Raw genomic sequence first — 72,089 nt, forward strand, 5'->3', positions numbered from 1 at the left:
TGATGGAAAGTGGTTTGGTGGGGTGAGGTGGCACACCGTGATTGGTGATTGCAAGTTATGATTTTTAAACCACCCCCACCCCCTTATAAAATCGATTTGCATATCAATCCTCTCATTAATTATTAATTACTTTTCAAAACAATTCTTAATCTACTCCTATTAATTACTATCTATGCATGCACCTTACATATTATCATCAAATATCCTTTGAGAACAAATTTGTAATTACTAGATTTAATCTTCAACCAAACACTTAAGGTGCGAGTTGCTTGTTGGACCAAAAGTTTTGCATTTAAAGAAATGAACCAAACAACTTAATGGTGTCATAAAAAAACTTATTGTTATTTAATATGCAATCAATCAACTGATTTGGTTGCAATTAAAAGATTTAATATGCCATCAAACAACTTAATGATGTGCCAACTAGTTTTTAAGACCAAGCTGACCAGATGAACAAGTTCACAATTTAGTTAAAAAGAGCTACCGGCTTAGCTTGTTGCTTATTTGCGTTCTATGTTGACGTAAACATTACATAAGATGTGTGTTTTTTTTTAAATATATTTATCTACCATCATGTATGCATGTTAAATTTAATGCCATTTAATCTCAAACTAAATTTCCAATAAATCCAACCACACACTCTCTTCTTAAATTTTCTAATAACTACGTATTTAATTCTCCTTTATGTATTTTGGGCTTATAAAAATATAATATTCTACAACATCGAAGTCCAAGCCACGTATGACTTAAATTTAAATCTTAAGTGTTGATTTAGCTGTCATGCTCAACCACCATCCTGCCACCCCAAAAACAACATATGGATTAGTCATCGATACAATTATACAAATACACCTAACACCAACTTCGACTACGTTATATATAGCAGCATGCTTGAAATTTAATATGTCATACGCAATTGAGCTACCACACCTTAGCAGAAACCGAACCGAACTTAATATTCAAGAGTTATATAGCATATTTGGACTAAGGAAGTATTAGAGAAAAGTACCATTTGTTAAAAAAACATAATTTTGGTTATGACTGGAGTTGCGGTGCTTATAAACAGTGGACTTATGTAAAGTTTCTTGACGAGTCGTCATATGATCAACTGTCATACCTGAATTCCACTAGTTAGGGTTTTCAATTTTGTCACCCAATCCCCCCCCCCCCCCCCCATCCCCCCCCCATCCCCCCCCATTTAGCATATCCATATCATTTTCTTTTTAGTTTAAAATACGTAAATCACTTGTTCTCTTAATTTGCGTGTTTATTTAAGTCTTCAGTTTTAGTACTTATGCTACAGTTTGTAATTTCGATATGAAAATACACCTCTTGTAATAAATTTGATTATTCATAACATACCAACTTTTTTTTTAAAAAAATCTCTCTATTTATTTTCTTGTTTTCACTCTGCTTCATATTTAAAACTTTATTATAATTAAATTAAGTGTCAAATTACAAGAAAACAACGTTAATAGGGACACCAATAGTGTAGTACCGCCAATGCTCCAACATCAATATTATACAACCGGTCTCCCTTAATAATTTTCCACCGATATTGGGATGTTTCCAACAATTAATTCATTTCCTGCCTTCACTTGATATCTGCCTATTTAACTCTTATTTAAGTTGCTATATATACATGGCCTTTGAGCCTCCAAAGCCCAAACCAACAACCACATCTCTAGCTTTATATATCTATATATCTTCCTGGTAAGCATACTATCATGTTTGTTGATACCATAAGCATCTAATGATCAAACTTTTAAGACATTTAGTTTTTTAGCCTCGGAGGCTGTGAATTTCCTTAATGGTTACTTTTCGGCTCTTAAGACCCAAGGGAGTTGCGTTGCAGCTTGTTGCCTGCTTACATGCCACTTTATTGTAATCTTATGAAAAAAGTTATACCCTTAATATGATCATTAAGTTTGATTTGTTTTATGATTGATTTGCAGGAAAGTTAGCATCCACAAGGGCAAACATGAGTCGGAGAAATAGTAATGGTGGTGGTGGTAGAGGGTCGAAGCTTGACTTGAAGTTGCATCTTTCACCACCAAGAGCTCAACGACCGATGGTAGAACCACCAAACCAATCAATCACTATGTCACCCACGAGCTCTTGTCTGTCTTCAGAGCTCGGGCTTGATGAGACAGGCCTCAGGTACTCGTCGAGCCCTGAGGCCCCATCTATGATGTTGGTCGGATGTCCTCGGTGCCTTATGTATATCATGCTAGCCGAGGAGTACCCTAAGTGCCCTAGATGCAAAAGCACCGTTCTACTTGATGTTGTCCATGGCAATGTCAAGAAAACAAAGAGTTAGAATGAATTGGAAAGGAAATGGGCTTTAAAATATGTAGGGCTTTATGTTTTTCTTAATATTTATTGCAATGGGTACTTCAGTTGAAACTTTAAGTTAAATGGAAGGATTCTAAAACAAAAAATCAGAAAATAAAAAAAAATACCACCCTTACCTTTCAATTATATTACTATGTTATTGTTGGTAATAAGCTATTGTTAGGATGCCATGTCAATTAAGTTGACAAAGAGATGGTCAATGCTTTTGACTTTGACCAATAAGTATAAGTAAACATCTAGTTTAAGATGTTACTCAAACAAAAACAAAAAAGGAAAACGTTTTTCTATCTGATATGAATTCACGAGTACCGTCATAGACAAAATTAAAATTATGCGTTGACGAACCTCCCATGTAAAAATAAGTATAGTACGATGGAGATAAAAGAATTCAGTATGAGAGTTCATACCAGTGCGAATTCTTATTGTTAGTTGTCTGGACTGCACTATGTTTGTGGAAACATGCTGGCAACCATCCGAGTCTGGACTCCCTTGTACTTGTCTAATGTGGCTTGCTTGTGCGACCATTTTGTTGTTCTCATGTTTTAGAAAAGAAACTTGGTTGTTATTATGATGTGATTATTTTTACTGTTCCTATAGATGACCCGTACTTCAACAATTAAGATAAGCTATTAACAAGCTATTGCGGCGACATGATCATTTTGGCATGAAGTCACATGCATGATTAGCTTCTACTCGTGATCATAGACTACATGGTATATGGTCTGATAGTATGTGTCGGATTTGTGTCCTTTTTTCAAGTTGTTAAGACTTCAAGTCACACAATAGACAAAAAATACAGATTTATGAGTAGTATTAGAGGATATATATTAGCCATTAGAAAAACCTTGCAAATATAGAATTGCTTTGAATCTTGTACATCGGTTTTATCTTTTTTTCAGCGAAAATATGAAATTTTAGTAATGCTTCGAAATTTTATTTCGTTTAGATCGTCAAAATGATTTGAGGTGTCTTTCCACCATCAAACACATACCCATCACCGCTTGTCCGCTTTGCTTAACCGTCACTGACCAACACCTCCCTTCCTCGTCTTTACAGTTACATTTCACAAACGTTCTAATGTCTGCTCTCGTCACTGCACCTCATATCCCAACATCGCCAGGATTAGGAACCTAAACATCACCAAAGTACTACATGCAAATTAATTTGGCAACTACTTGTAAAAACCTAACCAAGCCCCAACCATAATGAAGATTGTGTAACCCAAATTGTAATAGATTGGGGTGTCGATTTGGGTTATGAGTTGGCGAGTTGAATTATTCAACTCAAACATTAACTTATATTCTTATATATGTCAAAAACATAAACCCAGCCCTGCACACACTTAAATTATGTAATATGAACCCATGACTTGTTTAACCATAATGGCTAAAGGTGTTTAACCCATGATGGGTTGTAAATAGGTTAATAGATAATCCATTTGATAGGTAAGTATGAGTGTACGTCAATATGGTTGTAATTTAAAAAAAATGACATTATTATAACATGTCGTAAATGAAATTTATCACAAATTAATATTCATTACCAATTATAAATGCAGGCCATTACTTCCAATAAATATTTGTCCAACCATAGAAATAAACAACCAAACAAGCATCAATTTCGTATTAAACAAGGATAGTGATTGTATATGTCGAAGCATGAAATGAATCTGACCTGATCCATGACGATGTTTCCACGGATTTTCGAGATGAACGAACCACGTCTTGATCTTCTTCTCCAGTTGCTTGAGACCTGCGATGGTTTTTCGGGGGTGTGGAGGTGACTGCTAAGAAATCCTGAGGATCTCCTGTTTACAAACACAAAAAAGTAGTGGTGGCTCTTATTGAGCATCACCCTCTAATAAGGTGGTGGAGACCTCCTTATATAGAGAGCCTCATGGCCACCATCATGGTACCCTAATGGGCCTAGCCCAGTTAGGGTTACCTCCACAAAACCCCCTCAGCCCAATAACATTGTATTAGTCCATATAATAAAATAAGCCAAACATAATAAATTTAGGGTCGTAAAACCGGGTTTAGTACCATACCCCTACAAGCCCCCCAAGTCCAGCGTTGCTCCTGGGCGCGCAAGCGTCTAGGTGGAGCGCTGGACTTTATGAGGTGTGTTAGGCCATGAGGCGGTTTTTTCCCTTTTCTTCGGCCTTGTCTTTATTGTCTTTGAGTTTTGGGAGGTTTTCTCCATGATGGTGACGTGTTGTGGTGTTTATAATAATGATGGTGCACTAGCATGAATAAGATATAGCACGTCGAATAATAAAAGCCTGCGCGCGAGGCGACTTACAAGCTATGAGAATAATAAAGCTTGCGCGCGAGGCGACTTACGAGCTATAGGAATAATAAAAGCTTGCGCGCGAGGCGTCTTACGAGCTATATGAATAATAAAGCTTGCGCGCGTGAGGCGACTCACGAGCTGTAAAAATAATTAAGCCTGCGCGCGAGGCGACTTACGGATCTATAAGAATAATAACAGCTTGCGCGCGAGGCGTCTTATGAGCTGTATGAATAATAAAGCTTGCGCGCGAGGCGTCTTATGAGCTGTATGAATAATAAAGCTTGCGCGCGAGGCGTCTTGCGAGCTATGAGAATAATAACAGCTTGCGCGCGAGGCGTCTTATGAGCTGTATGAATAATAAAGCTTGCGCGCATGGCGACTTACGAGCTATAAGAATAATAACAGCTTGCACGCGAGGCGTCTTATGGGCTGTATGAATAATAAAAGCTTGCGCGCGTGGCGTCTTACGAGCTATAAGAATAATAACAGCTTGCGCGCGAGGCGTCTTATGAGCTGTATGAATAATAAAGCTTGCGCGAGAGGCGTCTTACGAGCTGTATGAATAATAAAGCTTGCGCGCATGGCGACTTACGAGCTATAAGAATAATAACAGCTTGCGCGCGAGGCGTCTTATGGGCTGTATGAATAATAAAAGCTTGCGCGCGAGGCGTCTTACGAGCTATAAGAATAATAACAGCTTGCGCGCGAGGCGTCTTATGAGCTGTATGAATAATAAAGCTTGCGCGCATGGCGACTTACGAGCTATAAGAATAATAACAGCTTGCGCGCGAGGCGTCTTATGGGCTGTATGAATAATAAAAGCTTGCGCGCGAGGCGTCTTACGAGCTATAAGAATAATAACAGCTTGCGCGCGAGGCGTCTTATGAGCTGTATGAATAATAAAGCTTGCGCGCGAGGCGTCTTACGAGCTATGAGAATAATAACAGCTTGCGCGCGAGGCGTCATATGAGCTGTATGAATAATAAAGCTTGCGCGCGAGGCGTCTTGCGAGCTATAAGAATAATAACAGCTTGCGCGCGAGGCGTCTTATGAGCTGTATGAATAATAAAGCTTGCGCGCATGGCGACTTACGAGCTATAAGAATAATAACAGCTTGCGCGCGAGTCGTCTTATGGGCTGTATGAATAATAAAAGCTTGCGCGCGTGGCGTCTTACGAGCTATAAGAATAATAACAGCTTGCGCGCGAGGCGTCTTATGAGCTGTATGAATAATAACAGCTTGCGCGCGAGGCGTCTTATGAGCTGTATGAATAATAAAGCTTGCGCGCGAGGCGTCTTACGAGCTATAAGAATAATAACAGCTTGCGCGCGAGGCGTCTTATGAGCTGTATGAATAATAAAGCTTGCGCGCATGGTGACTTACGAGCTATAAGAATAATAACAGCTTGCGCGCGAGGCGTCTTATGGGCTGTATGAATAATAAAAGCTTGCGCGCGTGGCGACTTACGAGCTATAAGAATAATAACAGCTTGCGCGCGAGGCGTCTTATGGGCTGTATGAATAATAAAAGCTTGCCCGCGAGGCGTCTTACGAGCTATAAGAACAATAACAGCTTGCGCGCGAGGCGTCTTATGAGCTGTATGAATAATAAAGCTTGCGCGCATGGCGACTTACGAGCTATAATAATAATAACAGCTTGCGCGCGAGGCGTCTTATGGGCTGTATGAATAATAACAGCTTGCGCGCGAGGCGTCTTACGAGCTATAAGAATAATAACAGCTTGAGCGCGAGGCGTCTTATGAGCTGTATGAATAATAAAGCTTGCGCGCGAGGCGTCTTACGAGCTATGAGAATAATAACAGCTTGCGCGCGAGGCGTCATATGAGCTGTATGAATAATAAAGCTTGCGCGCGAGGCGTCTTGCGAGCTATAAGAATAATAACAGCTTGCGCGCGAGGCGTCTTATGAGCTGTATGAATAATAAAGCTTGCGCGCATGGCGACTTACGAGCTATAAGAATAATAACAGCTTGCGCGCGAGGCGTCTTATGGGCTGTATGAATAATAAAAGCTTGCGCGCGTGGCGTCTTACGAGCTATAAGAATAACAACAGCTTGCGCGCGAGGCGTCTTAAGAGCTGTATGAATAATAAAGCTTGCGCGAGAGGCGTCTTACGAGCTGTATGAATAATAAAGCTTGCGCGCATGGCGACTTACGAGCTATAAGAATAATAACAGCTTGCGCGCGAGGCGTCTTATGGGCTGTATGAATAATAAAAGCTTGCGCGCGAGGCGTCTTACGAGCTATAAGAATAATAACAGCTTGCGCGCGAGGCGTCTTATGAGCTGTATGAATAATAAAGCTTGCGCGCATGGCGACTTACGAGCTATAAGAATAATAACAGCTTGCGCGCGAGGCGTCTTATGGGCTGTATGAATAATAAAAGCTTGCGCGCGAGGCGTCTTACGAGCTATAAGAATAATAACAGCTTGCGCGCGAGGCGTCTTATGAGCTGTATGAATAATAAAGCTTGCGCGCGAGGCGTCTTACGAGCTATGAGAATAATAACAGCATGCGCGCGAGGCGTCATATGAGCTGTATGAATAATAAAGCTTGCGCGCGAGGCGTCTTGCGAACTATAAGAATAATAACAGCTTGCGCGCGAGGCGTCTTATGAGCTGTATGAATAATAAAGCTTGCGCGCATGGCGACTTACGAGCTATAAGAATAATAACAGCTTGCGCGCGAGGCGTCTTATGGGCTGTATGAATAATAAAAGCTTGCGCGCGAGGCGTCTTACGAGCTATAAGAATAATAACAGCTTGCGCGCGAGGCGTCTTATGAGCTGTATGAATAATAAAGCTTGCGCGCATGGCGACTTACGAGCTATAAGAATAATAACAGCTTGCGCGCGAGGCGTCTTATGGGCTGTATGAATAATAAAAGCTTGCGCGCGAGGCGTCTTACGAGCTATAAGAATAATAACAGCTTGCGCGCGAGGCGTCTTATGAGCTGTATGAATAATAAAGCTTGCGCGCGAGGCGTCTTACGAGCTATGAGAATAATAACAGCTTGCGCGCGAGGCGTCATATGAGCTGTATGAATAATAAAGCTTGCGCGCGAGGCGTCTTGCGAGCTATAAGAATAATAACAGCTTGCGCGCGAGGCGTCTTATGAGCTGTATGAATAATAAAGCTTGCGCGCATGGCGACTTACGAGCTATAAGAATAATAACAGCTTGCGCGCGAGTCGTCTTATGGGCTGTATGAATAATAAAAGCTTGCGCGCGTGGCGTCTTACGAGCTATAAGAATAATAACAGCTTGCGCGCGAGGCGTCTTATGAGCTGTATGAATAATAACAGCTTGCGCGCGAGGCGTCTTATGAGCTGTATGAATAATAAAGCTTGCGCGCGAGGCGTCTTACGAGCTATAAGAATAATAACAGCTTGCGCGCGAGGCGTCTTATGAGCTGTATGAATAATAAAGCTTGCGCGCATGGCGACTTACGAGCTATAAGAATAATTACAGCTTGCGCGCGAGGCGTCTTATGGGCTGTATGAATAATAAAAGCTTGCGCGCGAGGCGTCTTACGAGCTATAAGAATAATAACAGCTTGCGCGCGAGGCGTCTTATGAGCTGTATGAATAATAAAGCTTGCGCGCGAGGCGTCTTACGAGCTATGAGAATAATAACAGCTTGCGCGCGAGGCGTCATATGAGCTGTATGAATAATAAAGCTTGCGCGCGAGGCGTCTTGCGAGCTATAAGAATAATAACAGCTTGCGCGCGAGGCGTCTTATGAGCTGTATGAATAATAAAGCTTGCGCGCATGGCGACTTACGAGCTATAAGAATAATAACAGCTTGCGCGCGAGTCGTCTTATGGGCTGTATGAATAATAAAAGCTTGCGCGCGTGGCGTCTTACGAGCTATAAGAATAATAACAGCTTGCGCGCGAGGCGTCTTATGAGCTGTATGAATAATAACAGCTTGCGCGCGAGGCGTCTTATGAGCTGTATGAATAATAAAGCTTGCGCGCGAGGCGTCTTGCGAGCTATAAGAATAATAACAGCTTGCGCGCGAGGCGTCTTATGAGCTGTATGAATAATAAAGCTTGCGCGCATGGCGACTTACGAGCTATAAGAATAATAACAGCTTGCGCGCGAGGCGTCTTATGGGCTGTATGAATAATAAAAGCTTGCGCGCGAGGCGTCTTACGAGCTATAAGAATAATAACAGCTTGCGCGCGAGGCGTCTTATGAGCTGTATGAATAATAAAGCTTGCGCGCGAGGCGTTTTACGAGCTATAAGAATAATAACAGCTTGCGCGCGAGGCGTCTTATGAGCTGTATGAATAATAAAGCTTGCGCGCATGGCGACTTACGAGCTATAGTAATAATGAAACTTGCGCGTGCGCGTAGACTGCGCGTCATGCGACGCGCGCAGATGTTGCATGCGCGTGCGCATAGGCTCTGGCTTTATGTTATGCGCCACGCGCAGATGTTGCATGCGCGTGCGCGTAGACTTTGATATGTGTGAGCATGTGGCGCGAAGCCGTATGGGTTTATGAGGATTCCCAACCTTTAGGTTTGGCGCTTGGCCTGATGGGCTTATGAGGATTCCCAACCTTAAGTATGGCGCGTAGCCATATGGGATATTATGAGGATTCCTAACCTTTAAGTATGGCGTGTAGCCATATGGGATATTATGAGGATTCCCAACCTTAAGTATGGCGCGTAGCCATATGGGATATTATGAGGATTCACAACCTTAAGTATGGCGCGTAGCCATATGGGATATTATGAGGATTCCCAACCTTTAAGTATGGCGTGTAGCCATATGGGATATTATGAGGATTCCCAACCTTAAGTATGGCGCGTAGCCATATGGGATATTATGAGGATTCCCAACCTTGAGTATGGCGCGTAGCCGTATGGGATATTATGAGGATTCCCAACCTTTAAGTATGGCGTGTAGCCATATGGGATATTATAAGGATTCCCAACCTTTAAGTATGGCGCGTAGCCATATGGGATATTATGAGGATTCCCGACCTTTAAGTATGGCGCTCGGCCTGATGCGCGCATGCACGGCGATGGAGTGGTGACTCGCGAGCGCGCGTGCGTGGCGGAGGTCTCTTGCGCAAAACCCACATGGTGGTTTCCGCGGTGGTTTCCACGGGCGCTCACGCATGTTGGCGGAATGGTGACCCGCTGGTGAGCATGCGTGATGGCAGTCTTCTGCGCAAAACCCACATGGTGGAGGTCTTTTGCGCGAAACCCACATGGTGGTTCCCGCGGCGGCACATGCATGGCTGCGGAGTGAGAATCCGCGGGCGCGCGTACGTGGCGGCGGGAGTCTGGTAATTTTTGGATCTGCAATTTAAGAGCTAGATCTGCAATTTTAAACCTAAAATCCAGGTCTGTAATCTAGATCTAGATCTGTAAATAAGATCTAGATAGATCTGAAGCTCGGAGCAGATTTAAAACCATCACAGATCCGGAGATTTGATCATTCGAATCAGGCAGTTTCTTTTTGCACAGATCTGGAAGCCTCTTTTAGATCTATGGATCTTTTTGAGCTTTAATAGAACAAGCCTTGAAGCCTTTTTCTGTAGACTTCCAGATCTGGGTTTTTCCTGGGGGAGATCTGACAGCCGAGATGAAGATCGAAGGGTAGTTCGTTGCAGTCCCACGGATGGCGCCAATGTCGAAGCATGAAATGAATCTGACCTGATCCATGACGAAATGTTTCCACGGATTTTCGAGATGAACGAACCACGTCTTGATCTTCTTCTCCAGTTGCTTGAGACCTGCGATGGTTTTTCGGGGGTGTGGAGGTGACTGCTAAGAAATCCTGAGGATCTCTTGTTTACAGACACAAAAAAGTGGTGGTGGCTCTTATTGAGCATCACCCTCTAATAAGGAGGTGGAGACCTCCTTATATAGAGAGCCTCATGGCCACCATCATGGTACCCTAATGGGCCTAGCCCAGTTAGGGTTACCTCCACAAAACCCCCTCAGCCCAATAACATTGTATTAGTCCATATAATAAAATAAGCCAAACATAATAAATTTATGGTCGTAAAACCGGGTTTAGTACCATACCCCTACAGTATATGTTCCACCGATTATTTGGATCTAAAAAAAGCTGTGAATTCTGATTTTTTACATTCAAGGCTTTTAAATAATATTAATGAAAACAAATTAGTGATACTAAGATTTATGTTGAAATTATACTTATGAAAAACAAAATTAAATGGGTCAACCTGTTTTTTTAAACAGACTATCCAAACACGACCCACCTAATAAACATATTAACATGAACACGATCCAATTTTAAACATGATGTATTTGCCAGCCTAAAACCTCATTTTTTGCTTGTTATGTTTGAATCATATTTTCATATCATAAATTTCCGCCCATAGTTCACTCACAAATACAGGGTTGAACACATAATTCTTTCACCCAAATTGAATGATTCACAAATACACAAATAAAATTATTTTTTTATAATAAATAAGAAAACAACTACACCTTAAATCAACTTGCGGTTGAATTAAGAGGAAAAAAAATCGAAAATCATTAAAAAAAAATTACAATTATAAATAATTAAAGAAAACAGTTGGGAATAGTGATGGTATTACCTCACCTAGATAGATACATACGGATTTAATTTTCCTTCAATGTATTTAAATTTTCTTTTATATAACAATGAACTTAGCAAAATGAATTTTAAAACGGTGATGCTAAATGTAGGGCTGTTAATTCCTGACATGACCTGAAATCCGACACGAACTCGATGCGAAAAATAGAGGTTTTGGGTCGGTTGACACGATCCGTTTTTTTAAACAGGTCAATCCGAACCCGACCCATCTAAAAAATGAGTCAACCCGGACCCGACCCGTTAAAATGTTGGTTGACCTGTTATCCCGTTTAAGAATATAAGAGAACTAGTTTTAGACCCCGTGTATTAAACGGGATGATCTAAATAATAAATTTACAAATAAAGTTAATCAATAAGTATATAATGTATGTGAAAAAAAAATATATTGCATATATATTTCTTATTCTTATTACTGCTTGCGGTCTGCGCATATAAAGTATATATGTGTGAACCCTCGGATGGGCAAAAGTGAAATTGCAATAATTTTGACGTTATTTTACTAATCTCGTGAAAATAACGTTAAAAGTGGCGGAAGGTTAATCAGGCATCATGTGGTGGCGTTGATAGTCGAAAGACAAGGATACATGCACCAATTCGGCCGGTGTCCCGATGGTTGAGTGTTATGTGCTTTAGTCTAAGGCTTGATGCAAAACTACTATCGAGCTGGGGGTCTCACCGGAAGCAGCCTCTCTATTCCTATGGGGTAGAGGTAAGGCTGTCTACATCTTACCCTCCTCAGACCCTACCATAGCTTTGCTATTGGTGGGATATACTGAGTACGATGATGATGATGGTGATTCTTATTACTGAAATTTTAAAACTAAATACCAATCATGTCATTGAAATCAAAATTAGTGAAACCTACCAAATAAATTTTAAAAATAACATAATGTCAGCAAATAATGTACTAAATATACAACCTATAACACTACAAAATAATTTTTTTTTTCATAGAAAACATTTAAAAGGTACTTGAACACTTAAATATATATTTTGGATTATTTTCGACTTGTTTCCTTTTAGTTAACTATATGTAGCTTAGCTTATTCTACCCAACTTCACAACATGAAAACAACAATAAAAGCATTCAGTTAAAGATAAAAACACATTCAAGATGAGAATTAAGTGTAAATCAATTCAACGAAATACAAAAAAACCAAACCCTAATAATTATATGAATCAAATAATAAGCAAACTTGTCAAAACATATTCAAAATCAAAGTAATGAAAATAAAATCAAACAAATATTGTTAAACTCTAAGGAACACTATGAGAACCCAAAATGAAATTATTTAAATTAAATATTTTTTAATATAATGTTTTCATTTTTTTACTATTGTAATATGATTATTGTATATGTTATTAACAAACTAATCTTTTTGTTTATTGAAATAAATTATATTAGTTAAATGAATTTGATTTTATATAAAATAAAAACAACTTAAATTTGGAGATGATATAGAAACTTAGGTTGACTTTTATAACTGAATTTTGAACTTAAATATAAGATTTATCTAACTTATATATAGACAATATATCATCATCATCGTACTCAGTAATCCCACCAATAGCAAAGCTATGGTAGGGTCTGAGGAGGTAAGATATAGACAGCCTTACCTCTACTCTGTAGGAATAGAGAGGCTGCTTCCGGTGAGACCCCCGGCTCGATAGTAGTTTTGCATCAAGCCTTAGACACAAGGCACATAACACTCAATCATCGGCACACCGGCCGATTGGTGCATGTACCCTTGTCTTTCGGCTATCAACGCCACCACATGATGCCTGATTAACTTCCGCCACTTTTAACGTTATTTTCACGAGATTAGTAAAATAACGTCAAAATTAGTGCACTTTCACTTTTGCCCACCCGAGGGTTCACACATATATACATTATATGCGCGCACCGCAAGAAGGGCACATAGAATATATATAAAAATTATAATTAAATACCTTAAGATATAAGATACTAGTTTAGAGCCCGTGTCACACACAGGATAATTCAAATTATAAAATTATAAGTAAAACAAATAATTGAATAGCGTATATGAAAAAAAAAATGTATTACATCTATGCCTGTATCTATAGAATGTGTACATAAATTGATTTTTTTATATCACAAAATAATTTTTTAAATGAACTTAATAAAAAAATGACATGCAAAAATGTACCCGAGAATGCTTCTTTCTATTAAAAAATTCATTATCGGTGTCATATATGTATGAAAAAATTTTGGTTATGAACTAATTTCGGAAATAAGACTTCTCATACGATAGTAGTTCTAACCAGTCAGCCTAAATACAAAAGGAACGTTACCTTTAGTGATATATTTATCAATTTACCACCCATCAAAGGAAAGTAGAACATTAAATTGTAACAATGGATTGTGACATTTGTCAATTTCGGGTTATTTTATACTTGTATTCTTAATGTAAACCCGGCCCATTTTGTATCCCGAATCTTTCGATATTATCAAAATGATGAATTGTATGTTAAATATTTGTTTTATAGTTGTTGGATAAAAAAAACACCCTTTCCGGTTCTTAAAATTCCCCGAAAACGCTCAAAACAAACTCCAGGGACTAAAACTACCAAAATGGAGACTTGAAGGACCCATTTGTAGTTTGTGCTTTCTTGGGTCTATAACCAACCTATTTTCATGAAACACCCTTTATGAAAGACCCATTCAACTTACCCTATATATACACACCCATCTTCTTCATTTCTGCTTGCTCATTTCTTCATTTCTCTCTCAAATTATTGAATTCTAAGGTTGTTCTTCATAAGCTAATCTTTCATTTTAACTAACTTCTCAATACTTAAAGCTTGATGTTACAACATATATATAATATACACTCCTTGTTTACCTTCGGTCTTTCATTTCTCCGGTCTCGGCTGGTTGAAATGTCGGGCTAGTAAGGCAAGGTTACATGGAGGACTTTGTAGTCCTTGTTTATATATTTAACAAATCTAACCATATAACTTGTTATACTTGCTTAACTTCAACATATTTTAGTTTATTGTTCATATTTGTCAAGTTCCATGGTATTGGGTATGTGGTGACTAGCCTCGGTTTCATCCCGAGTTGAGAACCGAACCAAAAACCGAACTTTTGTTTAAAAGCATTATTGTTAACTTTTGAATGTAAAACTTGAATATTATTATTTATAAGTTATTTTACAAGTTCCATGGTAATTGGGTATGTGGTAACTATCCTCGGTCTTATTCCGAGTCAAGGACCGAACCAAAAACCGAACTTTTGTTTAAAAGCTTTATTGTTAACTTTTTGAATGTAAAACTTGAGTATTATTATTTATAAGTTATTTTACAAGTTCCATGGTAATTGGGTATGTGGTAACCATCCTCGGTCTTATTCCGAGTCAAGGACCGAACCAAAAACCGAACTAAACCGAGTTCACTCGCTTAAGACACATAAGTGTGTTTTTAGCCACCAAAACTCATATTTTTCTTCAAGATTATATTTTAAATCAATTTTAGTTAGTTTCTAAACATACTTGGCATGTCGGTAACCAACTTGATCTTATAACAAGTTCGAACCGATAAGGTCGTATACTCACTTAACGAACGTTAAGGTTCTTCACAATAGAACTACATACTTGGTTAAGTCTATTTTGATTTTATTGAGTTATCTCATAACATTTATTATTTTGGGAAGTTAACTGTGAGCTTGGTCAATTATCAAGTCTCGACCCGACAAACCCGAACACTCGTTTAAACCTCGTTTTGGTATTCTTATAACCAAGGGTTTTGCAATATCGCATTTTAACCCACATTATTACTTAACATAGGTTGAGTAAAAAAAAAGAAAAAAACTAATGAATAGAATACCGAGACCCGGTTTCGAGTAAACTTATTTTACAAAACTCGTTTCTTTAATTTCTCAAATATTTACATTTTAAATCCTAATCTTTATTTATTTACTTTATTTGTCATGTATTTTATTTTAAACCCTTCCAAGACTACCTACTAACACAAGACCCGTTTAATATAGGTCTTGCTCGTTAAACCGATCTCTCCGATTATTCACGACACTATCTTTCAAGTTACTTGTTAATGTGAGTACTTTTTCATCCCCCGTTTTCCATCTTTCGTTTTGGGGGTGGCATTGCATACTTATTCAAATTCAAATGATTTATACTTGAGTCTTAAACCACAACACGTATTGTATATGTTTACTTAAATAAATGCTCTATTTGGTGTTATATGCTTTACATGATTATGTGCAAATTCTTGAATGCTAAGGCGGGTAGCCTCTTGAATGCTAAGGCGGGTAGCCACATCAAAGTATGATCATACGTTAATTCCGAGTATATATGGTATCCCCATATAGAAAGGTGTCGTCAATGTATTCTTATTGACGATTTCATTATTGTCGTCAATGTATTCTTATTGACGGTTCGTCAATGTATTCTTATTGACGGTTTTATTATCTAAATTGTTGCTATTATTTATTGTTTTCATATACTAGTTGTGGATTTCATACTATATACTTATTGTCCAAAACTATGAAAATTGCTCACCAACCTTCGTGTTGACAAACTCTATTTTATGCAATGTTACAGGTTTGATGTTAGCTTGATTGGATTACTTGAAGAAACTTATTATCTTGGCTTTAGGATATTAGAAAATAAAAGAACAAGTTATTTGTTTATCTATCTATTTGGCATTTTGTATGAACAATTGTTGTGTTATTTATGATGATATGGATTTAAATGAGGTGTTTAAATATTATAACTTTATAGTGTCATTGTGCAATGAGCAATCATGTCGCGCCTCGACGTTTCCGCCTTCATTGGTCGGGGTGTGACATGGATGTTCTTCAAGAACTATGTTTTTCTGAGCTACACCATAAAAAATATTTTGATAAGTTTCATAGGGCTTCTCGACTTTGTCATAATGACAACATAAAAAACAACATATTAACCCGTTCAATTTTGTGAATATTTTGTTTCATTTGAGCATAGTTTAACATGTCATGCTTCCCATACGATGTTCTGATCACCATTGAAAGAAAAATTAATGTTGACATAAATATTTCAAATTTGATAAAAGTTAAGCATTGATAGGCATGGGGGTGACATGTCGAAAGTGTTCGCAATGTTTTCTTAAATTTTAATAGTTGAGGGGAAAATAGTCAGTTGCCAAATCCCGAACCTTTTGATTATTTCAAAAATGCCCTTAAAAATAAATTTAAAACCCGAATCATGTTTAAAATTTTAACTTTCATACTTTTGACATTTTAAAGTCAACACTTTGAACCCATAACAAATTTGACGATAAATCTATTTTGCATTCTCAAACTTTTAAAAAAACTCAAAATTTTCATTTTTGACCATAACAAATTTTGATCAAAATGTAGTTAACTTGTACTAAACAATCTATTTACCAACTTTTGACCCATAAAATCAAATTTAAGTTCCACAAAAAAACCCGAAACAATTTTCATTTGAGAAACATGATTTGTTGTTATTTTTTGGAATTCACCAAGTATTTTGAATATATAGTAAAATAATATGTTAATAATTATATTTATAAAAATGTATAGATATTATATAAATATAGTGTAAAATGAAAGTAAATAATTATTGATTTATTACATATATTAGGGTATATTAGTTTTGAAGAGAAAAAATTATGAGAATTAACCAAAACATAACAAGTGTCCATATTTATTTTACTTTATTAGAATAGGTAGATAAAGTGAAGGAGTTTTGGTAGGAAAAAAATTATTAGATGAAACATGGTGGTGACATGTGTCACAATTATTTTCTTTTATTAGAATATGTAGATGTAGATGTAGATATAATATTTTGATAGAGATAAGGAGTGTTAAATTTTAATGCTAAATACTTTGATTTAAAATCTTTCGTATATCTATAAACTTTTAAAGTTATATTAATTACTTTTTAAAATATTTTTATTTACTGTTCACTTCCAAAATTTTTATTTTATTAGTCTCAATTGTCTATTTTCTTATTATTTTCATTCATTTGTTCTTATCTTAAGCCAAATATTTGAACTAAAGTTTGTTAATAGAGAAAGAGAGATAAATACACAAAAACAAGCAGATCTATCACAAGTTATTATAATGTTTTATATGAATAAGAATAATTGATTGTTTAGGTTATTAATTAAGCCATTAGGGATTACTCATATCCGTAAATGAACGTAAAATAGGTTGACCCGAAACACAACCCGAACATGACACGAATTTAAATAAGTCGACATGACACGGATAAAAATATGGGTTGGGTTAGGGTTGAAGAATTTCAACACGCCAACTCGCCACCTATCAACCCGTCAACCCGACACGATTAACAGCCGCTAAATACATTAAACCACCTACAAAACCAAAAAACGAACCCAAAAAAAGAAAGAAAAGAAATAACTGAAAACTAAACCCGAACACGTAAGACAAGTAAAACAAGGATATTTAGATTCTGCGTTCGGCTGTCGATCAATTTGTCTGTTTACAGTGAGTCAACTCATGACGCTTGGCTCTGGAGGATCCAGTGTAGTCGGTGAGTCTTCGATCTGCTTAATTAATTTCATCGAGTTTACTTTTTGGGTATTTTTGTTGTGGGTGTAAATAATCTTGAATCTTGATTTTGATTACACTTATGTTAAGACTTCATTAAGGTTAGACTATGTATTGTTCTTGATTCTTGTTGGTCCACAAAAGAATGAGCTTTACAGTTGATTTGGAAATCAATTTGTTAGAAAATGATCTCATATGCAGATTTTGATTAGATTGCATTACCTGTGTTGTCCATGGCTATCTTCATTCATATACTCCATTTAAATGTGGATTAATGGTGTTGAAGGAGTCTTTGGGCACCTGGTCTATGTCTATCTGCGTGTTAGGGGTAGCGTAACTCAATAATTCGTCTGACTCGTTTATCAAGTCCGAGTCTTTAGTCGGTTGTTAGTTGTTTGCGTTACTTGTTCCTCTATTTAAAGTTAGTGAAAACACAGAACCTCGTCCGAATTGTGTGTGTTTGTGCTGCAACCAAGGCCTGAACCAACACATTGATGGTGATGTGAGTGTAAAGTTTAAATAATATTTTATGCTAATAGATTTGTGAAATGTTGTTATGGATTCACAAACACATCTAGTTGCTAGGATTGACCAAAAACTGGCACGTGCGCTATTTAAAAACTTTCTAAAACCAGACAAAAGTGTGAACGACTGAACGGGCCAACCAAATCTCACATCACGCAGTAGAACGACTTGTTTTATGTATGAATCGTTGAATGATATGTTTAACTTATTCCAAGCACCTAAAGTAACAACATTTTTAAAGACGCTGGTTGCTCAAGTTGTTTTGTTTTGTTGCAGTACCTCGAAATTTCAGATTATTGGAGGAACTTGAGCGCGGAGAAAAGGGTATTGGAGATGGTACCGTGAGTTATGGTATGGATGATGGTGATGACATATACATGCGTTCTTGGACCGGCACCATTATCGGGCCCCACAACGTAACTTCCATTAATTGTTCAAGAGGAGATTTTAAGCATTACATGTTTTACTTTTTGTATTTCTGATGATTTTTGCTCTTCAGTCTGTACATGAAGGATGAATTTATCAGTTGAAGCTATTCTGTGACAAAGATTACCCTGAGAAGCCTCCTACTGTCCGTTTTCATTCTCGGGTCAACATGACTTTTGTCAATCATGAGACTGGAGTGGTAAAAAATTATTTAAGTTTGCATCTTATTTTCTTATTACTCCGATATCCTAAAATAGAATCTGTTTTGACTTTTAAGAGTCAAAACATAGTAGTTGTTGGCTCATAATAAAAAAAAACCTTTCATCCTTTCAAAGTCTTCGTGTTTGTACATGTAGTTATATGATATTTACCTGATGTTGAGATATAGTCAACACAATTCTAAAAGGTCAAATGTTAACTTTTTGGTCAACATGAACCTTGAAAACGCATTTAAAATGTTGTTTTCATGAGTTTACAGCATTAAAGATTCCATTTTTGAGGTGGGTTCGGGTCAAAATTGGCCAAACAGCTTTAAATATTTGATTTTTGAGGTGGGTTCGGGTGAAAGTTCTTGTTTGACGAAACCGTTTTGCAGGTGGAGCCAAAGAAGTTTGGGATCCTGGCGAATTGGCAGAAAGAGTACACAATGGAAGATATATTGACACAACTAAAGAAAGAAATGTCGGCCCCACACAATCGGAAGCTCATTCAGCCACCGGAAGGTACATATTTCTAGGTTGTATATTATATGGATATGATGATTGCATGTGTCTATGCGCAAAATTAATGGTTTGGTTGTAGAGGATGATGCTTTGAAAACTCTAATCATGGGATTCTTGCTTGTGTCAACTGTTTAATGTATATGTAATTTCTTTTAGTAATTTTCTCTAGGCTAAGTAGGCTTGATTGAGATTGTGTGTTGCGGGGAGTGTTTTCCGTTGTATGTGGTGGCAGGGTAGGCGAGCAGGCAGTCGCCTCAACAATTCGTTCAAAAGTTCTTAGTTGTTTGGAAAAGCCTTTTATAAGTATAAAACCAATCATTACATTTTTTATGAAACAACTACGTAGATTATAGAAATCGAATATTGTTTTGAAAGGCGTTATATAAAATCTATTTTACGCAATTAAATTGATTTTTGAGTTTAGAAAAACCATGTTTATGTTGTAGCTCTTTAATTCATCTCGAATCATTTTTCAACAATTTCTTCACCATATTCTTCTAAGTCTTAATCACACTTGTAATATAACTTAAGATGACAAGTGTTTGGGGACATGTATATGACGTATATGAACTAGCAAATTTTCAAGTCACATAAGCTTAAATGGTCATTATCAAAACTAATAAGGTTGATTAAAGTTTAAACTATTTTTTTTTCATCGATTGTTATATCTCAAGAAATAATTTAATTCATGTTAGACATATTGCAAACAAACTAAAGCTTACCAAAATACTAATAGCCAATTTGCTAAACATAACACATTAAATCAACTACAAAACTCGCCATCCTTTTTTTAATCGGTTTTCTAGAACGGCTTCTAATCCTAATTTACTCATATTAACCACTCATGCCTACATCATGCATTATATGAACCCTCCACCTCTTGGGTTGAAGAGAGAAACCTTACACACGAAGCCAGTTGGGGACACAAAACTCGTCATACTATATTATCTTCTGTATAAACCATTTTGACCAAATTACATGAACTCCACTTTAAACCTTTCTTTTATCATAAAATTGATGTAAAAATATAAGATAGTCACAATCCCCTCCATTCTCGTTAGAAACAACTGTATAAATAATTACATTCTATTTTTGGCTATAATCGTATCTTTAACTAGAGAATAATCTATACAATGCAAATGATATTATTTCCTTTCTATGAATATTGTTTCCATTCTATTATACCCCCGCAGTCGAAGCGGGAGGGGACCGAATGCTTAGACTGGACCGGAAATCCCCAAATAATTCGCACGGTAAGCCTTTGGTAAAGACATCGGCGACTTGGTATCGAGATGGAATGTGGAGAACCCGAACGCGACCCCGTTGAACCTGTTCCCGTACAAAGTGTATGTCAAGCTCAATATGTTTAGTGCGTTGGTGCTGAACGGGATTCCCAGATAAGTAAATCGCACTCACGTTATCACAATATACAAGCATAGCACGTGAGAGAGGGTGTTATAGTTCTAGAAGAAGGTTGCGTAGCCAACAAATTTCTGCCACAACGTTTGCCACACAGCGGTATTCAGTCTCAGCACTCGAACGTGAGATAGTGGTTTGCCGCTTGGAACACCAAGAGATGAGATTATTACCGAAGTATACACAATAACCCGAGGTCGAGCGTCGGTGTCCGGACATCCTGCCCAATCAGCGTTTGTATAAGCGAGAAGAGAGGGGGTGGGAGACGGACCGAGGGTAAGACCGTAGTCACTGGTACCTTGGAGGTAGCGAAGAATCCTTTTCAAAGCGTCCCAATGGTCTGTTCGAGGTGCATGCATATGCATGCAAACCTGTTGTACCAAATATGTTATGTCTGGTCGCGTAAACGTCAAGTATTGTAGGGCGCCCCCGCCAAACTACGATATAGCGTCGGGTTATCAAGAGGTTTCCCGGATGTGGGGCTCAACTTAGCATTAGTATCTACCGGAGTAGCGATCGGCTTGCAAGACTCCATACCAGCCCTTTTTATTATATCTTTGGCATAAACCTTTTGAGATAAAAACATACAATCACCTGTTCGTTGGACAGATACCCCCAAGAAGTAACTTAATTGCCCAAGGTCTTTCATGGCGAATTCGGTGGCAAGACATTTCATTAGACGTCGTCGAAGTTCATTTGTAGAAGTGATTAGCAAAATGTCGTCAACATAAAGTAACATATACGCAGTATGAGTACCTCGACGAAAAATGAACAACGATGTATCGCACCGACTTTGTTGGAACCCCAAAGTAAGAACGTAATCAGTGAACCTTTGGTACCATGCCCGTGGTGCTTGCTTAAGGCCATAAAGAGACTTTTTAAGAGAGCACACGTGATTTGGGAACCGTTTGTCACGAAAACCGACGGGTTGATACATATATACGGTTTCATTAAGCTTTCCATGCAAAAACGCGTTAGTAACGTCCAACTGGTGAACCGACCATGATTTAGAAAGCGCAATAGATAAGATTGTTCTGATCGTAGCAGGTTTAACCACAGGGCTGAACGTTTCACCACAGTCCACGCCCACCTGTTGTAACCGTCCGTCACACACTAATCTTGCTTTGTACCGTTCCAAACTACCATCTGAATGTAATTTATGTTTAAAAAGCCACATACTACGTATAATATTCATATGCGGTTGTCTTGGAACCAATTCCCAAGTCTCATTTTTAATAAGAGCATTAAACTCATTAGTCATAGCTTTCGACCATTTCGGTATGGATAGGGCGTGGATTGGGTATGGTGGTTGAGGAGTGGAGGTTGAAAATTCCATCCATACCACGGGTACGCATGGTACGTGGGGGTGGTGGGGTTAGATGTAGGTGCTGAAGATGGTGAAAGAGTAGTTGTTGCAGTTAGGGGAATGGGTGAGGTGGTAGAGTGTTGGGGTCCGACAGATTAGAGGGAATTAGGAGTGGTGGAGAAGGTGGAAGTTTGAGTGGTTTGTGATGTGGAAATGGTAGGTTGGGCTGAAGCATGTGGTTCTATGTGAGCATTAGTGGATGATGAGTTTTGAGTAGGCCGTGGGTGGTGTAATGGGTGTAGGTGTGTGGACCGATTGTGATTATGTTTGATGGTTTGGGGTGAGGGGATGGGTCAATGTGAGACCACAGGAGAGGATGTGGAGAAATTCATATGAGGGTGAGGGTTTCTGTTTATTGGCAAAAGGGAAAATTGTTTCATCAAAAACCACATGACGTGAAATAATAAGTTGATTGGTTTGAAGATTAAGACATTTATACCATCGATGATTGGAAGGGTATCCAAGGAATACACATGGAGTGGATCGTTTGTCAATAGGCCTGTAAATGAACCGAACGTTCGGTGAACTGTAGTGAACCGTTCGGCGGAAAGTTCGTTTATGTTCGTTTATTTAATAAACGAACAAACATGAACAACAAAATTTATGTTCGTTTAATTAAACGAACGAACATGAACACATGTTCCGTTCGTTCATTTATGTTCATGAACGTTCGTTTATGTTCGTTTATGCCTGTTTATTTATGTATTAATATTAATATAAAATAATTAAATATTATCTGGATAGGTCATCTGCTTAAAGGTTTTATATTTGTTAATTTGTGTTCATTTAAGTGTTTTCATTTAAGTTCGTTTATATTTGTGTTCATTTACGTTTGTTCATACATGTTCGTTTATCTTTATTCAATTATGTTAGTTTAGATTTTAAACAAACGAACACAGATGCCCATTTTTAAATAAACGAACATGAACATAAATATTTGTTTGATTAAGTGTCCGTGTTCTTTTAAAGTTAAATGAACGGACACGAACATGTCTTTGTTCGTGTTCATTCGATTCGTTTACAGGCTTTCATTATTTACATTGATGAATACATTGGTCTCAATCTCTAGGCTCTGCCGATTTTATTTGTGTTCGTGAACCGTTCATGAACACATTAATTTCCTTAATGAACGAACACGAACATAAAATCTCGTTCGGTAAGTGTTCGTGAACCGTTCGTGAACACGTTATTTACTTAACGAACGAACATGAACAAGGCCTTGTTCGTGTTCGTCCGATTCGTTTACAGCCCTATTTGTCAAGTTTATGAATGGTGGTAGATGGAATTAATGGGTAACATAGGCAACCAAAAACTCGAAGGTGGTCATAAAGTGGAGATCAATTGTAGAGAAGGTGAGTGGGATTAGAGAATTTTAGGACTTTGCTAGGTAGTATATTAAGGAGATAGGTGGCCATGTCAAGGGCGTGGTGCCAATAATGTGGTGGGAGGGAAGCATGGGCTAAAAGGGTGCGGATTATGTTGTTGATCGAGCGAATCTTTCGTTCCGCCTTGCCATTTTGGGATGACGTATGCGGGTATGAAAGCCGAAAAAGCACACCATTGGCGGAGCAAAATTGTTTAAAGGGGTTATTTACGTATTCGGTGCCATTATCACATTGTAGTGTTTTTATTTTACGCTCGAATTGAGTTTCAATGAGTTTATAAAAGTTGCAAAAAACTGAATATACTTGAGATTTCTGTGCAAGTGGGTAGGTCCATAAGAAATTTATGCGGTCATCTAAAAATAATATATAGTACCGATGATCGGCGGTGCTTAGTACATGGTTTAATTTTAGAGGTGGAAAGGGTGTGAGTAAGGTCTGATTGTCGTACCCGATTACCGGAATAGTCGTGCCATTACCAACGATAATATTATGTAAAATGCTATTATTAAAAAAAGATTGAAAATTACAGGGATTATTGGTTATATGGGTTGTTGCGCCGCTGTCCATATACCACAGGGTCTCTGGCAGATGGAGAAACATAGTGTAAAGAGCCTGCTCAATATCTGTCGGTGCATAAGCAGCATGGTTAGCTTGATTGGGCCGCGGACCGAGAATGCCATTCCCCATTTGATTTGTTGCGGGCCTTGGAGAAGTGGGATATGGACAAGGAGGGGTTGGCCATTTTTGTTGAGTGGGCCAATTTGAGGGTCCAGCCCAAGTAGGTGGGTTAGGAGGATATCCATAATATGTAAATGGATACCCTGGATATCATTGTTGTAACCTGGTCCACCTCTTCCACGACCCCATTGAGAGTTCTGGCCACCGCGACCCCTTCCACGAGATCTGCCACGACCACGGCTGGAGTCCCTTCCGGGATATTCATTATTAGGGTTGGGATTGTTGGTGGCAGAGTTGGTTTTGACGGCGGCGGCATGAAGAGCAGTTCCAGCAGCGGCGTGGCATATTCGGCTTTTCTATCTGCTTCATAGAGTAATTGGGAATGAGCCTCATAGAAGGACGGTAGTGGTTTTGTGTTTGCTAGCAGGGTGCCGAAGGTTGCAAACTGCTCGTTGAGGCCGGTAATGAGTTGCATAACCAGTTTGTTATCATCAACCGGAGCATCGACGTTGGCTAGTTGGTCAGAGAGGACCTTCAATGCTTGGCAATAGGCAAATGCATTTGGGTAATTATCAAGACGAGTGTTTGATAATTTGTTATAGGTTAATGGCTCGGATTACTTTGTTATTTGAAAGATTCCGGCTAAGGATTCCCAAGCGGCGGCTGCAGTGGTGTTTGGTTTTAAGATGGTGTGAAGAAGGTCTTGAGAGATTGTTTCATAAATCCATTGGAGAACAATGGAATCAATCCGTTCCCAGGCTTCATCAGTTTTGGTGTCGGGTTCTTTATCTTTTTCTTTTGTCTGTGGAAGAGGTAGCAACAGTGGGTTGTTTTACGAGGAGAAAGATGATCAAAAACTTGAAACGCCTTGCAATGTATTTGAATAATTCAGACCAAGAGGAATACTGGGCAGATTCCATCTCAAGGATAACGGGTATGAAATTTTTGAACTGTTACAGCAGGGTGCAGTTTTTGGTCCATGGTGGAAAGAGATGAAGAAGGATAGAGGAAGAACAGTGGTGGTGGGAAGGGAGAACAGAGGATCGGTGAAGCAACGCCGGTAAAGAGAGACGGCGGCTAGGGTTGAAGATGGACTCGTGATACCATATAAGATAGTCACAATCCCCTCCATTCTCATTAGAAACAAACAACTGAATAAATAATTACAATCTATTTTTTGCTAGAATCGTATCTTTAACCAGAGAATAATCTATACAATGCAACCTATGAATATTGTTTCCATTCTATTAAAAAACTTGGATTTGTTCATTGGTTCATCCAACCAAATTCTTCATGAATATACTAAATTTACCGCGTGGGGTATTTCATTAAAAACTTGGTATGCATATAGTTCTCTCTACTCCATTCATTTAACCTAAACTTTTAATTAACAATAACAATCATTATTAGGCATCAACATAGGGAATACCACACGCCCACCAACATTATGTCACGAAAGTTTAGATTTAAGCGATATATTGATTCTAATGCACCATTCATCAATAAAGTACTTTGGAGATTGAAAGAACATAATCCAGCCATGAATAACTAAAGCGAACCCGTTTTAATTGGGGATTTTCGGGATATAATCACATCCCTACAAAACTCCTTTCATATTGATTTTTTTCGAAGGATCTAAATTAAAAGATGAACTCACATTTTCTTCTATGAGAGTCAAGATGTTTATCGGCTATATTTTTTGATACAATTTTCAATTAAATTTAGAAAACCAAAACCATCTTCTCATCAAGAAGGAAATCCGAGGCTACAGATTATACAGTACTCGTTGATTCTTCTCAGACACCGCTTTATTCCTAATATTCCTAAATCCTAATAGTTTTTTTTTCATCATTTTTAGTGAATATTTTCTTAGCTTGATTTTACTTATTATAAATTCTCTCCTTTAGTATTTATAATAATGGTTGAGGTCACTCTGGTCCCCATGTCAAACCGTCTTAACAAGCTTGAAAACAACTTTTATTCAAGACATATTTTATTTTAGGGCATGTTTGATACGGAGTAATGGAATAGATGAGGGGATGGAATGGAGTGGACAAATGAATGAAATGGATCATTACCATTTCATTGTCATGTTTGGTTACCATTTAAGAATGAAATAATTAATCACTTTATTATTATTAATACTCTTATTAGTAATAATAATAAATAAAAAATATTAATAATAAATGAATATTCATAATAACTATTTTTAGGACCCTTGTACTGTAACGAGATCGTTAAACTGTATATGCGTTGTGAATGTTAACTCATCAAATTTAAAAATATATATATATGATAATGTAGTAATAGTTCTAATATAATAATAGTTATATTATAATATATAAAACAGTAATGATGATTATATAATAATAATAATAATAATAATATAATATAATAACTATAATTGAAAAATAATAATAATAATTATAATATAATTATAACTTTATAATAGTAATAATGATTGTTGACTCTTTTGACTTTTTCATTCCTTGAAGGAATGAAAAAAAAAACCACCTATATTTAAAAGAATGAAAATACTAAAAATAGAAGGAGTTTCATTCCATGTGGAATGATCCATTCCATTCATACATAATAACCAAACATGTTTTTTTCATTCCTTTGGAATGACTTATTGCATTGCACATTTCATTCCTCAATAACGAACACTACCTTAATGTTTCGTAGGCCGTTTATTGTGTTGGGCCCAATACTCTTATACACACACTCTTGGGCCCAATACTCTTATACACACACTCTTGGGTTTAAACCGGTTTTCCTCAAACCGGTTCGGTTTTAAAACCGGTTTGGTCGATCTCAAGGGGAACCAGTCCTGAAACTGGCGGTTTGGGTAAAACCGGTTTTTTTATACACCTTTAGTTTTTGCTAGGGTTGTTCACGAGCTGAGCTAAACCGAGTGAAAGTTTGCTCGTTGCTTGGCTCATTTACAACCAAACCAAACCGAACCAAACGGCTAAAATTCGAACCGAACGAAAATCGAAACGAGCATTTTTCGATCGAACTTTGAGCGATTTTCGAGCATTAATTATTTCTTTTTCACTCTAAATATTTCAATAAGAAACAAGTTTGAATGCTGTAAATTAAATAATATATTTTATAAACAAATTAGTAGTTTTTAGACAAATGTTTAATATGTAGTAAATTTTTAGGAGAAAAAGTTTTAAGTTAGATATAATTAACATGTAAACAAACTTTTAGTATTCTGAAAACTTGAAATGAACTAACGTGTAATGTCCTCGTTTAGAGTTTTATTTAAATAAAATAATATAGGTTTATTTTAAATCGTGAGTCATATCGCATTATTTAATCTAATTAAATTATATGGGATCAAAGAATGAGGTTAACATGGATTACTCATTACTGGACTTGAAAATAATTATGAGCCTAAAAGCTTTTGAGCTTGTCCTAGTTAAACCCCTGAAACCATAATCATCATCATTTTCCAATCATCAAGACACACCCATACACACATTCCATCTTTTTATCCATTCAAGATTTTAGAAAGTTCTTTAAGATTTCCAAATATCCAATATCTAGTTTAATCACATTGAAAGGTAAACATTATGTTTAAGATTGAAAGTTTTCCTTTTCAATTCGTTTTCATTTCATTCTCCTTTCATTTAAGATTAATAATAAATAAACAAACGTGTTTGAGAGTGGTAACGAAACGAACCGAACCAAATCGACTCTCATAGACCCTAAACAAACCAATAACCTGACTCTAACGAACTCTAATCGAACCAAATGAATAAGTTAAGGTTTGGTTTAAAGATTTGACAATAGGAACATCCGTTAATGTTGGAATTCGGTTGAGCAACACAACGTAACAAACGCGTATAATGATAAAACCCGATTCGGATTTGGGTCAAGAAAAGCTGGTGAACAGTGGCATCCAGCCCAAAGCATGGCGTGGCTGGATTCAGGCCACCGGCTCGAGTGGATAACGTGAAAACATAGAATCGGATCCCAAATGGCTCTGCCAAAGCTAAGGAACTCGAGCCATGATTAGACTCGAACCCAAAAAGGCTGAAATGGAACCCAGATCGGCTCGAGTTGCAGGGGAATCAGGTCCAGATGCGGCTCGTTTCCTCGTGCGACTCAGCTGAACCATATGCGACCCGATTGAAGACCATTCACGCGACTCAAATCTCAGGCGACTCGAATTCGTGCGATTGGATTTGTATGCGACTCGTTGGTGTGCAACTCGTTTCCCCTATGCGACTCGTTTATGTGCGATTGGAACTCGTGCGATTCGTTTAAAGATTCTTATGCGACCCGAGTAGAACTCTTTTGGGTGAATCAGGTGCACGGCTCCATCCCGACGCCATGGCTGCCGGAGATGCAGTGGCGGGCGTGGAGTTGGCAGGGAACAAGGGGGAGGGGTCACGGACTGGTTATAAGAAGTAAGTTGGGGGGGGGTAAATTGGTAATTGACCATTAAGCTTTAATAATAATAATAATAAAACTATAATAATAATAATAATAATAATAATAATAATAATAATAATAATAAGGATACGAGGACTTGATCAAAACCGAACTTGATTCAAAATATGAACTAATCCCGAACATGAGTCCCGACTTGTTAAGAAACTTAGTAACGAGTGATGACTTATGAGAACTTAAAATAAAGTTAAGGAATGTAAAGTAATAAAATAAATATAATAATAAATATCGTCAAGAATGTAAACTAATGAAGTCGGTCCATTAATAAAATAAGGTTAAGTATATTAAACTAATACGATCGGTTTAAGGAGGTTATATGTTCGGTTCAGTTAACTTAAGAAAATAAATAACAAACAAACATAAAGAATTAATACGTGTACGTTATTAACAGTTAGTTGAGCTCGGTTGAAGAAAGGCATTACGATTAACTCATAAAGGAATCGTCTACAGGTGAGTTCTAGCCCCTTTTATGTGTTATGTTTTCGGGGCTGTGTGCATACTACGATGTGTTAGATTAATACACTTACATTGAATGGTAAGTGTATAGTAGATATATCTGTGAAGGTATGTGAATGTTATTGAATGCTTAATTTAGTATGCCCGCAGGTATAATAATTATATTATAATAAACGTAACTATGGTTGAATGGTATGAAGAAGGGCACCGGATCCTTATAATATTCGAGGTATGTAGGGTGAAATGCTCTTTATAAATGAACAGGTACTATGAAAGAAATGTAGGTATATGAAGTATGAAAGAATGTATGTATGTATGTATGTATGAACATGTAAGTATTTAATGCGTATCTCCGGACGCGTATTAGTAAGTGAATGTAATGTACGTTAATTAACTAGAACTCGCTCAGCGTAGCTGACTTTAGTATGCACGCAGGTGAATAGAATGAGTCAGGTTGCTTATAGTGAGACACGTGGCAAATAAACGAAGACTGGCATCAAAGAAAAGAGAATTCACGTGTTATTTATGTTTAAACGTTTAAGACTTATGTTATTTTACTTAAACAAGTACTTATGTTATGTAAGAATGGTTGACTTTATATTCCACAATTTGTTTTAATTAACTATGATTTCCGAATTATGTGAATAAGTAATTCCAACCCGAGCAAAAGTAGGGTTCCCGGGACCGGGGCCTTACATAATGAAACTATAAAACTGACGGAATAGGAAATTTTTAAAAGGGCTTAAACAATTGTATACTAATATTTTATGTGTGTTGTCTATATATTTATATATTTGTTCATATATAATTATATAAAAAAAAATAAAAATATTCGATCCGAACCAAACCGAGCAGACCTTTGCTCGTTGCTTGGCTCGGTTACAAACTGAACCGAGCAGAGCGGCTCGTTTACAATCGAGCAAAAAAACGAGCGAGTATTTTTTGAGCAATTTAAAAGCGAATGACAAACGAGTTCGAGTGGCAAGCGATTTGGACGCCCTAATTTTTGCTCAACATCTATTTTTAACAAACTCACCCTTCAATCCTCATGGCTTGATGTTTGCTTGATTTCCATTCCAAAGTTATAAATCTAAAATTTTAGCCACATTCTATACGATAGATAAATATCAGGTCGATGCCACAATCTTTAAACCAAGATAGTTTTTCTATTTTGACCCTTCAAGTTTGTGTTTATTACAAGTCTAGCACCTGTATTTCTACCTTTGTTGTACAACATGTCATTCTCGATCAAGTCTGTTTATTACATCTTTCATCCCATGGCTTATATTTTTGCTTCTATCATACTGAACACCGAATATAGATTTTAAAAGTGAATTTTGGTGTAGCAGTGTAATTTTTGAGTTATTTTATTGTTTTTTCAAGTACTTTTTTTTGTTTCTTTTTTTTTTAGATATGTTTATTTAGTGAACAAATTCAGATTGGCCAGTCACTGCATCAACCGGATTTAATTAACGCTCAAGTTTTATCAACTGATTAAATACCGTTTTAAATATATTATTTTAACATCGTAAGTTATACCAGTGCAGCTACTATTTTGATCGTTTACCAACTTAGTTTTTAGGTTTAATGTCGGTAGAGTAACAAAACTAGCTGACACTGACCAACTCATGTCCCTTCAATCATAAGTTGTACGTATGACGATTTTGGACATTTACATTCACTCTTTTGGTGTCAGTGCCGTAACAAACTTAACCGATACCGACCCGTTGTCATAACGTGACGGTTTTTACCTAGTTGTTCTTTAAAGATATATCTCTGGTCAAAATTTAAGATGTTACAATTTTGATTGTTTCTCCGTCATATATATAGCATGTATGATATAACTTAATGGAAATATTTTATTGATATAGGCCAACGGTACCACCATATAAACTAAGGTAACTTTTAGAACATTATTACTTTATCCCAATTAACAATACCAATTAAGTTGTCACACCCCAACCTAAGGCGGAAATGTCGGGGCGTGATCCGATTGCCCACAGCTCGAAAATACTATCATATATAAAATGTGACAATATCTAATTAATTATTTTATTGAAAGAATACACACAATATCCAAATATAACAAACAATTTAAATACATGAATGTAAACTCAAATTATGATTATCTTGTTTATATCCTAAGGTCTTGTCTAAGTGTCCAACTTCAATCTTCAATACAAAGCATCCTGCATATGCGTAGAAAATGGAGTTTGTCAACATAAAGTTGAGTGAGATGATCACCAATTTTGACACAAGAAATAATTATATAATAAATAAATAATAAATGATAAGTATTAAATACGCAAACCAATCTATGTGGTAATAATTAATCAAATCTTAACAGACCATGTATATAACCAAATCGTACTAGCGTGCCAATGAATCGTTGCCAAGCGAATCGGGCATTGATTTCAATGGCTAAAATTGTCGTTTTACCTTCGCCAAGCGAATCGAGCTCGGTTACTAAGACGGTCGTATGATCATACTAATGAAAACCCTATACAAGGGGATATGTTGGACCTCTCCGAATGCGATAAAGTAAACAATTAAACATGTAGCAATTAGCAAAATAGTATTCAATTGATATACACACAATTATTATGTTTGCGAGTTTGTGTATATAACATATGATAGAAAATATGAATAAGTACGCATAAGTCCCAGAAAAATTTGAAAATAGTAGATAAAAAGGGGAGTGATCAAACTCACCTTAGATTAAAGGCGAGGGATTAATAATTAAGATAAACGAACTAAAGATTAAGCGAGTCGTCCACTACGTGTCGAACGAGATTAATGATCAGAACCTGAAACTTTGAGATATGATAATATAAGTAAAAATGAACTTAATTCCACTAAAATCGATCCAAACGGACATGTAGAACTCCGGTTATGTTAAATTAAAGATTTAAGCGAGCTGGTACTGACTAAAATCCGAACAGCGAGTCGGAAGTTGGGTTTTGGTCAGTAGCCTTAAAATTTCTTTACGAGAATAAAAGTCTTCTGGACCGAACGTTGAATCCGACCAGAAGTATGAGAAAACGTTAAGTCAAACTTGTTTACTGATTTGCCCTTTAACAAGTTTTAAACGAATTGATCAGTCAACACCCTTGAACCACATAAATTGATTGAAGGTTATTGACTAGGGAATATATATGAATGATTACTATGTTTACAACTTACCCGAAAAGTAAAAGAATCAACAGAAACGACGAGTCAAAGGTTGGTGCATAAGCAAAGTCAACCGAATAATTGTGTATCTTCAACAACAATGCAAAAAACCGAAGGATTTATGAGGAGCGGAGGCAAGTGACGGCTGGGATTAGTATATTAGGGTATGAGAAAAGTTTATGACAGAGATTATGAGGATTGCTCATATAGAAAAACATTAAAACGAACTATTTATGGTTATTTACTCGTTTAAGAAACCGAATCGAGTTTTAATGATCAAATCAACATTAAACTCAGTAAAATTCGTTCTTGGACAAGGGTTAATGAATATAGACATGCATCTAAGCTTTGTGGAATCTCTTGGGGCTTAAAACACTTGATTTATGCCTAAAATAAGCGATTTGGTTGCTAAAAACAAATTATGAAACAAAATAAGCTATTTAATGAGAAAATCTAGTACAATAACTAACAAAATTTGGCTTGGACATCAAGAAAACAAAATTGGACCAGCTATAGCATTTCTTGAAGGTTAAGTTTCGTTAATTTAATCGGAAATAGGAAAGAATTGATAAAATTAGTCCCTGTAGTTCCCGAAAATGCGATTTTTAGCCATTTAAAGCGATTTTAAAGGTTTCTATGGATTATTTGGCATGATTGAAAATTATGGAATTATAAAATAAGTTAAACTAAGTTAAATACAAGTTTTAATCATTTCAAAAGATCCGAATTACATTCTCGAATCGGTTTAAACAAATACGAAAAATCCGAGATGTTACAAAAGTGTTAATACTTACAAAGTATTTTTCACTTTTTAAAAATATTTATTAATATTAATTATTTAACATATCACAATCACTAGCTTGGTCTTATGATAAATGTATATAACTTTCAACTAAATGGTTATGATATCTAGTTTCATTTGAAACATTAAGGTATAAATTGATGAAAAAAAAGCTGTTATAAAAAAAATGTATTTAAAATATCATTTAATGCTATACATTTACTCTATTTTACATCATTTTTTGCTATACATTTATTATCCTCCAGCTTTAACTGATATATAATATAATATATATAACAATATACGTACACAATTACATATACAATTAGTATAATCTTTTATTCGTTAATTGTTAAAAAAAATTGCATGAATATAAAATTAGTATAATATTTTTTTCCGTTCAACGGCCATGTTGCAATGCGCATATCCCATATCGTGTGTGGTTCATCCATTCAAACTGTTCATTAATTGTTAAAAAAAATTGCATGAATATAAAATTAGTATAATATTTTTTTCCGTTCAACGGCCATGTTGCAATGCGCATATCCCATATCGTGTGTGGTTCATCCATTCAAACTGTTCATTAGCTTTTTTTCTTATCCACGTTTCGCGTACGTGGTTCAACGTTTTTATTTATATTTTTCTTTTGGTTTTATTTGTTCGTTTCGTTGTGATAGTTGATTGCATAAGTAAATATTAACTAGATAAGTAAATTATATAATACAACACTAGGTTAGAACCCATGTGATACACGGATGATTAAAAAAGACAACAAAAAGAATGATTAATTCTATCTTTAAATCCTGACATTAATATCATAAACAAATTTGAAATTCACAAAGTTAATAATGGATTTAATCAAAATGTTAAAATGAATTATACTAAGGAGAAATTCTAGAAGTTAAATGTGATTTTATTTAATTTTGACTTATTTTGTTAAAGAAAATTATAAAAATACATGTTATTTATAATAGAAATAATTATTGCTTTAATATAGATATATAGATATAGATTACCATCCAGATTTCAAATAGAAATTAACCGTCAAACACAAAATAGTTCCATGATTTGATATAGATTTGTTCAAATTAAAAAAACTAAATACACCAATAACTTTATTCAAATACATTTATTTCCGGTAGTAACTTACGGACAAAGGAAGGTATACAAAGTATATACGTACGTACAAACACAAATACGTATAGTACAACACCACAATCAATTCCATCTCTCCCCACTCACTCACCACGTCCTTTATTTATTTATTTATAAATAAATTACCACCCAAGAACCCTAATCCCCAAATCACCAATCTCACATAACCCAGCAAAATTCATCAGATCTGGAGATCCTGTGGCCCTTATGTCGTCAATTAAGCCGCCGATTGTCATTCGATCCGTCTGGGATCATAACCTGGAATCCGAGTTTCGTCTAATTAACTCAATCGTCGATGATTTCCCGTACGTTTCGATGGACACTGAGTTTCCGGGTGTCGTTGTTCGTTCTAATTACGAGCTTGTTCGTCACCAAAACCCTAGCGAACACTACTTGCTGCTCAAATCGAATGTTGATGTGCTGAATTTGATTCAGGTCGGGTTAACTTTCACCGACGCTGATGGGAATTTACCAGATCTGGGTTCGGGTTCGGATTCGAATTCGGGTACTGGGTATATCTGGGAATTTAATTTTAAAGACTTTGACCCGGCGCGTGACCAGCACGCGCCGGAGTCGGTGGAGCTGTTGAAGCGGCAAGGGATTGATTTCGTGAAGAATGTTGTTCATGGGATTGACGGTGTGAAGTTTGCTCAGCTGATGATGTCATCGGGGTTGATCTGTAACGATGTGGTGAATTGGGTGACGTTTCACAGCGCGTATGATTTCGGGTACTTGATTAAGATTTTAACCGGTCGGGTGTTACCCGACGAGTTGGGTCGGTTCGTGGAGCTTTTGAAGTGCTTGTTTGGGGAGAAGGTGTATGATGTGAAGTATCTGATGAAGTATTGTGAAGGTGTTTATGGCGGGTTGGACCGGGTGGCGAAGACGCTGGAGTTGGAGCGGGTGGTTGGGAACAGTCACCAGGCGGGTTCGGATAGCTTGTTGACGTGGCATGTGTTTGAGAAGATTAAGGATTTGTGCGCGGGTGGACCGGAGAAGTATGCGGGCGTGCTTTATGGACTAGAGGTTATGTGAAAGCTTTCGGTTATGGTAGATGGTAGTTTGTTCTTGTTGATCATCGTTGTAGCAAATCGTCAGCTGTAAGTTGTGGGCAATTTAATATCAGCTTCGGTTATCTTTATCATCTATGTTATATATAACTAAGTATGCTAAATATACTACACACATATACTACACTTAAATATGAAATGTGAGTTTTAGATTTTTTAAGCAGGAAAAATTGTCTGCAACTCTGCAAGTCAGATTCATATGCTTTCTGATTGATATTTACAGAGTTTCATTTTTTTGGTTGGTAAATAACTCATCTTTATAGCTTATAAAGTATTGATTTTTATAGGTTTTATTGATTGATTCTCTATTAGTATTTCGGTTTGTTTTAAAAGATGTTTGATTAGAGTGTTTTAGGGCAAAGTTTGGTGTCTATATGTGGATTGCAGATTGTGCTTTTTATTATTTGTATCCTATTTGTCGTTTTGATTTCATTAAACCGTATAGTTGAGCATTCAAAGTATGTTATTATTCAGACTATGTGTTTTTCAATTTGTGAAGCATGAAAGTGATTTCTTTCCGGAGTATAGTTTATGAAACGGTATTGAAGTTGTTCGATTGGGCTTTTGCTGATGTGGTGATGACTGTTATATATACATCTAAAGGCAAAACTTACAAATTGACTAAAATATAAGGGTTACCTTCTGTTACAAACTATAACAAGCAGTTATCTATAAAAAATTCCCAAGTCTTGATTGTCTAAATTGGTGGCATTCTTGGCTTGCAAAAACAATTCTTTACTGAGTTTACTCCTCGTGGGCTGCTAAAATCCTTTAAAACAAGCTTTCAGATCAATTTTCAGGCACAACTGTTTGTCTTATTGCCATTAGTGTGATCTCCCCTGTTAGCATAGCAGTATATCATCATGACACTGCAGATACTATAAGGCAACTTTTCCTCCTAACAGGTAACGGTTGCCTAGAATTTGCAGTCATGAAAAACATTTGTGGGCTTTTCAGTATCAGTTTACCTTTGTTATTTGTACTAAGCATTCTAAGTATATTATATATATAGATGTAGATACACACATATATGCATTGAGAGTTTAATATATTCAAAGCAGAGGAAATTGCCTGTGTAAGTTGTTATGTGTATGCTGTAGGGGTAAATGCAGTGCACGAGGCTCCCGCATGCATGGGCCTGGTGGGTTTCGGGTCGACTTGGACCTGATGTACGCATCCTTACCTGGCATTTCTGCAAGAGGCTGTTTCCATGATTCGAACCCGTGACCTTCAGGTCACATGGCTGCAATCTTACTGTTGCTCCAAGGTTCATCACCCCTCTGCGTATGCTGTAAGTGAGATCTATATGCTTTTCTTGTGGATGCTGAACATTGATGTTTACAGAGTATCATCTTTATGGCTGGTAAATAATTCATCTTTACAGCTTACAAAGTTTTGTGCTTTCTTTTTATGTTGGAGGGGATATTAAGCTGTCATTACAACATCATATATAGGCTCTATTAGGATTTCGGTTCATTACAAAAATGATTGATTGGAGTGTGTGTTTTAGGGTAAAGTTTATACTCCATATAACGAATTGCAGATTGTGTGTGTGGGTTTTTTTTTTTTTTTTTTTTAAATTCTGTAAAGCGTTATTGTTGAGCGTTCATGGTAGTAGCAATCAGGGTGGTTTTAGGGGTTACATACATGTACTGATGTACATGAATGAACTCACATGCCCATGCACTGGTAGTAGCAATGTGGTCATGATACTTGCAGGAGGTAATGCTGTCTTTCTGATTGTAAAATTCATTTGAAAATACCAAATGGTTTTAGTTTTTATTGTTTGTCTCCGTGTGCACTTAACTTTACATGTTTGCAAAATATGAATAAACCCAAGTCTGGATATCGTCATGTTATTATTTCAAACTCTGATGATAAACTATGTTAGCCAAATCTTCTATTTCTGCTCTTGATATTTGAAATACAGAAGCTTTTCAATTTGCGAAGCATGAAAACTGGTTTCATGTTGTAGATGCATTTAATTTTCAGACTATAGTTTATGAAGTTGTATTCTAGTTGATTCGGCTAGGCTTTTGCTGATGAGGCGATAATCGTATACTTACATCTAAAGGCAAAACTTAGAAATTGAGTAAAATGTAAGGACTACCTTCTGTTACAAACTGTACTGATGAATAAATCAAGCTTTCACATCAATTTTTCAGGTACACATGTTCATCTCCATATCCTCTTTGTTTAGTTGTCTTGTCGCCACAAGAATATTCTTTCTTGTTGCCTACTTGACATCAACAGTTATTCAATCCCATTAATGTGATCTCTTTTGGGGTTAGCATAGCAATACATTGTCATGATATTGCAGATGCCAAAAGGTGGTTACTTTCCTCCATAATGGCCGCTTGGAGTATCACTAATATGATCCGTATGCAGTCTTGAAGAACTTTGGTTTAGCTGGTATCTAGGTACGCATTTGCTGAAGCTCTATTAGTTATGATTATTCAAACAACTAGTCTTCAAGAAGCAATTGTTACTGGCTTCTCACCTTCATTTTTATTACCATCTCTCCAACAACTACCTAACAATCTTGTCATCGTGTGTTAGCTCTAGTTGGTTACTTGGTTCACTGCTCGACGCTATCAGATCAGGTTATGTGTTGACGTGCTTGGAGCAATTGCAGGGTGCATGACACATCTCAAAGAGTCCCTTAATTTTGAATGATATATCAGTCTTTTCAATACAACCTAACTTATATGTGATGATGGTGAGAAACTGTATGCCTTTATGAGTTCAGTTTGTGCCTTTATCTGGTTGTACAACACTACACCTTGAAACAAAATCTTGTGTCATTGTATTGATTTGATGGCAAATTGATCTCATTGTGTATGCTATAATTCATAAATAAATTTATGCTAATTTTGATATTTACAGTTTTTGCAAGAATTGTGTTTGACTCAACAACCAATACATCAGAGTATCAGACAGATGGGGTTTTGAATTTTGATCCAACTTTTCTCTAGTTTATTGAACTTTTACTTTATATACAACAAATAGGCTGCTGCTACTACAAAACAAGAAGATATGCATGTTCTTTAATGCTCTTATAAACAATAAAAGGCCACAAACCCATCCTTATATTTCCATGGTTCATGATGATTCCCAGCATGCAAAAAGAACACCCAATAGTCAAAAAGATGGAGGATGTGGTAAATCAGTAAATTGTAAAGCCTAATACTCAATATTACCCATCACTCAAGCATGATGTACTGACCTGAAAATTTGTGTGAAGATTTTCTTTTGGTCAATAGTTTCACTCTTCTACATTCAATCCTATCCATCTTCGCATACACGAGTTCAATGTTGTGGGAAGGGTGGCTGAATAAGACAAAGGTAAGCGAGTGAAGGGTAGTCGGAGGCTCGGAGAAGATGAGGGTTGTCATGTCAGGAAGCGGTGTTTTATACGTTATTAGCCTTTAACTAAAATGACATATAGTTTCATACAAAATGTCAAATAAGATGTTAAATAATAGAAATGTATGTGTAACTTGTACATAAATTTTAGACTTTTTATAAAATGTGTTTATATCAAACTATTTCAATAAAAGTTTTCCAAATTTCCTTCACTTAAGGCCATGTGGTATACCCGCATTAGAACTTTGCATAAGATGATGTGACAATAGAATCATGCTCATGAGAATCGAGCACCACTCTTCTTTTTGGGTTGAGCGATACCGGCGAGATGAGCATGCTCCACTCCGCCCATCCTTATGTGACGGAATTTAAACACATCACAGAAAAGTTAGAAGATCACTAAAACACCCTTACAAATTCTGCTGGTGGGACGAAAGATTGATGAAGAAAGGTTTAATCCCATTTACAGTTTTACAACACAAATACAAATGCAAATTTACTCAAATTCTCACTCGAAATTCAACTTACTCAAATTTTATTTCCTTTTAAAATTTTCATACTTTCATTATAAATAAATTCTTTTATAAACATTCTACTAGCCAAACACCCTTTGATATAATTTTTCATAAGTAAGGAATAAGGATGCTTGATGATCATTGACTGCATTCTTTTTATCATCAATGTTTTAGAAAACCAAAATTCATCTTAAAAACTCAAATAATAATAAAAATAACAGTAATACTTTAATTAGACAAACACAAATCCACAAACAAAAGAATCTAAGTTAAGTTAAATACTTGTATTATATAACTTTAAAATAAAACTATTACTTAAATAATTCTGTAATTCACCATTCCCAATTATACACCCCTTCACTTTCTCTCTTCTACGTTTTACCCCTTCCAACACACCCACCCACCATCACCATCACCATCACCACCAGTGTTGCAGACACACAACACCCATCTTTCTTCTTCAATAACCCACCTCGCATTTCAACTTTTCTCATCAATTTCATTGCTTTCTTCAATCTTTTTCAATACCCAGAAAAGCATCTTCTTCAAAGGTAACTCTACATCCTGCTTATTAAATTTCAAGATTCAAGATTCACCCATTAAAGATCTCTTCTTTCTGTTCACAACAAAGTGGGTTTTTTATTCTTCATCTAAAGTTGATTAATTTCAATCTCTAATCAGATTCAATTTGGTTAATTTTGCTTAAATGTTAATAATCTTGAACAAGATTCCACAATCAGTATTTATTAATATTCTGCAGAATTTAGCAGAATATTGGAAGAAGATGCTGGGTGAGCTCATCATAAACAGTCTTGTGTAAGAAATTAAGCATCTTTTAATTATGAATTTGATTTGGTTAAATTGGGATTTTGGTTGAATTTAATTATGTTTGGCTATGGGTTCAGGTTAATTCTTGGATATGCTTATCCAGCTTTTGAGTGTTTTAAAACCATTGAGAAGCATGATGCAGGAAATCCAGAATTAAGATTTTGGTGTCAATATTGGTGAAGTTTCTTTTCACCTTTAACAAATTCAAGAGCTTAAAGTTTGACCTTTTTGGTTGTTTGGTCAACTATTTTTTTTAGGATTAGACCAAACCTATTTTGTTTTGATTATTGAATGTGACATTTAAGTTCCATGATTGAGTTTTAGTTTCTTGTTGCTGTCTTAATCTTAGTATTGCACAGATAAGATAAAGATAGATATCTTATTCAAAGAAAAATCTTGGTCAAACTTTGACCTTTGAGAAGTTAAACTCTTGATTTCTCATTTCAATTATTAAGTTTTGGTTCTTTGGTTGTGATTATACAGGGTCATAATCGCGGTTCTTACAGTTTTTGAGAGAATAGGTGATATATTCGTTTCATGGTACGTATCAAATGTATGCATGTTTTCACATGAGAATTCGTTATAATTTATTGTGTGAAACATGTTTTGTAGGGTACCATTGTACAAAGAATTAAAGCTCGCTCTCATCATCTACTTATGGTATCCTAAAACTATGGTAAAACATGACCACATTTTATTTTATGAAATGCTATATTGTTTTGGTTTCTAAAATTGGAAAGTTTATGCGTGTTTTAGGGGACGGGGTATGTATATAATGCCATGTTAAGGCCATTCGTAGCACAACACGAAACCGATATAGAAAGGAGTTTAAAGGAAATGCGAGCAAAAGCGTGGGATGTGGCGGTTTATTATTGGCACAATTCCTCCGAGTTAGGACAAACCAAGTTTCTCGAAATCTTACATTACTTGGCTTCAAAATCCTCAAGGCCAAGATCCGAGGTACCATTTTGTCCTCGTTTTTTAAGTAAACCAAAGAAAATGATAAGTGTAGATCCTGCCTGGATAATTATCCAACCAGGAGCTACAGTTATCGTTCTTGCTGGCTTGTTTTAACCATCAATAGTTCGACTTATGTGTAACTCAAATCATTTGAACCACTAATTTTCTTTTTTCCTTGTTTTAGGTGTTGCAAAACCATCAAAACTCCAGGGAAGGACATCCACCACCATCTCCTGCAGTTGATCCACCGTTGGTACCGACTGCTCCACCGCTTCCAAACGTTGGTCACCAACCAGTATATCAGGAGGAATTGCATATTCCTGGGTCACCAAGTAGGGCCGGCTTGAATCATATTCCTGGATCACCAAGCAGACCTGGTTTGAATCATATTCCTGGATCACCGAGTAGATCCGGTTCGAATTTGGGTCAGAGAGAACCTGTTTGGCTAAGGTTCAAAAAATCTAGGGGACTATGAGTGCATTGTATGTTGCTTTAAAATGCTAATAATCAGGACACCTAAATTTTGTTAGTTAAACACTTAACCAACAATAAATTAAGTGCTTGTACAAAGTTACTATTGGCATCTTACATAACATTTATATCTTTAACCTTAAAAATTGCATTTGACTACTATTTTTACCACCGCAAATTCCATCCATATATTTTGCTTACAACAAAATGCTATGAATATATACACAAGCAATACTCTCTGTCTCTATGGACCATGATGTGTTGGCGAATATGGTGATAATGTCTCACTAATGAAATATGCAGATCATGTCTTTTTCTTTGGAGACTGGTGATGTATAAATACTCAATTAAAAATTCACTCACTATAATGACTATAAAATGTACCATGTGAGTTAAATGCCACTTAAAAACACTCACTTCAATAGTACTTCCCAAAAACTCATATTAACAACCAAAAAAAAGGATCAAAAGTGGTCCTGCAAAAATAAAACACCACCACCATGAGTGAGGCTCAGCCATGGACCGCCCTTCAAGCCAAGGTCTCAAAGTGCTAAAAAAGAAACTCGTGCAGGCACGAATGCAGCTCCGTAAACCCGGGCCCGCGTGAGGTAATAATGATTATTAACTTAACTGATGCATGCGTTGCCTTCGTATCATTAATTTGCAAAATGATAATATTATCAGGAACGTTTTAAACTCTATGAAGTAAGCATTTACAGGTTAAGCTCTCTGATTATATTGGAAAGAAATATGTCATTCTCTTCTTCTACCCTCTAGATTTCACTTTTGGTAAGCCAGTTTCTCATTTCGTTAATTTTGTTTCTGATATGCAGAGATCACAGCTTTCAGTGATCGTTATGCTGAATTTGAGAAGTTAAATACTGAGATATTGGGGATTTCCGTAGACAGTGGTATGATACTATGATTCAATAACATTTCAATTTACAGTATTTCACTCTCACATTGTGCATCATTTAATATAATCATGAGGGTTTTTTATTATAGTTTTCCCATCTTTAGGGCTGTAAACGAACCGAACGAACACGAACAAGGCCTTGTTCGTGTTCGTTCATTAAGAAAATAATGTGTTCACAAACGGTTCACGAACACTTACCGAACGAGATTTTATGTTCGTGCTCGTTCATTAAGGAAATTAGTGTGTTCACGAACGGTTCACGAACACAAACGAACATAAATAAAATCGGCAGAGCCTCGAGATTGAGACCGATGTATTCATCAATGTAAATCATGAAATCCTATAAACGAATCAAATGAACATGAGCAAGGGCATGTTCGTGTTCGTGCATTTAACTTTCAATGAACACAGACACTTAATCGAATAAATATTTATATTCATATTCATTTATTTAAAAATGGACATTTGTGGTCATTTATGTTTGTTTGTTTAGAATATAAACGAACATAACTGAACAAAGATAGACGAACATAATGAACAAATGTAAATGAACACAAGCAAACATAAATGAACTTAAATGAAAATATTTAAATGAACACAAATTAACAAATATAAAACCTTTAAGCAGATGACCTATCCAGATAGTATTTAAGTATTTTCTATTAATACATAAACGAACATAAATAAACAGACATAAACGAACATAAATGAACGTTCACGAACATAAATGAATGAACGGAACATGTGTTCATGTTCGTTCGTTTAATTAAACGAACACAAATTTATTGTTCATGTTCATTCGTTTATTAAATAAACGACCTTCCCGCCGAATGGTTCACAAACCAATGTTTTAAAAACCGGTTTAAACCGGCCGGTTTAACCGGTTGAAACGGATTTCGGTGAGCAACCTGGTATTTTGTACCTGGTATATGTGAGCGGTTTTATGGAACATCAAACCGGCCGGTTTTCATAAAAAACCGGTTTAAAAGCCTACCAGATTTTTTATGTTTCAGGCCAATTTTTGTTTGTATATGTTATTTATTTCATGTAATTTTTTATATTATGATTATAGGTAACTAAAACTTCATATTTATTATTGTTGGAAATAAAAGTGCTTATACTCTTATTGATGAGGATGACGATAAGAGTGAGTTTTATCTTTTAAGCGATCGTGAAATCGATGCATGCAACACTCCGATTGCATAAATCTATTGTGCACCTTTATTTTAAAAGAACTTTGTTTGAAAATCAAGTGCTTTTGTATTATTTATTGAACATGAATTAACTTTTGAATGATATTTTATTATGAAATCATGTATTTTTTGGTTTTTATTGAGTTAAAGTTGTATTTATACGAAATAATAAGGTAAACTATGCAACCCGGTTGAACTTCCCGGTACAACCCGGTTCAACCGGTTGTACCATTTTTTAGTCTAATCCGATACGATTAAAATGCCGGTTTTTAAAACATTGTCACAAATAGTTCACCAAACGTTCGGTTCGTTTACCGACCTACCCATCTTGCATGGGTTCAAACAGACAGAAAATCCGGGGACCTTGGTGATCTGAATTACCCGTTAATATCCGATGTAACCAAATCTATTTGCTAAGAATGTGATCGTTATATTTGGTCTTGATATATTTTAGGGAATAGCATTGAGAAGGCTCTTTATAATTGACAAAGAAGGCGTTATTCAACACTCCACGATTAATAATCTTGCAATCGGTAGAAGTGTTGATGAAACGATGAGAACGCTTCAGGTAGATAATTACCGCTTTACCCCGTCGTCTTATGAAATATATATAAGAATATAATTTATGGGTGTTTGGCCTAGCTTTTTAGCTTTTTTTTACAAAATAAGCTTAATTTAGTGTTTGCTGTAGCTTTTTAAGCTTATGCTTATAAGCTTATATAAGCTAATTTGAAGAAGGTATTTTAGCTTATATGAAGAAGTTTAGTTGTGTAAGTGTGTAAGAGCATTCCCAGCCCGTTCCCTACCCTATATCCATATATATCATATAATTACACTAAAAAACACTGTATTTTCTATCTCCTGCTTAATTAAATAATAATTTTTATACATTTATCATCATATTTTCTCTCTCTTTCACTCACAACTACTTTATAAAAATATTAAAAAATTATACAATATCTACAGTAAAACCTTAAATTTAACTTTTCCATATAAATTTTCTCTCTCCTCTACTCACAGCCATTCATAAGCATACCATATAATTTGCAAATCCCCCTCACATAAATTTAGGGAACAGATTAAGAATGCTCTAAGTTACTCATTTGTCCTCAAATGGTGTTGGATTAATAATTATTGAAGCAACTTATTTATGTAACAAATTAAAGAATGGTGGATTTAACAACTTATTATCAACTTGTAGAATATAAGCTAATCCAAACACTTAAAAAGAGCTTATCAAATAATAAAAAATAAGCTATAAGTTACTTCAAAATATAAACACAAGCCAAAAAATAAAAGCTAGGCCAAACACCCCCTAAAAGATGTCTTTTAAGTGAGCCAAAAAGGTCTCGATTAATTAAATCATTATAAGACTACTAAACAGGCCCTATACTATACACTATAATAACACTATGCATATTAAAATAAGGCTGAGGGGTGTGGGGGGCTTTAATGGGGGCTCCAACCAATAATATTATGACGTGTGGTAGAGAGAGAAACTGGATAAGGGGGGTGTTGGAGCCCCCGTTAGAGTCTCTGGCCCTGGTGTGGAGGGGCTCCAGCAGGGGCTCCAGCGAATTTTTTTTTATTTTTTTATAAATATATTCAAACAACGTATTATTAAAAAAAACTCATAAATTATTAAAAAAAACACACATTAATAAAAAAACACATTAATATCTAAAAATAAAATAAAAATTAAAGTACTAAAAAAAACATTCTTCTTATTCTTCGGCTTGGTCTTCTTCGATCAACCTCTTTCGGATACGTTCCTTTTGCTTTTCCATTAGCATTTGATCGACCGGATTTAGGTTACTGAAGTCTCTAGTAAAAAGTCCAAATCTCTCATTCGACTTTTTTCCTTTTTGTCATAAGAGACCACCTCCATGGTTTTGTTGAATTTATTGAGGGATTCAACAAGATTGGCGATGTTTACGGCTTCCCCCTCAGCCGGTTTTTTCCCCTTGGCGTCCCTTCCCAATGGCTACCTCCTCGGCGGTGAAGACGTTTCCTCCTCCGCAATGTTTAGGTCGAATCCAACGCGGCAATCCGACCCGGTTGAAGTGCTATACGCTCCAGACGAACTAGTTTTAGTCCGTTTCGGCCTTACTTCCGCATCAAAGTCCGGCGCCACCAGCTCAACCTACTTGGAACACCTTTTCAACCTCTCCCACAACTTTAAATCGTCCCACGTCTTCACCATCCCATACCTCCACAAAAACTCCTGCTTCCACTCTTCGACCGTGAAATTGTAAACCGCCAAATCATCACTGCCACTTGGTCTCATACGACCGCTGTTCCTGTTGAAAAGATTAGTAAACAAGCCGACAAATTTTCTGATTTCGGACCACCGACCCGAAATCATATCGGCGTTCCGCTCTGTACTCCCAACGAGCATGTAGAACGTCTCCCTAACCTTTGTCCAAAAAATCTTGCTCTTTTGGTAGTCGGCTGCAAAATGACTAAATAAATTAGATTTCCATTTAACTTTTTTATTTAACTTTTTTTATTAAAAATCATTTTTAAAAACGTTAAAACAATTACCGCAACGCCGATCCTCAGAAATGACTATCCAAGCCCGACACAAGGCTTCCTTCTCATCCGATGACCACGGAGTGGCTTTCCGTTTCGTCCTCGTAGTCGAAGCCGGTCCCGACCCGTCCGTTGCAACTTGTTTTTTCCGGTGGACGCGTCTTTTTGGTCCCGTAGCTTCACCGTGTGATTCTTGTGTCTCCGGAACAACAAAGTTAGGAGACGGTTGTGTGTTGGATGGTTGAAAACTAGATGATTCTTGCGGCTCCGAATAAAACATCGGTTGGTGCGGTGACGACCATAAATCATCGTCAAGATAATCTGAATCAAGGTTTGTGAACCAATTTCCAGCCATTTTTTTTAAAATAAAGTTGAGAAGATGAATTGATTTTGGGTGAAGGTTTGAAGTTTTGGTATAAAAATGGGTGAAATGGGGTATAATTATATAACAAAAATATTTTTTTTTTGGTTTGTTCGGCTCCCAACGGTCAAAAAACCATCAAAAGTTGTGCAGCCCTCTCTCTTCTCCCGCTAACCGGCTCACGCCTGCATTGTTTATCGCGTTAGCGCCCCCGCTAGCGCCCTGGTGGTGTGGTGTTAGCGCCTGGGGGCGCGAGCGGAGGGGCTCTAGCGCTCCCGTTGAAGCCCCACACCCCTCAGTCTAATTAAGTCTAAGTGTCACATTCATAACTAATCAATTTAATATTTTGTCGAAAATTCTATCATCAGTTTTTAATAAGTTTGATTAAAATATAATGTTGAAATATAAAATAAAGTTTGATGCATTCAAAAACATTATTTATTATAATAAATTGGATTTGAAGGGAGTAATAATATTCAATAGAAACGGTTGCTCCAAACTTGGCTAAGTCTTGGAACACAAGGCCCCTACCCTTTTCAATGTCTTTCATTGAAAGAGAGACCCATCCACCCCACCCCTCATTTATCTTCCATCCTTTTCTAAGAAAGCAACATCAATATCCATGTTTTAGATTTTTGTAGAAACTAACCGAATAAGGTAAATATCAAACCAGATTGGACTAGAACATGCTATAATTGGTTTTGTTTTTGGTTCTATAGTGTTTAAGAAACTGGTTTGGTTCTACGGTTTTTGGATGTTTTTCACAAGCAAGTCCAAATAAGCTAACACACCCACGGGATGGAGTGCGGTGTTAAAGACTAAAGAGGTTCAAAGGCATATAAAATGGTTATAGGCGATAGAGAACGGTGGCCAAACGTTGTGTTTGTATCTTTCCATCATGGTTGATTGACATTTTACGTTGTTGTCAGTGTTCACATGTTCTCAAATTTTGCTAGGTTGACGTTTGTAAGTTGGTTTCATACGTTAATGATAGTATACACATCTTGTTTTATTGAGATTATGAAAGCGTACGTGGGGGAGAATACCGAAAGTAAACACCTTACTACAAGTTATACAATGTCAAATTGTTTAGTACAAGCTCCTACTAAGTTTTTACTTCATGTCTTTACAACACATTATCTTTCGGTAAGACATGCAATTTAAACATTGTTATGCCATCAAGGCCACTTATTTTGATACACTCATCGCTAATGGAATTGGGTTAGAATAACTTCTATACACTGTAAGTCTTAACACAAAAGCATTATTTATGTTTGTCTTTACAACAAAGTTCAACATACAATATTGTTAGTTCATGCTTTGATAGTTAGACTCGATGTGCGATGTGCAATTACAATCAAGATAATTTACTATGGAAAGAAGACGCGATATAGACTAACGCTTTATATCATGTATCATTGTATTCCCGTTATTATATATGACACAACTATTAACTTTAAATCTTTAATGATAATTAAGTTACGTGCATGACTTAAAAGTAGATAAAGTGGACTTAAGACCTAAGAGTGTTTAATGTGGTGTCTAACGCTCTTTCCATCCGCCAATATAATTCAAAATCTTCTTAAATCTTAACACATACCACCGGTAACCGGTTTCCCATACTACAAAACATCTTCATTTTTTTTCCTTTCGTCATATTATTATTATTATTTAAATCATAACACAAAATGAGTGTCAGTAAGCTCGCCACTGCTCTAACTGTCACTTACGCCGTCGCCGCCGTCTTCCTCCTCCTCTTCATCCTCCGCCGCCGCCGCCGCCAAACTCCCAACTCAACCACCAAACATTTACTCCATCTCTTCTGCTTAAAACCCAAGACCCGGGTCGAACCATCCGGAGCCCCGACCCAAAACCCACCAGAGGATCCGGTTATCGACGTATTCAAGCTGTTGGAAGCAAACGGTCCGTCGAGGATATTATGCACTATCAAAGAGGATGATAGCGAGTACATTGAGTCAACGATGTCCGGCGATGACTCCGGCGAGGTGTTGCCGGAGACTGAAAAGGTGACGACGTTGAAAGTGTTTCTTGAGTCGGAATTGGCGGCGGATAGAGCTGACGTGGCGGTTGAGGGTACGAGGACGGTGTTGTCGTCGCCGTGTGACTCGCCGATGTTTTTTACGCCGGTGGGGTCGCCGCCACGGGAGGAGGTTGGTTCTCCGGTGACCGGAGATGGGTGTGTCAGTGGGCCGGTGAAGAGCAGTTATGACAGGTAAATTGAAAAGTGTGAGCTGACTAGTCTTGTACTGTTTAATAGATATTATTAATTTGTATGTTTTATATTTGGATTATTTTATTTTGTTTTAATTGTAGTTATATTTCTATTTTTTAGTGTGTACATTTTCTCAGTTTATATATACTAAATTTTCATCCTTTATTTTCTTTAATTTTTTGGTTAGTAGTTAATCACTTAATTTGGATTTGCACACTATTTTTAAATAATTTAATACTAAGAAAACATTTTTAAAGAGTTTTTGTTTAGTAATGATTAAATAAAAATAGATTTTTTTTTTGAAAAACAAAAAAAAAGAAACTATATTTATGTGGGTACTTGGCTAAAAGATGGATATCTGTTAAACAGTTTAGTTTAGAACTTTTTAAAAATAATTTTACATTTGAAAGTAAATATTTGATAAATATTGGACTTGCCAGAGTTTTTATAATCAATATAATTGCATCAAGTTTGGCATAAGATAGTGTTGGACCAAAACATTAACACTATATTAATGTTTTGTGACAAGACCATCATCGGCCACGAAAAATTTCATAACTGGTTTAATTTCTAATTGAAGCTAATACCGGAATCAAGCACAAGAAACTAATCCCGTTCGTACTTGTATTGATTCCTTTAGACTTGTCCCGCTCAAGAGGGCATGCACTAAAGTATGTGGGTTGGTCTGTGTTTTTTTACTTATAGCGCCTAAGCTTCACCAACTTGTTTTTTTCTCATAGCAGGTGATTCTTAATTCTATTGAATTTCACTACATTGGCATAATCATGAAATGACCCAATTCATATAGATCTAAGAATCTAACAAGTTTGTGGTCTTCCTCACTATGTAAACGTCAATCACCTTACCCCAATCAGAACAAGCGTTCACTAAGGATTTAACATATGTTTGAGAACCCAAATTTTTATAAAATGATATATTTACATATGTTTACCTTTTTTGGAACCCAACTATTCCACTTCAAAATAAACGGAGTAGATGAATTGGATATACTGAACAAAACTTCTTCATAGAATCCACTGAAAAAACCTCCGGAGGGATTGTTAGGCCAAACCCAACGATCCGGAGTATTAGAAAAGGAAGCTTGTTGCACAAAATATAAACATTCCGAAAATTCTCTAGCTTCATTTTCGGATAAGTTCAATCGCTTCCAATGCCACTTCCAAACCATGGCGTTACCAATTCTCTCATAATGCGAAATAATTAAGCATCCCTTATCTCGTTCGTTTAGAAACAAATTAGGGAAAAGAACTCTATGAGGTTCTTGAGCTATCCAAGGGTCAATCCAAAACGGTTATCTTGTCATATGGATACTTCACTTTACAATTCAATTCATTTACATGATTGCTTTTAGTATTATTATATTTTCATATTAATTTTTAGTTAGTTTAATTCAATTTTGTGTTTATATTTTTATTTTAATACAGTGTTCTTTTCAATAAATACCTTTTGCATATTTTACTTTTCACTTACGAAATTTTAAAATATAATATTTTCTTAAATGCCGAATATATAATTACGAAATCTTTCTTTTTATATACATTAAGTATAGGTTTCGTTCAAAACCATCCATGTCAAAATATAATATACTTTTAGCATATTTTTTTCATAACATAATGCTGCTCTAAATTTCGAATACACCGTTGTCATGTTAGCATTTCTATGTGCGCCTCGATATAACAAGCTCCCGCAACGCGTGACCATAACATAAGGTTAAATATCTTCTTTTTTTGGGTTAATTTTTTATAAAGACAAGCTTAATTAACTTTATCTTTTATTAACATTCCTATTGTGCACGCGGGTTTACATATATCAACGTTTCCGACGCAACGCGCGAGGATGCTTACTAGTTATTATATATAAAACGTATCACTTTTATACAAGATTTAATATTCTTATATTAAGTTCACTATTTTAAAAAAGATGATCATATGTACATTAAATTATATATAATCAATATGATGCTTGGTATTAAGGCCTAAGTGATGTGTTTAATTGCAAAACAAAAAATAATAAAAATATTTATAACATGGGTCTAAAGTAGAAATCCCAAAGTAGAGGGTTGCCTTAAGCTTGCAATCACCGTCGGTGACACCAACCACTTACGCTCTAACTTAGAATCATAATGATGGATTTTGAAGAAAAGTCGAGGGGCAACGCAGACTAAAAAAATCTTGTTTAGGGGTGTCCGATACATAAAAAGAAAGAAAAAAACAAAAATTGCCTTAAAAATGTGTTCATCAAGAAAGTTGAGATGTGCGTGAGCTATCCCGTAACCTATGTTAAATCCGCCCTAGGGTGCATTCAATTTTCAGTACAAGTAGATAGAAATTGAAGTTCGTTGGACCCGTCTTATATTATTAAATATTGACTTTTTATATAAATAATCATTGTAGCTTGAACCAGTAAAACAGTCGCTTCATTAATCAACCCAACTATTAAAGCAGGTAGGAAGGACATCTAATCAGACAAGAAGCATAATGTATAAATTGATTGATTATGTAGACAAAATACAATATAGATTGACTAGCAGAAAGTATTTAAATGAGTTTTGAGTTGAATTAAACTTTTGATAAAAATTATATGTCTGTATGTATACACAAACATGTTAGGACTAAAATATGTGCCACTGTGCCAGCTTATATTTTATAGGCGCCGGGTTTCGAAACTCATCGTTTGTTTTTTATATTGTTATTCGTCAGTTTGTAGATTAGCCATTACTAGTTTTTAAACCCACAACTATAAACAATGAATAAAGAAAAACAATTACCAAGTATTTTTCAAGGTCACATTCAGACAAGAAGCATTAAATTTTCCCCAAAAAGCAGTTTGAAGTCATCAATCAAATGCATTTTCAGCAGCATACCAATTATTTGTAAGGAAAAAATTAAGCTATTTCTTTGACTAGCCTTTACAAAATTTGAGTAGAATCAAACATCTATTATAAGATATCCTAAACTAAATCAGTTAAAGTTAGAAAAATGAAAAATAACCTGCAGAAATGTGATTGCAAGGGAGCATAACCGGTCGCTTATATTCATCGGAAGCCAGTCCTGATACGCATATCAAATTTTGAACATCAGAAATTGAAGTGATGTGATGTGATGTAATGTATGTAAGTACCTACGTACGTACGTATGTATGCGTGAAGCAAATTACATATGATAATCACAATAAATACAAGTAAAATACCTCTATATGCACGATGCACTGCAAAAGGACTTGAACGAAAATACATGAAAAATAAGGGTCACACTGCAACTTTGTAAGGGTCTAAAAAAAACACTACTCACTAACTCCACTTAATATTAAAAGTTTTAGATTGATTTTGTGCTAAAGAAAACATAAAGTTCTTACTCAAATCACTAGGAGCTGTAATATTTGAGGGTTTAATCACGAACCACCACACAAGATATATAAAGTATGCATGGGCAGATAGAACCAGAGAGCTCAATTGCGTTTTGAGAAGGATGTCACGGTCATAAATAAGTAGTGGCTAAAAAGGAAAAACATATGTAAACAAGTTGAGCAACATTGTTTATAAAATAAAATGAAATGAAACGGTACCTGATTTCATGACCGAGACACAGCAGAATCCGCAAAGCATCCACTAGGGCTAAATCGTTCCAACATATTCCAGAAACTATCTTTGGCAAAAAGAAGTTAATAATAACTTGTTTTATAATCTGAAATGACGAGGGAGACGACCACATCTGCTCTGAGCTCTAAGTATCTCTTTGGTAAAATCTTGATTTCCGGTAAGCAAAAGACCATTCAAGATCCGATTAAAGGTGAACCTTCGAGGGATAAATCCTCTATCCACCATTTCTATCAGCAGTTTCCCTGCCACCATCAGATCATCGGATCTCTTCCTTCCAAACATCCCACTTATTAAAACATTGTATGTATCCAAATTAGGCAAGCATTCACCACCACTCATTCTCTCAAAAACCTTCAAACTCTTCTCAATTTCACCTTCGTCACAATAATACCTTATAATCACATTGTAAGTTTGAACATTCGGATCACATTCATCACGTTTCATCTTATCCAAATACTCAATCGCCCTATCCATCTTTCCAACATGACACAACCCTCTAATTACTACATTGTAAGTCGTTGCATTAGGAGTATAGCCCTTGTTCAACATCTCCTCAAACACCAAAATAGCATTCTCCACATTGTCTTTTTTGCATAGAACTTGAATAAACGCATTGTAAGTGGCAACGGACGGAAGTACCCCTAACCCAATCATTTCATCAAACACTTGGCGGGCCTTTTGAATCTCACCTGCAACACCAAAACCATGAACCATAGTCGTGTAGGTAACAACATCCATTTCACATTTTCTTCTTTTCATCTCTAAGAAAAACTTCCAAGCTTCTTTTATCTGACCCGCCTTGAAATACCCATTTAGAATCACATTATACGTTTTAAGAGTCGGCTCTAAACCACTCTCCACCATCTCCTTCAACACTTCCAAAGCCCTAGGCGTTCGCTTAATCAAACAAAACCCATTCGCAATAATGTTATAACTAATCGTATCAGCTCTAAATCTTCTCTTCAAAACCTTAAACAAGTTATAAGCCATTTCAACTCGTCCCGACTTGCACAAAACATCAAGAAATGTGTTGAAGCTATTCAAATCTTGTTGGCAGCCGTACTCATGCATCGACAAGAAAACTCTAACCGCTTTGTCGGGTTTTCCAGCGGCTATGTAACGCTCGGTTATAATCGCGAATGTTTTGGGGTTTGGGCCAAGTCTTCGTTTCTGCATTCGAGTAACAAGCGCCCACACCGTCTTGTAGTTGCGCAAACGAGCGGCAATGTCAATGGCATGATCAAACGAGTCGGCTGAGTGGGTATATGTCGGGTGGCGTTCAAGGCGGTTAAAGAATTGAATGGCTTTGGGGCCATGGTTCCATAGGCGTTTTAGGATCTTGTTCACCAGGTCTGGTGTCCAGCGGACCGAGTTTGTATCTAAAGTTTCTGACTTTAGTATGAGGTTAGATATTCTGGTGGCATCATCCTCTGCAGCAGTGGTGAACTTGTGAAATGATAATTTGTATCTTACAGAACATAAAATAGAGATGGGATTTCTTATGTGAAGCTTGTGGTGAGGTGAAACCATTTCAAATGATTAGTATTTGTTACACAGGCATTTGGTCGAACACTTGGCATGCATACCTAAGCTTTATAGCAATTACTAAAAAGAACCACCTTTATATGATTTCATAACAAAAGAAACATGCTTGCTGCTGAGTTTGTCAATCTTCTTTCACCACCGATCACAATAACAGCAAATGACTAGTGTTTGTTACAGGCGCATTTGGTCGAACACTTGGCGTGCATACCCGGTTAACTCCCACAAATTCCAGTTTTAGTTTCCTGTCACAAGTGGTGTTCTCGGGACAAACGGATAAATGGATTTTATCCGGTACTTTTACGGTTTTGTTTATCAAGAAAGCATTATTTAATGCTTTCGGCTCAAGTGCTTTGGTTATGAAGGGAAGTAATTGGGTTAAGAAGAAAGTCAATATATAGTGGTGTGGCAAGGAGAGATGGATCACATGGTTACCAAGGAAGGTCTAATGGTTAGAAACATTCCTTTGGATTCGGCGATTCGGCTAGTTGTCAACTATGTGAAGAGGCGGCCGAGAATGCTAGTCACTTGTTCATCAAAAGCCCGGTTGCAAATCAATCTTTGTGCAAAATTCCCCATTTTCGTTTTTTGGTTCGAGATATTCTTAGTTTCCAAAACTCGGCTCATTTATGAAAAGAAAGAAAATAAAATTTTCTCTTTTATCTTTTCTTTTGGCATCATCTCTTTCGTTTTAATTTTCTTTCTTTCCTAATCTTTCGAATTTGGAAAAATACAATTTTTCTTATTTTACTCCTTATTTTCTCTCCTCTTCCCTCCTTTTAATGAAACTCGGGAACACCATTTTTATATTTTCCTTTCTTTTCCTTTCTTAAATGAAACTTGAGAACACAACAAATTTTTTCCATCCCTCATTTTCCTTCCTTTTCCTCCTTTAAATGAAACTCGAGAACACAGTTTGATGCATAATAAAATAAACCTAAATCTCAATTCCTATACTAATCAAATGACAAATCACAATTGAGGGTTCAAATTTTTTTCCCACTAAATAAAACAATTTAATAAAATACAAGCTAAATAAAAACCAACTATATCAAATTAAATCAAATAATAATTCTGATAATACCCCATCATTTGGTGTGGCGACAAAGGTGGTTTAGTTTCAAAATGATGGTTAGGGTTCAATCCTCCGTAGTGGTGGTTTGTAAATATATATACGATTGTGCAGTCAATAAAATTAAAATACATATTATATAAAGCGATTATTATAAATATTAATATATGTTCCATTTTAATAAACATTTGAGATGCTTAAAATCGCAAAGTAAAGTAGAGAAGAAACCAAAGAGATGAAAAGTAACAAGAAAAAAAGTATGTAATAAACTAGAAGAAGACAAACGTGACTTTTGCTGGAGAAAATGCGAAGTGTCTGCTTTGATCATGTGGACACAATTTCTGTTCTTTTGGAATACTTTACAAAGAAATTACGTGAAGACCAACGAGTCAACGCTTGTATTTTGGCAACCAAGACTTGAACAAAAGCATCCGATACTGATCTATATAGAGATATCTTGCAGATTCAAAGGCCCGTACAGATCATCGAAGAACGATGTTACCTGAACCGATCAAGGATGCCAACTCCTCATTCATACTGCCAGACCAAACATGTCAACGTCTTACACTTGAACAGATTGCATTGGCAACCAACAACTTTGATGAGTCATTAGTCATCGGCCGTGGTGGATTCGGCAACGTTTATAAATCTCTCAGCAACTTCGGGTCATCAGTAAACGAAGTCGCCATTAAGCGGTTGCATTCTGAATCTAACCAAGGAACAACTGAATTTGAGGTTGAAGTTAAGCTCCTTTCCACTCTGCGGCATGGTAATCTCGTGCCGTTGATTGGTTATTGCAATGAAGGAAAAGAGATGATCTTAGCTTATGAGTTTATGCCAAATGGGACACTTGAAGATCATCTCCATAGAGATGAAACAGAGTTATCGTGGTTACAACGACTGAAGATATGTATAGGCGCTGCTCGTGGGTTAGACTACCTTCACTCGGGTACGTCAACTCAACACGGGATGATACACCGAGACGTGAAGAGCTCCAATATTTTGTTGGATTCTAACTTTGCAGCTAAAATTTCTGACTTTGGATTGGCAAAGGTGGGCACAATTAGTCAGACACAAACTTGTCATGTGAGCACTTTAGTTAAAGGAACATTCGGATATATGGATCCATGCTATTTCTATAGCGGAAAATTGATGAGAAAATCTGATGTTTATGCCTTTGGGGTTGTCCTTTTTGAGGTGTTAACCGGGAAGAAAGCTGTAGATTCAACTCTTGATGAAGATCAATTAAGTTTGGCGGTTTGGGCTCAAGACCTATTCAAAAGAGGAAGAATAGTTGATATTATTAGCTATACACTGTTGGGACAAATCCCAAAAAAATGCTTGAAAGAATTCGCAAGCGTGGCAGTCCAATGCTTACATTTTCAACCAAAACAACGCCCTACGATGGCGGAGGTTGTGGTCAAGCTCGAGTCTATTCTGTTACGAGAAAGAGAAAGAAACGGTTTTGGTGTTGATGATGGAAGATTTATTAACAAGGTAAGATATTTTTTCACCAGCAAAGCCGAGTTGATGCCCGCTCATGCAGAGGAAAACAAAACTGAAATCATTGTGCAGTATATTAAAAAATCTATCAATCGAAAAATAAGAACTTTCACATATGATGAAATGGGAAGTGCAGCCGGTGTGTTCTTTGGATATTCGCGTCAAACCGTTTACGGAGGTTGGGTCGATGAATTTACATATGCCCCGACAGAACCTGGTGTTGGTTTGGCTGTGTACGTTAAGACTAGGCATATCGGAGCATCTAAGTTAACTTGAAATAGTCACCTTTTTTCAATCTAAGAAAAAAATGAATTTTAAAAAAGTTTACTATATTTTTGCATATATGTTCAGTTAGTGCAAGTTTATACATTTACTGTATTTTTTATTTGCAGCTGGATCTCAATTCTGAAGAGTTTAATCACCCCAACCTTGCCAAACTCTTAGGGTATTACTTGAATGAGCAAGATCTGTCTTGTGTTTATGAGTTAACTCCGAGTTTAGATAAACTTCTTTATGGAGGTGAGAAAATCTTCTAGTTGGAATTTCAAATAATTCTATGCACTACGATATCACAAATGGCGTTAAGACGTTGAGGCATAAATAATATGCTTTGTGTATGCAGAAACATGTACGACTTCACTGTCTTGGGTTGCACGCATGAAAATAGCAGTAGGCGCAGCTGAGTGCCTGACTTTCTTGCATAAGAATGGAGATTCAGTGCGTAGCCAATTTATGACCGATTGTATAATGGTGGATGCGGTAAATAAGACAATATTTAGCACGCTTGCATTTCACATTTCAACGTAGCATTAACTTTACGATCTTTATACATATACCTCTCAGGATTATAATGCTTGACTTAGGGATTTTGAGGAGGACGAGTCATTTTTATATACACATTATTCCTCGCCTGAGTGGTTTCGATGCTGAGCAGATGCATTGGACAGTTTATTTGACGTAGGACATCGTCTCACGAATGGTATTTTCCTGCTTTGAAACTGGTTTTTTGGTTTTGTTGTCAAAGTTTATGATCATTGCTTAACACATTAGCTGTTGGAAGTAATTTCGGACTCCAAGTCACAAGTCGGTGAACTTGAAGGATCAATATTGACAAGCCGGTCATAGTAGGGGTATGGTACTAAACTCGGCTTACGACCTTAATTTATTATGTTTGGCTTATTTTATTATATGGACTAATACAATATTATTGGGCTGAGGGGGTTTTGTGGAGGTAACCTTAACTGGGCTAGGCCCATTAGGGTACCATGATGGTGGCCATGAGGCTCCCTATATAAGGAGGTCTCCACCTCCTTATTAAAGGTTGTTGTTCTCAATAAGAGCCACCACCATAACCATTTTTGTGTCTGTAAACAAGAGATCCTCGAGATTTCTTAGCAGTCACCTCCACACCCCCAAAAACCATTGCAGATCTCGAGCTACCGGAGAAGAAGATGAAGTCGTGGTTCGTTTATCTCGAACACCGAGGAACATCGTCTTGGATCAGGTCAGATTCATTTCATGTTTCTACATTGGCGCCATCCGTGGGACCGCAACGAACTACCCTTCGATTTTCGTCTCGGTTCTCAGATCTGTTCATCCAAGAAAAATCCAGATCTGGAAGTTTACAGAAAAATGCTTCAAGACTTGTTCTATTAAAGCTCAAAAAGATCCATAGATCTAAAAGATGCTTCCAGATCTGTGCAAAAATGAAGCTGAAAAAGATTTGTAGATCCAAAAAAGAAACTACCTGATTCGGACGGTCAAGCCTCCGGATCTGTGATGGTTTTAAATTCTCTCCACTCCGAGCTTCAGATCTATCTAGATCTGGTTTACAGATCTAGATCTAGGTTATAGATCTAGCGAACAAGACTCCCGACGCCGTGCATGCGCGCCCGCGAATCATCACTCCACCGCCATGCATGCGCGTCCGCAAAAACCCACCATGCGGGTCGGAAGACAACTCCATGCCTTTGGTTTTGCGCAGAAGACTTCACCGCCATGCATGCGCGCCCACGAGTCACCACTCCGCCGCCATGCAAGGGCACTGCGGAGGATCAAGATTCTGCTACCATGCATACGCGCCACCGGAGATCAAGTCTCCGCTTCCATGCATGCGCAGTGCCGAAGATCAAGACTTCGCCACCATGCATGTGCGCCCATGAGTCACCACTCCGCCGCCATGCATGCGCACTGCCGAGGATCAAGATTCTGCAGCCATGCATGCGTGCGGCCGCGGATCAACACTCCACCACCCGTGGAAGGTTTTGTCACCATGCATCCGCGCGTCGCAGCTGATGCACCACCATGCATGCGTGCAGCCGCGGATCAACACTCCACCACCTATAAAAGATTCCAACGCCATGCATGTGCATTCAACTCTTCGCCATGCATGCGCACTCAACTCTCCGTCATGCATGCGCGCTCAACTTTCAGCCGCTATGCATGCGCGCCCGCGGATCACCACTCCGCCGCCATGCATGTGTCACATCGGAGGAACACTCCTAGCCATGCATGCGCCGCCTCGGAGGAAGCCGCATTGGAGGAACACTCCGACGCCTTGTGTGCGCAACCCCGCGGATCAACAACCCGCCATCATGCATGCGCGCCGCCTCGGATGATGTATTCCGCCGCTATGAACAGGCGCCCTGCGAAACAACTCCCGCCATGCATGCGCGCTCAACTCCCGCCATGCATGCACGCCCAACCCTAAAAAGACATTCTTAATCGCGGAGAAGGTGACAAGAAGGAAGGCGGCGGAGAGCTTAACAGACCTTTACCAAGAATATGGACTCCCCTCACCAAACTAATATGCGTTCTATTACCTTTTGCATACATGTTTCACACTTCCCTTTATTAATTTTGAGCAATATGACAACATTGTATTGACATCAAACTAAAAATAAAACGAAGTAAACGTACATGCGCGAGCTCCAAGCTCAGACGCGTTGACGAGTTTTAACTCTAAAACGTCAGGGCCTTAGCCCAATAATATGAGCCTTAGCTCAAATTACTCATAGCATCCATCCTACGTATTGCGCAGCTGGACCATAAAAATACCTAAGCACAACTAAGGCAAAACACATGCCAAAGCATAGTTGTTAAGGTCTCAGGTCGGGGCCGCGCATGGGATTATAATGGATATAGGCAGAATAACACATACTGACACGTAAAGGCTAAAAAACTCATTCATAATTCCCTATAATAAATGCACGATAACGTCGCGCAAAAGAGGAATAATGAAATGCCAAGGCACGTGTCAGCATATTCAGAATATCGCAAAATAACTTGAAATATGACAACTGTTAAGGATTAAGTAAAAATAATTTCCTTACAACCTTGTTCAAGTTTCAATGTGTAAGCATACCTTATATTCAACAAGCACACGCATGCGCCACCGCGGTTCGATACACCGCCACCACGCATGCGCCACCGCGGTTCGATACACCGCCACCACGCATGCGCCACCGCGGTTCGATACACCGCCATCACGCATGCGCCACCGTGGTTCGATACACCGCCATCACGCATGCGCCATCGCGGTTCGATACACCGCCATCACTCATGCGCCACCGCGGTTCGATACACCGCCACCACGCATGCGCCACCGCGGTTCGATACACCGCCATCACGCATGCGCCACCGCGATTCAATACATCGCCACCACGCATGCGCCACCACGGTTCAGTACATCGCCACCACGCATGCGCCACCGTGGTTCAATACATTTCCACCATCATGCGCAAAGTCGCGGATTAACATTCCGTCAACATTCATACGCGCCACGACAAGTGAACCTCGCCACCGCGTAATGTCATTGCGCCACCACGCGTACACGCCACCGCGGATGACCATCTGGCCGCCATGGTGCATGCCACCATGCATGAGTTCCACCGCCATGAAGCAGCAGCGCGCCATCACACATGCGCGCTGAGCATACGAAGGTCTGACACATAACGTCTCCATCTCTGATGCATGTCAACACCAACCAACCACATGCATTGACGATTCGTTTTAACCAAATGGATGGAATTTCGCGCAACGCGCGTACAAGAAAAGAAAAAGAAAAAAACAAGCCCTATTAAAAAAGCAAACTTTTAAGTCTAATACCTATCTTACCTCGCTCGCGCGAGACAAGACACACATTAGACTGGGGGGGGGCTTGAAGGGGTATGCACCCGCCTTAACATCGAGCGGGGCGGGTCAACCCACAAGATATAGACAAGAGGCTTGAAATCAGGATGTCATGAAGACACAAAGCCAAAACCTATGAACAAGCGCATGAAACATCTGCGCGTGGCGCATATCACATGCACACAACACACACATTTAGTGTGAGAATAAAGAGAAGACCTTGCGCATCCTCGGGATAGGCGCATAAAGGCCGCGCGTAAGCGATACAACAAATGAGACAATAGTCTAATCCAAATCAGGATAAGGACAACCATGATTGTACTTATCAGACAACCTTCCAGAATGTATCTTTTAAGGAATAAAGAATGTGCTGATGTTGACAGCTGCCAATGAAGGGTGGACAACTCAGCAAAGCCCATGTGCTACCGCGTGATGGCACATGGGTCAGGTGAAATACCTTGGTCAGAGAATAATCAATGAAAAAGCACCAGGTGTCCTAAGTACACGTGGCGCGAAGCAATAGGAAGAGGCCAAAAAGGCCCTAATTGGGTCTGAGCCCAATCATTGGAAACCCTAATACTATAAATACCACACCACCTCCACAGTTGGAGCCAGGCAAGAAAATATATTCTAAGTCCTTTACTCATTTTCACAACACACCGCCATGCATGCACCCGCGGACCAACACTCCGCCGCCATGCATGCGCACTCACGGATCACCACTCCGACGCCATCCAAGTGCGCTGCGGACGAACTCTCCTGGCCATGCATGCGCCGCATCGGAGGAACACCCCGACGCCATGCATGCGCAGTGCTGAGGGTCAAGACTCTAACGCCATGCATGCGCACGCAACCCTTCGCCATGCATGCGCGCTTAAATCCCGCCATGCATGCGCGCTCAACTCCCGCCATGCATTCGCGCTCAACTCCCGCCATGCATGCGCGCTCAACTCTCCGCCATGCATGCGCGCTCAACTCCCGACATGCATGCGCGCTCAACTTTCAGCCGCTATGCATGCGCGCTCGCGGATCACCACTCCGCCGCCATGCATACGCGACCTTGGATCACCACTCCGCCTCCATGCATGCGCGCATCGCAGATCAACACTTCGTTAGACCAACACCGATCACTAAAGAACGCATACATCTTCGCAACGCAACTTTTTAAAATCGACAAACGGGGCGGAGGTCTTATTCTGCTCCGACACGGCATCCCTTACAAATTTGTGGGTCTTCGAACAAGAAACAGTTAGCTAAATAAATAATATTATAGCATGTCAGTAGTGCAACGTAAGCATTGTCAGTATCATCACATGTCACATGACAACAAAGTCTTGATGGAGGAATTAATTTCCAAATTTTCAAAACAGCCCCCTCAACTCTTGAGTCATATTTATTATGATAACAAAATAAGGATTTAAGCTGTTGACATTTACCCCCCTCTACAAGTATAACAAGGAAACCTTCCGCGATCTGAAAGAAGTCTCGCGTCAGAGGCGCGGAACACTTGCGTTAGAGGCGTGGAACTCTCATGGCAAAGCGAAAACAATTCTCGCGTCAGAGGCACGGAACACTCGTGTCGGAAGCGTGGAATCCTCGCGGCCAAATCCCAGAACGCTAACAATAGCACATGCTTGGTTACAAATTCCTCAAGTAAGTGAATTACTTCACAAGTTTTTACAAAACCTCAAACTTTTTGCCTATATTGATTTTGGTTTAACAATCAAAATAAAACAAAACGAAAAGTATGAGTATATAAGATTTGCATGAAATGGCACAAAAATTGTGCTTATATTAATGCAGAACACACGGCTACGCGCCGAATACATAGGTTTGGGAATCCTCATAGGCCCATACGGCTACGCGCCAAACTTAAAGGTCGGGAGCCTAATAATATCCCACATGGCCACACGCCAAACATAAAGGTCGGGAGCGTAATAATATCCCACATGGCCACACGCCAAACATAAAGGTCGGGAGCCTAATAATAACCCACATGGCCACGCGCCAAACATAAAGGTCGGGAGCCTAATAATATGTAAGGCCCCGTTACCGGTAGCCCTACTTTCGTGTTGGATTTACTCATAAACGCAGTTCTAAATATCAGAGTTAATTAAAACATTCGCGGAATATAAGAGCTTTCATAAAACATTTCATAACAAAACACGTCTTGTCTTAAAACATCATTTTGTCTTTCAAAATAAACGAAACATTAAACTTAAACGTCTTGAGTCTTCCGATGCCAGCCTCTTATTCAGTGCCACGTGTCTCCTCAAGCGAGCTGCCTCATCCTACTCACCTGCGTGCATACTAAAAGTCAGCTACGCTGAGTGAGTTCTAGTTAATCATACACTATACAATACACATAAACTTATATTCTTACATTCATACTTTCATACTTTCATACTTTCTTTTGTATTAACTTACTTTCATATCTTACGTTGTAAAGAGCATTACGCCCTACATTCCTCGAGTATTATTAGGGCTCGGTACCCTCCTTCCTCGAGTATTATTAGGGCTCGGTACCCTCCTTCCTCAAGTATTATTAGGGCTCGGTACCCTCCTTCCTCGAATATTATTAGGGCTCGGTACCCTCTTTCCTCGAGTTTTAGTAGGGTTCGGTTCCCTAGTTCTCGAATATTAGTAGGGTTCGATTCCCTCTTCGTTACCATACAACCTTACATCATACCTCGAGTATTATTAGGGCTCGGTACCCTCTTTCCTCGAATATTAGTAGGGTTCGGTTCCCTAGTTCTCGAATATTAGTAGGGTTCGATTCCCTCTTCGTTACCATACAACCATACATCATACCTCGAGTATTATTAGGGCTCGGTACCCTCTTTCCTCGAGTATTATTAGGGCTCGGTACCCTCTTTCCTCGAATATTAGTAGGGTTCTGTTCCCTAGTTCTCGAATATTAGTAGGGTTCGATTCCCTCTTCGTTACTATACAACCATACATCATACCTCGAGTATTATTAGGGCTCGGTACCCTCTTTCCTCGAGTATTATTAGGGCTCGGTACCCTCTTTCCTCGAATATTAGTAGGGTTCGGTTCCCTAGTTCTCAAATATTAGTAGGGTTCGATTCCCTCTTCGTTACCATACAACCATACATCATACCTCGAGTATTATTAGGGCTCGGTACCCTCTTTCCTCGAGTATTATTAGGGCTCGGTACCCTCTTTCCTCGAATATTAGTAGGTTTCGGTTCCCTAGTTCTCGAATATTAGTAGGGTTCGATTCCCTCTTCGTTACCATACAACCATACATCATACCTCGAGTATTATTAGGGCCCGGTACCCTCTTCGTAACCATACAACCATCCTTTCCTTTTTTTTATTATTTAACTTTATCACATTCATACACATAAGCATACATATCATACTTACCTTATACTTAGCGTTACAACCTGACAGTACGTGCAATATCCGAAGATCATTCACGTACTGTCAAGCCATCATTCATACATATCACATTATTCACATAAGGCATACACTTATCTCTTAGGATAAGCGTATTAACAAACATATCGAGTATGCACACAGCCCCGAAAACATAACACATAAATGGGGCTAGAAACTCACCTGAATCCTGTTACGCTCTCCGTTAATAGTTATTCCCTTCTTGAGCTATGCACGGCTAACTGTATAATATTTACACGTATCAATTAACTACTACTACTCATGTTGTATTTCTATCTTTATACAACCCACAACGAACGGGGGTCCGGGGGCAGCGCCCCTGGCAGCGGGGTCTAGGGGCGGCAGCCCCTAGCAGGGTCCAAGGGGCAGAGCCCCTGGCTGGGGTCGAGCTGTCAGGTCAGCTTGGAAAAATTTTATTTACATTAACTGTCTTAACACATTTTCCATTAGGTTTTTAATTTATTTTCTAATCGAACTTGACTTTAGGCGAAGTTAAACCTTAGGCGAACTTAGCTTTAGGCGAAGTTAAACCTTAGGCGAACTTAGCTTTAGGCGAAGTTAAACCTTACGCGAACTTAGCTTTAGGCGAAGTTAAACCTTAGGCGAACTTAGCTTTAGGCGAAGTTAAACCTTAAGCGAACTTAGCTTTAGGCGAAGTTAAACCTTAGGCGAACTTAGCTTTAGGCGAAGTTAAACCTTAAGCGAACTTAGCTTTAGGCGAAGTTATCAGTTAGGCGAACTTGGCCGTAGGCGAAGTTATCAATTAGGCGAACTTGGCCGTAGGCGAAGTTAAGCTTTGAAGGCGAAGTGAAGCTTTGAAGGCGAAGTTACCAGTTTGCAGGCGAAGTTATCAGTTTGCAGGCAAAGTTGCCCAGTTCGCAGGCGAAGTTGCCCAGTTCAGCTACGGGTTTGGTTTTTATCAAGCATTTTGGCGATTTTAATACCCTTGTTATGGTTCGACATCACCCACTAACGTTCACTAACCATTTCGTTCGTATATATATCCCGTATATACTATAAAGCTTGGATCTTTAAGCTTAAGGACATTCAATAAAACATAAACTTTAAAGGTCAAGAACATACCTTTTGTGACATCTGCCCCGATCCGACCCGACCCAGGTACCCGTTTCTCTGATCCGATCTCTTTCTTTTATGATTTAATATTTATTTTTACTTATACTTTATTTTTAATAATAATGTTTTCCCTCCCGCCTCTTCCTCTCTTTTCCTTTCCGCCGTCCCGCCCTTAAGCCTTGAACCTCTCTGTCCTTTGTTCCTTCCCGCCTAAGGTTGTCTGCGCAGCTCCACGCGCCAGACTCTTTACAAGGAAGCCTGCGTGAAGACCACCTGTTACTGCGATACGCGAGACGAACTGTCCCCGCAGCGCGCTAAGGATTTTAGTTCTTCCCGCGGCGCGCTATGGATACTGTTCTTCCCGCGACGCGCTAAGGAATATCGTTCTTCTCGCGACGCGCTTAGAATTGAAGTTCTTCCCGCGGCGCGCTTAGAAATATAATTCTTCCCGCGACGCGTTAAGGTTGGTTCTGTCTGCCTTCGCGCTCGCGCACTTTTGCCTTCGCGCTCGATGCCTTCTCGCGTTTAACCCTTGTCTTTTCTCCTGTTTAATCTAGCCGTTTGCTTTTGTGATGTCTTATCTTCTGTGCTGTTGACCTAACCTGTCTTATGTCTGAAAAGTTACTTTCGGCGCAGCATGCGCACCAACCCCATTGGTTGGCAGAAAAAGTGACTGACATTATCTTTTGGAGATCTGCTTTTTCCATGCTTGACCAGTACCTTTATCTGAACCGCCCATGCTTTTACTGTTACCTGTCAGCTTTTCCCTTGTCCCCTGCAGCTGCCATATCTTTCCATATCTTTTGCTTTTGTTTTCTTATGCTTTTTGATATCTTTTGCTTTTGGAATCTTTTACTTTTTGGAGATCTTTTCCCCTTTTCTAGGGATTGTGTTCCCTAGGGTTTCCTTATAAATAATAATGTTATTTTCTTAACACATCACACACAAACACTTAATTTAACCTCCTCCTTGCTCTCTCTGCCGCCTCCCTCTCTGCCTCCGTCTTCCTCCCTGTTCTGCCCTGCTTTTCCGGTAATATATATATATTATATATAATAATTTACTTATTAATTATGCTAACTTATAATCAAGACTTAAATCAAATCATTAAAACAATAATCTTTAATTATAGGTTAACTTTGCTTGTTTGGTTCTTGCTTTACCTATCTTCACATCGTTTATCAAGTGAGTAATCTCGTACCTAATCCCTTTTATTTTTAATGTTTTGGGATGTTCATGTGTTCATACAAACTTAGAGTCTTAAACTGTTTATGAACTTTAGTCGCGCAGTATCCCATGTGTTGAGGACGTAGACTTGGCTGTTTATTTGTATGTGTGGATCATTAACCGTCATGTCGGTCTATTCCGCAGTTCTCATGGTACCATTAGATGAACACGGGAGAACTATCGTTTATGATTTTCTCTTTTGTTTACACATGCACAGTTTGTCTTGTTTGTGAGCTCAATTGTGAGCACTGGCAGTCTATGAATCTTAGAGTTGGTCCCGATCAGATTACACCCCTGTTGAAAACCAGACATACACATGTTGCGCGCAGATTTATTGTTATCTATGTATTAACTATTAAACTTGATTTCTCACCAACACGCAAGTGTTTGACGTTTTATTTTAACACATGTTCAGGTTTGCAGTAGCTGTTTTGGAGCTCGAGATAACCTAGGAAGTTTTCTTTATTTTTGGACCTAGATTAAAATGTATCAAGACAAGTTATTGCTGTTCGAATATTATGATTTATAATATATTGATTTATGACGATTATGTTATCTTATGTATACCTTGTGCGTGCGCGAGTGAATGTATTTATTAAATATTGACACCCAATAGTGTCACGAGTAATGAAACAATATGTGGCGCCCCGATGTATAATCCGCCTTTGGTCGGGGTGTTACACCTTTTGTGCTCGTTTAGATCTCGTTTAACTTGTTTAATCACAACTAATCGTTTACTCTCTCTCGGATCTTGCTCGTTTCTCTCCCTCGGCCGCCGGCCGTATATGGCGGTGTGTGGTGTGTGTGTGTTTTGGAGTGTGTAGAGATTATGATGGAAATGAAATGAGGGTTTAGGGTTTTAGGTTGGTTTAGGGGATATTTATATCCCTTAAAGCCCATGGACCTAAAGCCCATTCTCATTTAACCCATCTCAATTAATCTAAATCCATGATCCGTTCTTTACTCGATATTAATTAATTAATAACGCGGAAATCACTAAACGTAACTTTCTTTATTCAACATTATAAATTTTAGGATGTTACATAATATCCCACATGGCCACGCGCCAAACATAAAGGTCGGGAGCCTAATAATATCCCACATGGCCACGCGCCAAACATAAAGGTCGGGAGCCTAATAATATCCCACATGGCCACGCGCCAAACACAAAGGTCGGGAGCCTAATAATATCCCAAACGGCCACGCGCCAAACATAAGGGTCGAGAGCCTAATAATATCCCAAAAGGCCACGCGCCAAACATAATGGTCGGGAGCCTAATAATATCCCACATGGCCACGCGCCAAACATAAAGGTCGGGAGCCTAATAATATCCCAAACGGCCACGCGCCAACGTAGGTTGGGCACACCTCATAATTTGCCCGAGGATGGGAACCTTGTAATACATCCACTTTTAGTTTATATGTTTTTGCAGGCTCGGCTACGAGTCACACAAGCACCTATGACATTATTATTATTATCTGGCCGTTTGTGCCTCCATTATTATTTTGAAGACAAGCCGGGATAGTCATCCTGCGTAGAAGAGGCCCTTGTGGGCCAATCATTATCATCATATTATAGCTCATAAGCCGCAACTCGCGCATGCTTCATTATTTTATAGCTCGTAAGTCGCCTCGCGCGCAAGCTTCATTATTTTCATAGCTCGTAAGCTGCCTCGCGCGCAAGTTGCATTACATTATTATCGAGATGCGCACTCTATCTTTTATCAGGCCCCGCGCCACTATTGTTATGATGCGTGCTATATCCTATTCATGCCAGTGCACCATCATTATCATAAGGATCACAACATGTCACCATCATGGAGAAAACCTCTCAAAACTCAAAGACAATAAAGACAAGGCCGAAGAAAGGGGAAAAAACCGCCTCATATCCTAACACACCTTATGAAGTCCAGCGCTCCACCTAAACGCTTGCACGCCTAGGAGCAACACTGGACTTGGGGGGCTTGTAGGGGTATGGTACTAAACCCGGCTTACGACCTTAATTTATTATGTTTGGCTTATTTTATTATATGGACTAATACAATATTATTGGGCTGAGGGGGTTTTGTGGAGGTAACCTTAACTGGGCTAGGCCCATTAGGGTACCATGATGGTGGCCATGAGGCTCCCTATATAAGGAGGTCTCCACCTCCTTATTAAAGGTTGTTGTTCTCAATAAGAGCCACCACCATAACCATTTTTGTGTCTGTAAACAAGAGATCCTCGAGATTTCTTAGCAGTCACCTCCACACCCCCAAAAACCATTGCAGATCTCGAGCTACCGGAGAAGAAGATGAAGTCGTGGTTCGTTTATCTCGAACACCGAGGAACATCGTCTTGGATCAGGTCAGATTTATTTCATGTTTCTACAGTTATGTAATTATAATAGGTAATGTCTTGGTTAGCAAGTTAGGTTACTCTATATAAACCAACATAGGCTAGACATTATAGATTGTGGGGTGTGAGATGCAACCGAGTTAGGGTTCATCTAGAGACACACGTGTGAGATATAACCGAGTTAGGGTTAATCTAGAGACACACGAGATGTAACCGAGTTAGGGTTCATCTGGATGCAACCGAGTTAGGGTTCATCTGGAGTCAAACCGAGTTAGGGTTTGAGATATTGTAATCAGTTTTTTGAGTGAGATTTTCTAATTATTAATAAACGAGAGTTATTCGTTTACTTGGTGTTCGTGTTTGATTATCGATCCGGGACTTGATTAGCAAATCAACTTAATCACGCATCCATTCTAAAAGGGTGTGCTAGTTGTGCACGCGTCAATGGCTGACCCATGAATGGCCACTTTGGCAGGTGCTGGAGTTTATAGTGAAATCTATTCTTTTGGAGTGGTACTGCTGGAAATACTAACAGGAATGAACGTGTGTAACTGGAACCGAGAAGAAGGAAAGCAAAATTTGGTAAAATGGGCTACTCCATTGCTAGCACATGAGGCAAATTTGGGAAGGATTCTTGATCCACAGCTTCTGGATGATAATAATAATCAACCTCCAAAGGGAGCATTTATGTTGGCACAAGTTGTTTCAAAATGTCTGCAACCAACACAAGATAAACGCCCATCAATGGAAGAAATTTTGGAGGTCTTGCGTGCATGTTATAGTGTATCTGTTTGTGTTTAAGTAGTAGTCATGTTAGAACTTAAAGCTCCTTGATTCCCTTATATCCGAAACATTTGATTGCTTCTTCCAATTGAATTAATATTCTTATGCAAGGCTATAAACACCAATCTCTAAAGCATCATTGATTAATGATTATTTATAAGATGGCCGAGGTCTATTCTTGTTGCTGAATTAGGACATAACTGGCATAAAGGTGTTTTCTTTTTTAGCATAATATCTAGAGACTAGACATTAAACTTACTGAAAATACAATACATGTCTTGTATGAGTAAGATAACTTGTTTCTTGGAGTTCAATTGTGTTCGGCAGAAAACAAAATCCATCTCTTTTGTCGGATAGAAATGCATGTGAAAGAATGGATTTTTGGCGATTAAAATCTCAAAATTAAGCATATGTTTTTTATTTCCTGCAAATTAATATTCATTTTATATATAACTTTTATTAATTTAAAGTATCTTTGATTTAGTATATAAAATATGTCTAATCAAAATAACAATAAAATGACTTTTGACCAACAGCTATAAGCTATCAAAGATGTTTAAGATAAACCGGGAAATAAAGTTAATTTCCATGAGTACAAAGTTTATATATTGGATGTTCAAGAATTTTTACACTCTTTAGTTTATTAATTTTTCTTTTTGAGATATGATCTTGATCTTAATCAAAAGACTTTTAATAGAAATATAGGTATATTTTAAAATGTGAAATTTTCAGTTTGTATATGATATATTTTAATCACTCATAATGATATAAAAATTTATTAATTTGCATGTTAATATAAACCATAAAATAACTAATTTTATACACGTCTTAGTCCAGGTTTCCCACATAACAATCAAGCTTAACAAACACGTTAATTCAGTTAAACTAACAAAGTGACTGAACATTAAAAACAGTTAGCACAGTTAATTTAAAAAACATGTGAACTACTCTTAAATCGATTTGGCTTTTGCAAATGCCTCCTCGGCCTTGATTCTATGGTCGCAAGTTGAAGGTATATGTTGTCAATAGTAAGAGATTAGAATTAGAAGTCACACCAAAGATAATATAAACCATAAAATTAACTTATTTATATTGTATTAAATGTGTGATAACGTCATCATCGGTAAGATAACAGCTACCGGTATTTGCGTTTAATGCATCCGTGTAAAAGTAGAATTCTTAATGCTATGTATAAAATGACGCATGAATAATTAATTTTTGATACATATCAACTCGACTTTTTTTTTTCTAAACTCGGATTTGTTGTCCTATAATTTATTTTAAAATACATAATCCCATTAAACAAGAAAGAAGGTTATGCTTTTCATAGCTCGGATTTGATGTTTGTAACAGTTGTATTAAAAAAATAGAGTCAAGTTATTGTACTAAAGGAGGCAAAAATAAGAGAGAGAAGGATTTGTAGTCACACAAAAAAACTCTTTAAAAAATATAATAAAAAAATTATAACTCAAATTCAATTAAAAAACGAAAAAAGTAAAACAAAAAAACAAAAATGTTTCCACCGACTTCCTCGTTCTAAAAAAACACAATGTTGAGTGAAAAACTTTATCGTGTCTTTTTGTTTAATTTATTGTGTTTTGTGTATATTTTTGTCATTGATTGTGTCTTTTTTCTTGATATTGTGTTATATTACTCAGCATTTTGTTATATTTTGTTCGGCATTGTGTTATATTTTGCGATCTATTATGTCTTTTTTTAGTTATTATTGTGTTTCTTGTTTATTTTTGCCATTGTGTCTTTTTGTCATTTTTTTTAGCGGGATGACGGGGGAAACATTGTAGTTTTTTAAATTTTTTCGTTTTTTATTTATATTTTTTTTATTCTTTTTTAAAAAGTTTTTTGTGTGGTCACGAATCCTTCTCGCATTTCTTATGTTTGTCTCGCTCTGTATTTTATCTTTACCCTAAAAAAATATTAAAAGATTATATTAACCCAAAAACATGTATATATATTTGTATAGCTATTGTGATAACTACAAGGTTTTCTTTTAATATATTTTCAAAAATAATTTATTTTGAAAGAGGACATCATAAGATCATCACTGTCAACTACATTTAGATTAATCACTCTTCTTGTTCACATAATCAAATGTACCAAAACGAAGAACCCTCTTCGAATGCACACCAGTACTACAACTACCGCTTGCTTCCACCGGCGGAGCATGTGGTCTGATCACCGGAATCCTCACAATCCCATATTCCTTCCATTCCATTATCATCCTAATCATATTATTCTGCAACAAATAAAATACAAATAATTGTAAAATTATTTACAAACAAAACAAACTAATTAAATAGCACCGAAATTAATAACAGAAACCTGAAAATTAATTGGTTTAAAAGCATCAAACAGTTTTAGCGGGGGATGATTTGTTATAGTATTCCGGCTTATGCCACCACCTATTCCACCATGAAACCGAAAGCAAGCTTTCATACCACCGCGCTTCAATGTCTTGATACGCTGGTTAATTAATTAATTTTAAGCATGTTATGATCAACCCATGCACAAGTTTTTTATTATTTTTGAAGTTGTAAATTAA

The 72,089-nt window shown here is 37.5% G+C and overlaps 3 protein-coding genes and 3 pseudogenes across 5 annotated transcripts; 5 read left to right on the plus strand and 1 right to left on the minus strand.

The window, feature by feature from the left end:
• The first annotated feature begins 17,747 nt into the window (after positions 1-17,747).
• On the plus strand, positions 17,748-19,515 carry LOC143576931 (ubiquitin-conjugating enzyme E2 variant 1D-like; annotated as a pseudogene). Its single transcript, XR_013143026.1, has 4 exons — positions 17,748-17,811; positions 18,630-18,769; positions 18,853-18,978; positions 19,375-19,515. The product of XR_013143026.1 is annotated as a ubiquitin-conjugating enzyme E2 variant 1D-like (transcript).
• Positions 19,516-34,478: 14,963 nt separating this feature from the next.
• Positions 34,479-35,428, plus strand: LOC143576940 (putative CCR4-associated factor 1 homolog 9 pseudogene; annotated as a pseudogene).
• Positions 35,429-40,090: 4,662 nt separating this feature from the next.
• LOC143576950 (putative HVA22-like protein g) lies at positions 40,091-41,748 on the plus strand. Its single transcript, XM_077060924.1, has 6 exons — positions 40,091-40,140; positions 40,230-40,328; positions 40,636-40,692; positions 40,765-40,828; positions 40,909-41,112; positions 41,297-41,748. Exons 1-6 carry the CDS (start codon positions 40,109-40,111, stop codon positions 41,585-41,587), a joined length of 747 nt encoding a protein of 248 aa, XP_076917039.1. The 5' UTR covers positions 40,091-40,108; the 3' UTR covers positions 41,588-41,748.
• Positions 41,749-51,835: 10,087 nt separating this feature from the next.
• On the minus strand, positions 51,836-54,224 carry LOC143576961 (pentatricopeptide repeat-containing protein At1g74900, mitochondrial-like). 2 transcript variants are annotated; one of them, XM_077060936.1, is made up of 3 exons: positions 52,511-54,224; positions 52,404-52,479; positions 51,836-51,889 (listed from the first exon to the last, which is right to left on the minus strand). In XM_077060936.1, the coding sequence occupies exon 1, from the start codon at positions 53,965-53,967 to the stop codon at positions 52,516-52,518; it is 1,452 nt and encodes a 483-aa protein (XP_076917051.1). In that variant the 5' UTR covers positions 53,968-54,224; the 3' UTR covers positions 51,836-51,889; positions 52,404-52,479; positions 52,511-52,515. The 2 variants fall into 2 exon arrangements, with proteins under 2 accessions (XP_076917051.1, XP_076917047.1); XM_077060932.1 differs by having other exon boundaries at positions 52,404-54,224.
• A 1,269-nt stretch (positions 54,225-55,493) lies between these two features.
• Positions 55,494-56,831, plus strand: LOC143576976 (putative serine/threonine-protein kinase PBL22 pseudogene; annotated as a pseudogene).
• Positions 56,832-69,205: 12,374 nt separating this feature from the next.
• On the plus strand, positions 69,206-69,547 carry LOC143578711 (putative serine/threonine-protein kinase PIX13). Its single transcript, XM_077062196.1, has one exon. The coding sequence runs from the start codon at positions 69,206-69,208 to the stop codon at positions 69,545-69,547; it is 342 nt and encodes a 113-aa protein (XP_076918311.1).
• Positions 69,548-72,089: the final 2,542 nt, after the last annotated feature.

This window comes from Bidens hawaiensis, unplaced genomic scaffold (assembly GCF_021521415.1).
Source record: "Bidens hawaiensis isolate Kalapana, Puna unplaced genomic scaffold, B.hawaiensis_p1.1 tig00001461_1, whole genome shotgun sequence".
Taxonomy (NCBI): Eukaryota; Viridiplantae; Streptophyta; class Magnoliopsida; order Asterales; family Asteraceae; genus Bidens; species Bidens hawaiensis.

What these genes read in the sequence shown, in the direction of transcription:
- LOC143576950 (XM_077060924.1), top strand. Translation starts at nt 40,109, where the DNA reads ATGCTGGGTGAGCTCATCATAAACAGTCTTGT. An exon ending in AGATTTTGGTGTCAATATTG is followed by an intron (nt 40,329 to 40,635) that starts GTGAAGTTTCTT and finishes GTGATTATACAG; the next exon opens with GGTCATAATCGCGGTTCTTA. An exon ending in GGTGATATATTCGTTTCATG is followed by an intron (nt 40,693 to 40,764) that starts GTACGTATCAAA and finishes CATGTTTTGTAG; the next exon opens with GGTACCATTGTACAAAGAAT.
- LOC143578711 (XM_077062196.1), top strand. Translation starts at nt 69,206, where the DNA reads ATGGCCACTTTGGCAGGTGCTGGAGTTTATAGTGAAATCTATTCTTTT.
- LOC143576961 (XM_077060936.1), bottom strand. Translation starts at nt 53,967, where the DNA reads ATGGTTTCACCTCACCACAAGCTTCACATAAGAAATCCCATCTCTATT.